This window comes from Symphalangus syndactylus, chromosome X, assembly GCF_028878055.3.
Source record: "Symphalangus syndactylus isolate Jambi chromosome X, NHGRI_mSymSyn1-v2.1_pri, whole genome shotgun sequence".
NCBI classification, from domain to species: domain Eukaryota; kingdom Metazoa; phylum Chordata; class Mammalia; order Primates; family Hylobatidae; genus Symphalangus; species Symphalangus syndactylus.
The window spans coordinates 17,364,702-17,436,790 of NC_072447.2; the positions used below are offsets into that span (position 1 = coordinate 17,364,702).

At 43.1% G+C, this 72,089-nt stretch overlaps 1 protein-coding gene and 1 pseudogene across 1 annotated transcript; one reads left to right on the forward strand and one right to left on the reverse strand.

Moving 5' to 3' along the window:
- Positions 1 to 16,975: 16,975 nt before the first annotated feature.
- On the reverse strand, positions 16,976 to 51,302 carry MXRA5 (matrix remodeling associated 5). Its single transcript, XM_055267607.1, has 7 exons — positions 51,165 to 51,302; positions 48,253 to 48,468; positions 36,421 to 36,550; positions 35,787 to 36,177; positions 28,523 to 33,487; positions 25,663 to 26,563; positions 16,976 to 20,047 (listed from the first exon to the last, which is right to left on the reverse strand). The coding sequence occupies exons 1-7, from the start codon at positions 51,209 to 51,211 to the stop codon at positions 18,139 to 18,141; spliced, it is 8,559 nt and encodes a 2,852-aa protein (XP_055123582.1). The 5' UTR covers positions 51,212 to 51,302; the 3' UTR covers positions 16,976 to 18,138.
- Positions 51,303 to 70,910: 19,608 nt separating this feature from the next.
- Positions 70,911 to 72,089, forward strand: part of LOC129476362 (argininosuccinate synthase-like) — a 7,533-nt pseudogene continuing 6,354 nt past the window's right edge.

A 72,089-nucleotide genomic window follows, 5' to 3' on the forward strand; every position in this document is an offset into this window, starting at 1 on the left:
AGTTCCCATAATCTCCACATATCATGGGAGGGCCCCGGTGGGAGGTAATTGAATCATTGGGGGTGATAGTCTTATAAGGAGTTTTTACCCCTTTGCTCAGCTCTCATTCTCTCTCCTCCTGCCCTGTGAAGATGTGCCTTCCACCATGATTGTAAATTTCCTGAGGCCTCCCCAGCCATGTGGAACTGTGAGTCAATTAAACCTCTTTTCTTTATAAATTATCCAGTCTCAGGTATTTCTTCATAGCAGCATGAGAACAAACTAATACATGATGTTAGAAAAATTGGTTTAATATTCAGGTAAAACAAATTTAGATCTTGATTTCACACCATATTGTCAAGTGAGTTCCAAATGCTTTAAGTTTATATATATATATATACATATGTATATATATATGTGCACCCCGTAGCCAAAAGAGAGACCTTGCCTCTAAAATATATATATACACATGTGTATATATATTTTTTAGAGGCAAGGTCTTGCTTTATTGCCCATGCTAGAGTGCAGTGGCACAATCATAACTCAATGCAGCCTCCAACTTCTGGACTCAAGCAATCCTCCTGCCTCTGTTTCCCAAGTAGCAGGGACTACAGGCATGTGCCACCACACCCACCTAATTTTTTAAAAAAGCTTTTGTAGAGACAGTTTCACTGTATTGTCCAGGCTTGTCTGAAATCTTGTCCTCAAGCAATCCTCCCACCTTAGCCTCCCAAACTGCTAGGATTACAGGTGTGAGCCACTGTACCTAGCCAAATTCTAATATTTAAAGATGAAAAAATATTATAAAAGTATGGGAGCAATATCTCATGTCAGAAAGAAGAGTGACCTTCTAAACACAAACAAGAGTGAATAACAAAGGAAAAAATGAAAGATACAGCTACAAACAATTTAACACTGCTGTAGCTTCCAAAAATGCAGTTCCATAAACAAAATAGAAAGAAAAATGATAACTGTGAACAAAGTATTTTTTATATTTAGAACAATATTAATGCCTTCTTATGTATTTGCTATATTTAAGGCTCGCTATGTAGATTAATTCTTACTGCTCAGCAAACTAAGGCTGAACAGCTCAGTAGATAAAGGATACAAAATTACAGCTAGACAGGAAGAATAAGTTCTAGTGTTCTATGTCCTTGTAGGGTGACTATAGTAACACAAATATATTATACAGTTTCCACTAGCTAGAAAGAGGGAACTGAATGTTCCCCACACAAAGACATGTTATATGTTTGAGATGATGAATATGCTAATTACCCTAATGTGATCAGTATTCATCATGTGTATCAAAACATCACTATGGACCCCCTAAATTATCCTACGTCAGTTAAAACTTTAAAAAAGAAATGTAAGGACAAAACAAAAAATAAAACTCTTCCAAGAGATGGCCAAATTAGGTAGTTTGGCAAAGAAGAAGGGGGTCGGGAGGAGGAGGAGTAAAAAGAGGAGGGGGAGAAGGAAAGAAGAAGAAAGGAAGAAGAAGGAAGAAGAAGCAGGAGGAGGAAGAAGAGGAGGAGGAGGAGGTCATTGAGACAGGTGACTTTGCAAAAGGTGGGGTGTGTCTCAGTGCTGGTGTGCATAAAAGAAGTTGAGGCCAAGTAGGGATGTTGATGGCTCAACTCAGCATAGCGATTGGAATTTGGAGGTTTACTGCTACCACCTGGGGGGATGAGAGGTTGGAGTAAGATTGCATCTAAAGATTCAATCTAAGATTTCATCTTGTAATAAACGTAAGGAGATAGAGTGAAGACTACAGAGACACAAGCTAGAACAGCAGTTCTCAATCTTGGCTGAACATTAGAATCGCCAGGGAGTTTGCACAAATACCAACACCCAAACAAAAAGTAACCAAGATTTCTTTTTAATTATTATTTGTGCTCCTGCAAGAAGAGGAGGAGGAGGAGGAGGAGGCAGGAGGAGGAGAATGAGGAGAGTGAAGAGGAAAGAGAAGAGGAGAGGGAGGAGACAGGAAGAGCATACCGCTTTGTGGCTATCAAATTACGAGTTGTTAAAATGATAGTAATTCTTGGGAAGCGTGAAGGTAAAATGTGCACTCTCATAGGCTGGCATGGTGACAATATAAATTGGAAAAATCTCTTTGAAGGGCATTTTGGAAATGTTTTGCAAGAGCCTTAAATATGCTCATACACTTCACTGTGGCCATTCCATATCTCAGAATTTCAGAGACTACGGGGATTCTTTGCAGAGGTGGGCAAAGTTGTGAAACAGTCTAAATGTCCCCCAAGATAGGATTAAATACTTAGTGACACATCTATACATCCATAGGATGAGGCTGACTAGTGTTGGGCTATGCAAATCACATATTGGGGTTTTGGGAGCGGAGGTGAACTTTACACCACGTGATCTGATTTATGATCCAAACTGCAATTACATCGTGCACATACACACTAACCAAAATCTGGGCATGTTCAGGGTATTTCTCTTTGAGGAATAAGATCGCAAATAATGTTTATTTATTCATTCTTTTCTATTCAAATATATATTACATTATATAGAATATCATATTCTAATATATGTCTATGTCTTGTTATTTATAACAGTTACACTATGAAATAAGGGCTTTTCACAAAGACAGAGGCTAGTGCCAGCTATGTGTGTGAAAATGCCGGAAACTTATTTTTCCCCTCCAAAGAGGGGCCGATTCTCCTTCCTAAATGCCCTTAAAAGAGTTTTTTTTTTTTTTCAATTTATATTGTCACTATGCCAGCCTATGAGAGTGCACATTTTACCACGCTTCCCAAGAATTGCTGTCATTTTAACAACTCCTAATTTGATAGCCACAAAGGGATATGTTTTTCCTGTCTCCTCCCTCTCCTCTTCCCTCCCCTTCTCCTCCTCTTTCTCCTCCTCCTCTTCTTCTTCCTCCTTATCCTCCTTCTCTCCTCCTCCTCCTCCTTCTTTCTCCTTCTCCTTCTCCTCCTACTCTTCCTCTTCCTTTCCTCCTCTTCCTCCTCCTCCTCCACCTACACCCCCTTGTCTTCCAGCCACCTGGCTCCAGGGTGGATTTTTGTGCCTGCTCTTGTTTCAGCAAGGAGGACATCAAGACAGATTATCTTTCTCTGTTTGAGAATGTATTAAATGCAGTATTTTCTGTAGCAAAATATCAGTGGTTTTTTTTTTTCCTGTTAGTTTAAATCCTTGCCTAATGAAAGTCTCACTTTTCCAGAATCAACAATGAAAAAATAAAACTGCAGTGGGTTTTAATCCAGTCATCTGAAAATCATTTTTTATCTTTTCCTTTAAGTACTTACTTAAAATGAACCTCAGCCTCCTACCATCGTCTAGCAAGGAAGATAGAAAATGTTTATACATATAACCTATTTTTATAATGATTCAAAGCCAAATCTTGAGGAAAAACCATGAACTTCAACCCCTCAGCCAGGCCCAGAAAATGTATGATTGCATTATGTTGACATATTTCACAAAAGCTTATATAACATAAAATAATGAAAAAAGACTGTGTGAGCCTTCTGTTATACATGGAAACTCTTAGATTTTTCATTTGCTTGTTTTTTCTTATTGTCTTAAAATTCACGTTGCTGGACATTAATGAAAAATAGCTTTGCTTTTTCTCTTCCAAAAGCCACATGTCCATAGTTCTTTTTCATAACAGAAAGTTGAAGCTAGATTCCACTAACAATGCTTCACTATTCCCCAACCTCTTCATGGCTTTTTTAAAACATAAAATATGCTTGTTTAGAAATCTCTTAAATGATAAAGAGGGTTAAGAGTCTTAAGATTGTGAATAGGGACTTGTAGAAAATTGTAATGTATGCTGTGATTAATAACCCAACTAAATTGTACCAAGGACACTTGCCTGGGCTGCAGACGACATTTCTCTATCACTTACTTGTGGGGAGAACTTAAGTTGATACATAATCCCATGAACCCTAGTACTCTAATCTGGAATAAAGAAATAATGTTCAGCCTACAGTATTGTTACACACTTTAAATGGCAGTATAAGGATATGCTTTTAAAAAATTACAATTCATTGTGTAAATTGGAGTTATGCTATTAATACCATTGCATCAAAGAAATAATAATCATCATCCTCAAAACAATAATAGATGGTATTTATGTATCATTTCTAGGGTAGCCTTTCACAAATATTATTTCATTTAAACATGACAGGCCAGGCGCGGTGGCTCACGCCTGTAATCCCAGCACTTTGGGAGGCCGAGGCGGGCAGATCACCAGGTCAGGAGATCAAGACCATCCTGGCTAACACGGTGAAACCCCATCTCCACTAAAAATACAAAAAATCAGCCGGGCAAGGTGGTGGGTGCCTGTAGTCCCAGCTACTCGGGAGGCTGAGGCAGGAGAATGGCATGAACCCTGGGGGGGCGGAGCCTGCAGTGAGCCGAGATCGCGCCACTGCACTCCAGCCTGGGTGAAAGAGCGAGACTCCGTCTCAAAAAAATAAAATAAAATAAAATAAAAATAAACATGACAACATTTTGTGGCTTTGTGGAAATATACTATGGGTAAAGTAAACCTCAGTCTAACAGAGGCATACCTTGATAAGTATTGCTTTCTGATGTCAAGAGCAAGAGTGTTTCTCAAGAGGTATGGCAGCAGTGAGGATAAGAAGATAAGGTATAGTATGATAATAGCCTTTGTGGACACCCATTGAAGGTGCTCTGAATTCATTCAAGAACTCAAGTTCTTCCCACCTTGCCTTCCCCATACCCTAGTGCCTTATAATCCCTTTGTTGAGTGGGGAATGAGAACAGAGAGGTAGAAAAGCATCCTTGCTTCTTTACTCCTGAGCCTAGAAAGGACACACACCATCGATGGGAATTCATCACATCACCCTGTTGGCGGGAATCCATCACATGACACCACCTCAGAGCAAAGGGGCATGGGAAATGTAGTCTTTGCCTCGGGATCTACATTCAATGTGGCAGGCAGTGCGTGGCGTTTGGTGGACAGGTAGCCAGCTCTGCCTCAGGGCAGTTGCATCGCCATCAACGTTGCAGGTCAAGGAACTGGGCAATTCAATTACTGGGAGTCAGATGTAGGTCCAGGCTACATTATGGCAGAACTGCTTCTTTAACATATGTTTTCTTTTGCACTCAAAAGGGAGGAATGTGTCAAACAAAAAATAACCAAGATTTCTTTTTAATTTATTATTTGTGCTTGAAAATGTCCCCCAAATTATGTTTTCCCTCCTACATGTGACTGTTTGGATTATCCATCTCTCCACTTGGAATCCCATCTCTTCATTTCTCCATCTGTTATTCCATAACTTCCAAAGAGAAATAGAAAAAGACTTTTAAAATAAGAATGAACAATTCAGGCTACATTAAGATGTGTCCAAGAAGTTGGATAATATTCACGAGTGTGGTATTCTCTTACACATAGGAAGCTTTTTATATAAACAGATGACAGACACGCTCGAATGAAATTCTTTAACTGGGTTTAATGAATCCTAAAGGTGCAAGGTATGCTATTTTTATGGTGTGGACTAAAACAGGCAGCAGTAGTTACAGTGTGAGATTTGGGTAAGTGTTTTGTGTAATACAGGAGTTAGCAGGTTATTTTTACATTGATTTAATAGTAGTCTCAAAAATGAGTCCCTCGATCTTGAATCTATTCATACACACATCATACACATACATATAATTTTATACTTATATTTTATATTTATATGTTTTATATTATATACTGTATATTCTATCTATCTACTTATCCCAGACTAATAATTATTTTAAAAATGGCTCAAATAACATATATTCTGAGGCTAGTTTCTCTTTAGAAGGAAAAAATACTATTTAAACCAGTGCACTAAGGTGCCAAATAATTCCATTTGGAAAGAAAATTGTTATTTTGGGGGAGTAAACTAAAATGTCAATGAGCCTTTTTGACTTTGCAAAGGATAGAGTGTGTCCCAGTGCTGGTGTGCATGGAACAGGTTCAGGCAAAGTAAGGATGTTGATAGCTCAGCTCAGCACAGTGATTGGAATTTGAAGATTTACTGCTACCAGTTGGGGGAACAAAAGGTTGGAGCTTCAAGCAAGATTGGATCTAAAGTTCTTAGAATGAAAGTAAGGAGGTAGAGTGAAGTCTACAGAGATGCAAGCTAGAACAGACGTTCTCAATCTTGGCTGATCATTAGAATCACAGGGAGCTTGCACAAATACCAACACCCAAAACATTCGCTAAACTAATTAAATCTGAATTACTAACAGTGGGGTAAGGGGAAGAGAGAGATGTTATCAAACATCAGATTTATTCAACTCTTACGATGATTTCCAAGTGCATCCAAAATTAAGAACCACTGATGAAGAGATTTATCAGGGCTTGACATTTCCATTGCCTTAAGGAGTGGTGATAATTGAAGTTTTATTGTCCCCATATGCCCCATCCTGTATGATATTGCCTTTCGTTATCTTCTATCCCATGTTCATGTGACAAGGTTGTGCAGAGGTTAAGATAATGGAATGTAGAGCAGAAACTTCCATGTTCTGAAGTTCTCACAGAACAGAAGAGGAACATGAATATAAAGCACAAACTTTCTAGATTTAAAGTTCTCATTAAGAAGGTAGGAAGATGGAATAGTAATTGTACCACCTTAGAACTGAATGACCAAAGGCAAGCTGTAACAGAAGAGGAACATGAATATAAAGCACAGACTTTCTAGATTTAAAGTTCTCATTAAGAAGGTTGGAAGATGGAATAGTAATTGTACCATCTTAGAACTGAATGACCAAAGGCAAGCTGTTCAAACTCAGTGTGCCTCAACTTCCTACTATGTAGAATGCGAGCAGTGGTATTGGCACCAATTTTGCAGGGTGGTTGTGATAATCAAACAAGTAATATATGGAAACTGGCCAAGACTGTCAAGACTCTACATAGATACAAATTATTATCATCAGTATTGAATTTGGAAGATGAAGGAGAGAAGTTGAAATTGAGATTGGGACAAATTTACCCAGTCATTGAGACAGAAGCCTTCCAAGGTCATACATTGGCAGGTAGAGTAGATGGAGAATTTTGCCAGAAGCTGGAGATTGAAGCAAGAGGAGGCACATTGCAACCCTGTGGCTATGAGAACAATTATTCACCTTTCTCCCACTGAAGCACCTCAGAATAGGAAGTAGCTATGGGCTTTCCGTAGTCTTTGGGAGAGTACCAAAATCATTCTACCGGGATGTTTAAGTGAAGGGCAGAGGGAGGACCCGAGTCATTTGGGTGACACACATAATGAGCAAAGGCAGTTTTTGAGAATTCTAGAGGCAGTAAAAGTCAGGAATGCAGGGGAAAGTGGTATAACTGGGGATATTAGTTTTTAAATCACCATCATAGAAAAGTCAAAGGCCATAAATGTGTGAAAGGATAAAGACAGGAGATCGAAAATGATACATAGCTGCTCACTGAGCCTGGAAGACCTTCCCCATATCCAGCTTCTGAAAAAAATTATATTAATAAAATAAACTTTCAAAAAAAGAAAATAAACCAGTACCATTTTTTTACATTTATCAACAACTGATAATTCTCATCTAATTGTTTTCATAATCTTTGTCCTTTGTACATACATCATTTGATGCTTATCTTATCATGTTACAATTAATGTCTGAATCTACAACTTGTAAGTTCACTGGGATACAGGAATCCCATGCAATTCACTTTTCATTCCACTGTCTGACTCAGTGCTTTTCCCATGCTACATCTCAGTAAATGTTGACTGAATTCTGAGAGCATGGTGAGAGTAAGAAAGACAAAGAAATCTTTTACAAGGTCTATGATTTTCATTTCTAGTTTACCAAGTTTGTTTCAAAGAGGCAAAGCTTTATTTCCAAAGGGAAGCTTTTGCAAAATTTTACCTCTGCTGATGTCCAGTCTAAGCCTGCATAGTCTGAAAGTGCAATGGCCAAAGGGAGAGAGGAGTAAGAGGGGTGGCCTTGCAGTTGATACACAGGATGATGATGCTGATCTCAATGATGATGGTGATGATGGTGATGGTTGTGACGGTTGTGATGATGATGATAGTGATGGTGAGAAAAGTCTTTGATAGAGGGTCACAAATGTTTGGGTGACAGATGGAGTAAAAAATGAAATGGAAGACTTGAAAGGTAGCCGAAGCCCTTGTTTACTAATCCAAAGTGGTGGAGTTTATTATGTAAATTTGAAGATCCAATCTGAGGATTTTTGACTGAAGTAGCATGACTGGAACTCTAGAGCAGAAGACTAGCTTAGTGGTATTGTGTGTTGAATGCATTAAGGTGAAGACTTTAGTAGGGAACACCAGCAATAATCCAAGTGAGATCTCAAATTTGGTATCAGCACCAGAGCAGTGAGAGACCAGGAATAGGGAGAAATAGAAGGATAAGATCTATGTTACAAAGGTATCTCAACATAGCTTGCTGAGTGATTGAAAGGAAAGCAAGAGAGAGTAAGTGTCATAAAACATTCTAGGTTTATGAACTGAAAGAGGTAGTGGCATTAACAGAAATAGCAAAGGAGGAAAAGCTAAATTTGGAAGAAAGATAGTGTATATGTCAGCTTCTGCTGCAGTAACAAATACTCCAATTCAAAAATAAATGTGCTTGTGTGATAGGAAGGCTGCAGGTCAGCTACAGCTCAGTTGGGCTCTGCTGGGTTCAGCCAGGCTGGATTCCTATTTTGGAACCAAAAGAACCTTTTCCTGCTGCCCTCGTGGTGGAAGGCAGGAGGTACAGGGTTAAGGAATGTCTTGAGTCCTTTGCTTGGATAAAATTTACGTCATATCCACTAACATTTCACTGGTCTAAACATGTCATACGGTCATGAGTGAATCTGTATAATTTCCTTCTTATCTGAGGAAGCAGCTCATTGGGAACATGATCTAATTTGTCCCAGATGGTGAATGCAGTTTGGAACACAGTGGAAGATTCTAGTGAGTAGAGAGAGAGAGAGAGAGAGAGGGGCAGCAAGTTGCAGAAAAACAAGGAGAAACGAAACTAAGGAAAAAGTTAGAAACATAAGTAAAATCCCTTAATATATAAAAGTTATGGTTGAAGCTAGTGGGATTCATGAGGGAAGACAGAAAAGACTGGATTGAAGATAGAAAAAGAAGAAAATTGGGTAAATAAAGGTTGAGGAAGAAAAAGGACATTGGAGTATAAAGAAAATCAACCGTGACAGTTATGGTGGGACCCTACCATAGAACAGATATAAAAAGTAAAGGAATATGTAGAATTTCCACATTGTTCTCAAAGGTCCCTTGGTCATAAAAAACTTAGACAATATCATGGATGTTTGCATCATGGTTCTACTCACTTGCCCACACGTGCACAGAATTGGGCTACTGTGAAAAGCTCGTATGAAGATCACCCTTGCTTTTCTTACATGCTGTAGTTCATTTGAGTGGGTTTCAGGTGGGAAGGGAGAGATAATAAGGGCAGGAATCATTTCCTATCCTTATGGCATTCTACAAGCATCACAAAAACCTAAAAAATTGTATCCCTGAAGATACCCAGCAGATAAGCATAAGGTTGGGTTAAATGGCAGTGGATGCCTTCCTGGAATCAAAGAAAAGATGATAGTGGGAAAGGAGCATCCTTATTTTTGAGAATCCATGATGTGGCAGACATGAGATAAGAGTTTTATACCCCAATCTAAGGATTTCCAGTTTTGCCAGCCTTCCAGGGACTATCCTTAATTAAATGACGGCATACACTGAGTCAAGTTGAGTGTCAAGCAGATTTGCGGTCTTTCCCAGTACTTCAAATAGTCCACAGGCACTGTTTACCTTCTTCATCTGGATGTTGATAATCTCTCAGATCTTTATATTACGTTTATTCAGGTTGTTGTTTTTCCCTCTCAAAGTCTTCATCAACAGAAGAGAAAGCAGCGATCTTTCTTCATGCCCCAACACACCACCAACCCAAGGTTGCTTTGTGCCACAGAACTTTACCAAAGTTTTGCAAATATTGGAGAATGAAAATTGTGCATAAGTGGGAACAAATTAAGAAGGAATTATAAATATAACAGTCCATGTGATCCTTATTACTGCCATAAAGCTCAGAATTCAAGGCTTTCCCCGGAGGAAGACAAAATGAAGTCAACTTCATAATCATCTCCCAGTCAAAGAGAACATTCAAATACGTTTATTATAGCCACTCAAGACATTTTTTTAGTCTTTAGAGAACACTCTAGACATGTTCCAGGCACTGGCCAGGTCAATGTGCACACATCACTGAAGAAACTAGACAAATGTCTTCAACCAGGCATTGTGAGTAGTGGTCCTCTTCTATACCAGCTTTCCTGTCACCAGTTTCCCTCGTCTACTTCCTGTATATCTTCAGCTCTGCATGGCAAGGAGGACGTCCCCAACAGAGCTTCTATCAGCTGGCTTGTTACTGAAGTCAGCAATGGGACAGGTTAGCAGGAATTTGGAGGAGAAGTGGGAGGAATGGAAGGTGGGTGCATCTCCTCTGTTTCAGCCTTGGGCAGCAATGTTGCAGCCACAACTGATACATCTTCACTCTGCAACTCACTCTCTGAGGTGCCTACTGCTCTAGTTGGGCTCCTCAGCCCTTCCTTTCCCTCTGCAGACAACACCATATAGTAATTCCCCTTGACTGAAAACACTCCGACTATTTAGCCCCTGAAGTTTTTTCTATTTACCTAATTAGAAAGCATCATAGAGTGCTTTCTAAATCAAAAAAGGTACGTTTTTCTTTCAGATAACTTATGCTACCCTACCAGGGAGTGGACACAGCTTCAGTGTTTTTCTTCTTTTTTTAATGGAACTTTCAAGTTTTGTCCCACCAGCTATATGCAGTGGCTTTCCCAATGACCCGGTAAAGTGAGTGGTGTCATCCCCATTTGACACACACAAAGAAACAGAAGTTTAAGTAGATGACATCTACACTACCACAGCTATTAAAGAAAAGGACCTAAATTCAAGCTTGTGTCTCATTCACTTGAAATCTTGTTTGGTCAGCCATGTTTTCCCAAAGCTCCCCATCCACCCAAAGCTTTGTTTGATCGGCCATGTTTTCCCAAAGCTCCGTGGTTAGGCACAACACAGCGCAGCACACACGTTGGTTCTAGTTTTGGTTTCTAGTTTTGGTTCTGCTACATGGCTTAGGATGCATAAGCTGCAGCTGAAGTTGGATGGTGTAGGATTGGACTTATACCAATGCTCCAATCCTACACCATTATAGTGGTCATATCTAAGCATGCTTCTTCAGAATTCAACTCTCCCAAGAGTGGTTGTGATGCTTAACTTGAATGCACTTTGGAAACCATTGCTCTTCAAAGTACTGGAGAAATGACAGCGATAAATATGAAAATAACCAACATATACTGAGTACTTGCGCTTGGACAGGCTTTGTTCTGAGAATCTCATCTTCTATTTTCACAATGGCCTTATGAGGTGAGTGTCCTATAAGTTTCCTCTTTCCCACAAATTTGAAAACAGAAGCATGCAGAATTTCAACACCACACCAAGGTTCTAATGTCTTCGGTGGGGAGGCACCACACAATATGGTACAAATTAGCACAATAGGTTGCCCCATAGAGGGTTAAATCATAAGAAATATGTGATGGATCACAGTATAGTTTTGCCAAACCACTTCAGGAACAAATGAGTTCCAGAGCTAAAGATGCCACTTCCTCATCACATTCTTGCTGCACTTTGTACTAACCCAGGCTTCTCTCTCAGAGATTCTGATTTGTAGGTCAGAGTCTGGTGTAACAGGTGGAATGGTGGCCCCCAAAGACGCGTCTATGTCATAACCTCTGGAACTAATAAATGTGAGCTTATTTAGATAAGATATAATTGACTTAAGTATCTCAAAACGAGATCATCCTGGATTAGATGAGCCCTAAATCTGTGGACAAATGTCCTTATAAGAGACAGAGGACTGGGAGGCTGAGGCAGGAGAATCGCCCGAACCTGGGAGGTGGAGGTTGCAGTGAGCAGAAATCATGCCATTGCACTGCAGCCTGGGCAACAAGAGTGAAACTCCGTCTCAAAAAAAAAAAAAAAAAGAGAGAGAGAGAGAAGAGGAGAAGTCCACATGGAGATGGAGGCAGAGACTGGAGTGATGTGGCTACAAGCCCAAGGTTGCTTGGAGCCCACAGGAGCTGGGAGAGGCAGGAAGGATCCTCCCTTAGAGCCTCCAGAAGGAACTGGATACAATTGTAATGGATTGAACCATAGTCTCCCAAAAAGATATGTCCACATCCTAACCCCAGAACCTGTAAATGGAACTTTATTTGGAAATAAGGGCTTTGCAGGTATACTTAAATCAAGGATCTCAAGATGAGATCATCCTGGATTAGTGTGGCCCTAGATCAAATGACAGCTGTCCTTCTAAATACAGAAGAGGAGACACAGATGGAGAGGAGTAGGCCACATGGAGATGGAGGCAGACACTGAATTGATGTGGCCTCAAGCCCAGGGATTCCTGGAGCCTCCAGGAGCTGGGAGAGGCAGGAAGGATCCTCCCCTAGAACCTCCAGAGGGAGTGCAGCTCTGCCCACACTTTCACCTCAGACTGCTGGTCTCCAGAACTGTGAGATAATCAATTCCTGTTGTTTTAAGCCACCAGTTCTGTGGTCATTTGCAATCGCAGTCCCAGGAAATGAAGACACTTGGACATGAGGATGTTTAAATCAATCCAGGAGATGATAACATAAAGCCAACAAGAACCAAAGGTTTCTTGTGTTCTAACAAGGTTAGAACACACACACACACAAATACTGCTAAAAAGGAAGCTGAATAGCCTCTCAGGATGAAGGTAAACCAAACCAACGTTTGTTTTTTTTTTTTTTTCCAAAATAGAGTCAGTTCATGCTGGCCATCCAGGAACTCACTAACACTACCCCTCTTAGTTTCATCATTAATCTGTTACTGAACTTCCACCTCCAAAAGACTTGGGTCCTTTTGTTATTTTTGGAGACCGTCTTGCTCTGTCGCCCAGGCTGGAGTGCAGTGGTGTGATCTCAGCTCACTGCAGCCTCAACCTCTCGGGCTCAAGTGATTCTCCTACCTCAGTCTCCAGAGTAGTTGGGACTACGGGCATGCACCACCACGCCCAGCTAATTTTTGTATTTTCTGTAGAGATGGGATCTTGCTGTTTCCCAGGCTGGTCTGGAACTCCTGGGCTCAAGAGATCTGCAGGCCTTGGTCTCCCAAAGTTCTGCGATTACAGGTGAGACTTGAGTCTTAAATGACAAAAGTGCAGAAAAGGATCTTGTGGGGTTCAGTGTCTTGCAGATTGAATTCAGCAGCAGGGTTGGGGTCTTCCTCATCTTGTCCCACATTCAGCCAAGCTTCACTGAAACAAGAGCTGCCTTTGCAATTACAAACCAGACTTCAAGGACTAGAGCCTGGTTGGAGTTTTGTTTTTCTGTGAGGGCCTGAGAGTAATTAAATGGTGACAATGGACTGTTAACTAGGGATTTTGCTTGTGTCCACAGATTTACAAGCACATATACCAGATGTTAGAACTTAGCCATTTAGGGAGGAAAAAAACAACTATCTTCTAGTATTATATTATTTACAAATAATGATACAGCCATATGTGATTCTGTTTAATGATCTGCTCAAATCACACACCTTCGTGTTCCCGGACAAACTGGTTTAAATGGCTCTTGTTTTACCTAAGTCATGAGGTGCTAGGTACCTCTCTTTATAACCATCCCTACAAGAAAATTTTAAATATTTGCATTTATTTCTTAGGGCGTCTGTAAACAATCACCTCAAAATAGGAGCTTAAAACAACAGAAATGAACTGTCTCCCAGCTCTGGAGACCAGAAGTCTGAGGTCCAGGTGTCTCAGGGCCATGCCCCCTCTGCAGGCTCTAGAGGAGGATCCTTCCTGCCTCTCCCAGCTCCTGGTGGCTCCAGGCGTCCCTGGGCATCACTCTAGTCTCTGCCTCCATCTCCACATGGCCTTCTCCTGTGTCTGTGCCTCCTCTTTTGTCTCTTAAACAGACACCTGTCATTGGATTTAGGGCCCATCTAATCCAGGATGATCTCATCTCAAGATCTTTACCTTAATTACACCTGCAAAGACCCTATTTGCAAATAAGGTCCCATTTCCCGGTTCTGGGAGTCAGAATATGGGCATATATTTTGGGGGCCACTGCTCAATGCACTACAATTGTATGCAGTTCCCTCTGGATGTTCTAGGGGAGGATCCTTCCTGCCTCTTCTAGCTCCTGGGGACTCCAGGAATCCCTGGGCTTGGGGCCATGTCACTCCAGTCTCTGCCTCTGTCTCCACGTGACCTCCCCCTCTGTGTCTGTGTCCCCTCATCTGTCTCTTATAGTGACACTTATTGCATTTAGGACCCATCCTTATCCAGAATAATCTCATTTCCAGATCCTTCACTTGATCACATCTGCAGACTCTTTTTCCAAATAAGGTTGCACTGACAGGTTCCAGGTAGAGATGAATTTTTTTGCAGAATGTTATTCAACCAATTACAATATCCTACCACGTTCAACCCCAAATGAAACACATTTTAGACTCTAGTCCAAATATGTATTATTTTAAAAAAATTAATTATTACTTTTTAATATTCAGAAACAGGGTCTCACTTTATCACCCAGGCTGTAGTGCAGTGGTGTGATCGTAGCTCACAGCAGCCTCAAACTCTTGGGCTCAAGTGATCCTCCTACCTCAGCCTCCTGAGTAGCTGTGACTATGGGCCTGCACCACTATTACGTTTCATCTATCCCTAGACCCAAGGTCTCCTTGCTTGAGGCTCAAACTTTCTTCATGATGTTTTTGCCTCCAGGAGAACACGTCCTCCCATTTGTCCATATCATTCTGCCCAGCCATTCTTCTCTTCTTGACTCCGTAAAAATGTTATCTCAGTCATCAAAATATAGCTCTTTCTTAATGGGACTACAATCCCACCTGTTTTTTTAATCCTCTAGAATCTGAATGCTCTCTGAACCACTTTTAATGTTTCCAAATGCCTCTTCAGCCCATCACCTCATGTGAACGCAGAAGTTTGGGTTGATAGGGTGTTTTTACCATTTTTTTCCAGGTAAAATTGCACCAAGGTATGTCCTGCAGAAACATTATCTACACCTAGGAGAATTTACCTCCCCAGATCTCAGTTTCTGCATCATGCACTGAAGCAGGCTGTCCAAATGAATGTGTTTCTAAAACCCTCTGCTGCATGTATTTATCTAGCACGGTGTTTTCCAACCAGGGATGGTACAGCCTCATGGGGAGAATGTGGCTACTATGTCTAGAGACATTTCTGATTATCACACTGGGGTGGTGGATGCTCCTGGCTTCTGGTGGGTGGAGCCCAGGGATGCTGCTCAGCACCCTACAGTGCACAGGATGGTCCCACCACAGAGAATCCTCCAGCCCCAGATGTCCATAGTGCTAAGGCTGAGAAATCCTTAGCATGAGAAACTCTATTACCCATCCAGTCATCCATGATCTATCTATCATCTATCATCTATCTATCTATCTATCTATCTATCTATCTATCTATCTATCTATCTATCATGTATCTATCTATCATCTATCTACCTATTATCCATCCATCCATCCATCATCTATTTTTCTATCTACCCCTCTGTCATCTACCCAATTACCTATCTAATCCACCCAACCATCTATCACCAGTCTATGTATGTATCTATCCATCTACTGATCATCCATTCAACCATTTATTACCTATCATCTATCTGTAGTTCATCCAAACATCCATCATCTATTTATCTATATACCTATCTCTCATCCACCCAACTATCCATCCTTTATCTATCTGTGTATCTATCATCCATCCAACCATCCATCATTTACCTATCTATCATCCATCCAACCATCTATTATCTATCTACCTACCTACCTTACTCCTTTCCATACCTATTATCTATTTGTACCTATAAATCATCTATCTGTATCAATCCTTATCTATTTATGTCTCCTATCCACATCTATTATCAACCTATGATCTATCACTTTATATCTGTCAATCATTTATCTATCTGTCATCTATCTACCATCTATCTATCACTTATCTATCTACATCAATCATCTGTCAGTTATTTATCTACCAATCTAATCTATCCTTTATGTCAGTGGCTCTCAGCTAGGAGCAAGTTTGCACCCCCTAAAGGGGCATTTGGCAATGTCCAGAGACATTTTTGGTCATCACAATTTTGCTGGGGCAGGAGGGTACTAGTATCTGGTGGGTAGAGCCCAGGAATGCTGCTCAACACCCTACACAGGACACCCTAGCCCAGAGAATCATCCAGCCCCAAATGTCATTCATGTGCATTTTGAGAGACCCTGCACCATCTGAAGAGCCTGTCTACTGAGGATAAACACTCCAAGCACCGCCTCCTCTTCCACCTCTCTGCCTCCTCAGGCCTCTCTTGAAATCCAGTACACAGTAAGGGCTGTGCAGACATATTTAAGCAAATAAGTGGATTCATGAATGAGAGACAGGCTCTATGCCCCCCACAGAGTTAAAAAAAAGAAAAAGCTGCATTCTTTAGTTTCCATGACCGACATTCTTTAACAATTGGCGACAGTGCATTTCTTGAAATGCTGACAGTCATATTTTTCCCAAATGTTTATCTTGTTTGCCTTTTTCCTTCCTCTCAGGGGAAGCGAAAGAAGGACAGTTTTGCATATTTGTGGAACACCAGTACATGTATTTCCAGATGTCACTTTGACAAAAATTTAAAAAGAAAAATCCTGGAGGATTTCCTAGAGCACTGCTTCTCAGTCCCCACATTGTCTTGCTGCATACTGAAATTGTCACTACATGCAAGTAGCACTCAAACCCTGCCTTCCTGCCTGCCAAATCTGTCATCAGAATCATTGCCTTTGACTCAGTTTCTTTGCCTGTTAAAAATGTGTAGAGAAGATAATCATTGAGAGAAGGTGAATGAAAGCTGTTTTTTCAACCGCTCTGATGGAAACCCAAATTCATGTGACCCTCTTTTGTCCTTGAAAATAGCATTGTCATCACTGCCCGGTTTTTGGGAGAATATTATTTTATTATCAAATGTACAGTATATTGACCTTAAAAATACAGTAAAGCAGTCATGGAAATAACAGGTCTTGTATTATTCATGGGCACAGACTGACTCATGGCTGGGGAAGAAGCAGCCACCTTAGACCAGATAGACAACTCAGACACTGCAGAGAAGTTTCTGGGCTTTTCGGGGAAGACTCTAGATTCAATTCTGTAAAGTTATGATGCAGTTTTCTCCTTCCTCTCCTCTCACCTCCCCTGAGCACAGCTTTCAACAAAAACTTTGCATACAAGGAAATCTAATATTGCAGCCTTCCCCAGTGCAGGTTTCCTAGAGAAGGTAATATAACAGTGGTGACTGAATTTGAAGGAGGTTGGAGAGGAATTTTTTAAAATTGTATTTCCATGTCTGCTGTAATGTATCCAAGTCTTGTAAAGACCAATAATTTATTAATTTTAATGAGACAGAAAGTATTTCTCCTTCTAGTCTCATCGTCTGATTTGAAAGGAAAAAATTATATATATAAAACATTATATAAAAAGTGAGTTCCAGGAAGAAATGTTTTTTTCATATAAAATGGTAGCTGTATGTATTTAACTCTGAATTAATATATATATATATATATATATATATATATATATCAATCACTCTGGTTCTAAATCCTTATTGGGCAAGCTGGAGTTTTGAAGTGACAGAAGAAATAACTGAAAGATGACTTGTCAATCTGGAACAGTCTATCATGTAAAAACTGCAGCAGGTTAACTAGGTGATGCATCTTCAATGGGGTAGTGAGGAGTTGTTCACGTCTATGGCTTATTTTTGGTGAACGTTCCTCAGATATCCGATGGACGCTTATGAAGGCAGTCGAGTGGCATTTGCGAAAAAAGAAAAATTGCAGTCAGAGCATAGATACCCTGAATGAAGCCTCTGGCATGATGTAAACACAAAAGAAAGTTCCCAGCGAGGCTGAGCCCTCCTTCTCGTGTCTGTATTTCTTCCTTTTCCCAACAATTGTAGATCAATATCAACCTCAACTTGATACCCACCGGGGGCCACCATGCACTGTGACACATTATTTAAGAGCTCTGATTCCCCAGCCTGGCTTCCCTTAACGCACTCTGCTTTGTTGTCAGTTCCTAAGCAATCATTCTGGAATCCACATTTCAGAAGATGTGGATGTAAGTTGTTTTGGAGTCACTGCCGAGAATGTTTTTTGCCATGCACTTGTAGAAGCCGGCGTCTCTCTGTGTGGCATGCTGGATGGTCAGTGATCCCTGGGGGTGAAGAAATCTGTTTCCATACAGACGAGCCTGAACCCCTGCCTTCAGATGCGACTTATCCGGTAACTCCCACGTGATGTCAGCTTTGGGAATCCCCATAGCCATGCAGTTCAGTTTCACGGTGTTCCCGGGCCGGGTGTAGATGACTGGGGTGGGCTCGCTGGTGATCCGGGGAGGATAGGCGATCACAATCACGGGGATGCTGGTGACCGAAGGGCCGTACTCCGTCTCCATCCTGCACACATAGGTACCCCTGTCAAACACCGAGGCCTCACGAACCGTGAGGGTGCCATTGTCCAGAAGAGAAACGCGTCCCAGTGTTTGGGGGCCCTCCAGATGCATGCCACTGGGGAGCGTCCAGGAGAAATGTCCCTGCCCAGCCCCGGCAGGGGTGCAGGGAAGCTTCAGGGTCTCACCATTGATGATGCTGACCAGGTTATGATACTGCTTGTTTGCTTCCGGTTTCAGTCCCACCTTCAGGGAGACCAGCCTCTCCGTGTGGCCAGCGGCGTTGCGGGCCACGCAGCGGTAGGCCCCAGCGTCCACCGAGGAGAGACCGCTAATGTGTAGCATGCCGTCAGCCTTGTGGTAGAAGCGCTGCAGCTGCTGTCCACTCTGCAGATCGGTGCCATTGGGAAGGACCCACACCAGGCTGGGTGTCGGGGTCCCCGCAGCAGAGCAGTTGAGGCTGATGGTGTGGCCCGCCATGGCCGTGATCTTCTCGCTGATTGGGTCGTGGAAGATGGGTTTCTCCATGGGCTCCAGGACAGTGAGCTGCACGATCAGCCTGGCCTCCCCTCCCTCGTTGCGTGCCATGCATACCAGCTGGACGGAGTCGCTCTTCCTCAGACTCCTGATGTCCAGGGAACCGTTGCCATGGACAGTGACCCGGTTTCCATAGTATGGAGCTGGCAGAACCACGCCCTCGGGAAAAGCCCACAACACCCTCGGGGTGGGGATGCCTTCAGCTCTGCAGTCAATCAGTTTCCGACTGCCCCCGGCTGCTATCTCCCGCACAGTGGTGATGGGGTTGGGGTTACCGTTGATCTTGGGTGGCTGGACGTTGACGTGAATCCACACCGTCTTCCTATCCTCTCCGGCTCCGTTCCTGACCAGGCAGGTGTAGTTGCCGCTGTCGGAGCGCTGGGCTTTCTGAATAAGGAGAGTGCCATCTTGGTATATCTGATATTTCTCAGAGGAGATGGGGATCACCTTGTTGGTTGGGGACAACCAAGTCACCTTGGGCATGGGTTCTCCTTTGGCCTCACAGGCTACGGTGACCACGTCTCCATAGGGCACCTGAACCGCCAAGTAAGTCTTGTTCCGGATGGTGGCGGGCGCTGTCACCACCTTGACTCTGACTCTCATCTCATCCTTCCCGACCTGATTTTCGGCAAAGCAGGTGTAGTCTCCCTCCTCCCTCATCCCCACTTCGTTAAAGTAGAGTGTCCCATTGTTGAAGACGACATAGCGCTTGGTGCGTCCACCGCTGTCATCCGACTGCATGAAGGAGTTCACCAGACTCCCATCCGGGAGGCTCCAGGAGATCTCAGGATTGGGAAGTCCGGTGGCCACACAGTCCACTTTCAGGTCACCCCCGTAGAAGACTTTGTGGTCGTTCTCCTCCTTGTGTTCAATCTTGGCCGGTTTCATCACCACATCCACCTTGAGCACCACGTAGTCGTCACCAACCTTATTTCGAGCTACACACAGGTAATCTCCGGCGTCTTTGTCCGTCACCGATTTCACCACCAGGGTCCCATTGGCAAACACCTTGATTCTGCTATCAAAACTACAGAAAAAAGAAAAAGGAGGAAGATGTCAGTTCCCCAAATGCTCTACCATGGCATTAGCTCACTGGAATAACACAAAAATAGGTGGTTCTGTGATGCATCAGCCCAGGTGGCTGCTATTGCAAAATGCCCAATGGTTTTTACAGCCTGGAGAAGGTTGTGGAAAGTGATTGACTGCAAATAAGAACTCCCTGTTGAATCTGATGTTAGGCTGGCCTGACCATGGGTTCAAGGACATGAAATGCAGTCAAAGACGTCAATCCCATTCCTGCGAGTGTGTGTGGATCAAGTATTTGCATGGTGGTCATTACAGAAGTCATTGTAACAACAAAATCAGATAAAATGCTACAGTCATGGAAATGGTGATGAATCTGGGTCAACCTTATAAAGATGTTAAATTCTTCCTGGAGAAAATGCTTTAGACACGGTTTCTACTCTTGGCAATTTCTTTTTTTAAAGTTGTTGTATCCCAGTTTTGGGCAAGAGTCAGAAAAGCAACTCTAATATGGTCATGTAATTATGGTTATGCCAGAGTTTCAAGGTGAGTTTCAAGGCTAAAATCGGGCTCTTCAGAAGCTGGCACTATTGGTGTAACAGGTTTTCTAGAATTTGTAATTAAAGCTGAATAACGCTCACTAGCTAAAACCTCAAGGCGGGTGTATCATTCTTCCCCATGAAGTCCAAGCACTGCTGAGTTAATAATTACAAAAAGGTTTAACAGAGGCAACCTAGAAAGGATGATAGGAAAATCTTCATTATGTATGTAGGAGTTTTATAAATACTGAAGTATTCTTTAGTTATTCGGAACTAATATGTTGAATAATCCAGTGAAAAGATTGAGAAAGTTCTCATTTTTAAAATTGTCCCTATTGAATTCTCAATTACACATACGTTATAATGGGAGCCTTAATATTTCCTAAATACCACACTTTCTTTTCTTTTTTTTATGAACTGACGGCTTGTTTGTCACCCAGCCTGGAGTGCAGTGGCGCAATCATAGCTAACTGTAGTCTCGATCTCCTGGACTCAAGGGAAGCTTCCATCTCAGCCTCCTGAGTAGCGTGGACTACAACCATACACCAATATGCCTGGCTGGAGTTTTTTAAATTTTTTATTTTGTAGAGAAGGGATCTTGCTATGCTGCCCAGGCTGAGTTTGAACTCCTGGACTTAAGTGATCCTTCTGCCTTGGTCTCCCAAAGTGCCGGGATTACAGGCATGAGCCACCATACCTGGCAACACTCCATTTTTCTAATGTCATGTCTAAGACAGTGTCATAGATCTTTTAAAAAATAAGCCCAGTTGTGATTACATTCAACCTAATCATTGTAATAAAAGCAATGATTAACAATGACCGTATACACTGTTTTGTGGGCCATGAGTGAGAATCAAGTCAATGTAACTTGGTAAGGAATTTAATAGGTGTGGGACAGGCAAGGACATTTAAATGTGCCTTGGAATTTGAATCCAAAAATGAGTATGGTAGCATGTGTCTGTAAACATTCTGAGGCTTCCATTAACAGTGACCCCTAGCCCAGTTGTCATCAGAATCAACTGAGCAAATCTCAAAGCCACAGACGCCTATGCATCGTGAGAGATTCAGCTTCAAGAAACGAAGCTCTGATATTTGTTTTTGTTTTTGTTTTTTGAGATGGAGTCTCGCTCTGTCACCCAGGCTGGAGTGCAGTGGCCTGATCTCGGCTCACTGCAACCTCTGCCTCCCGGGTTCAAGTGATTCTCCTGCCTCAGCCTTCCGAGTAGCTGGGTCTACAGGCATAGGCCACCACACCCTGCTAATTTTTGTATTTTGAGTAGAGACGTGGTTTCACCGTATTGGTCAGGCTAGTCTTGAACTCCTGACCTCAAGCAATCCACCCACCTCGGCCTCCCAAAGTGCTGGGATTACAGGCGTGAGCCACCGTGCCTGGCTCAATATTTGTATTTTTAAATAGCAGGGCAGAGCCTGCTCTTTGATAAAATGCACATGGTTTGTTCAATTACACTTTACTAAGAATATAGTCAGAATTTACTAAGAATGAAGTGACAGAAATAATGGTTTATAATTTACTTAGGATTTATATGGAAACATTAATGGAATGACTCAAAAATCTTACTGGAACTGCATTCTTGTACTGTTATCCATTCAAAATTGCCTCCACCGTGCCAAATTCAATGGAAAACAGTTCTCTATGTGGCAGCACATCTGCTAAGCTGGAAGGCATTCCTGGATAAATTGGGTACATGGTTCTTCTGGATTGATTGTGCAAGCTCTTCAGGGCACCACCCAGCCATCTAAAGTATAAAATACAGGCAGGGAAAAGGCATCTCAGCCCTTTTCCTGAGTTGCAAAGAGTCCTGGAAGGTCAGACACAACTGTGCAGAAGAAAACCTTGGACGCTGATTTTGCTCCCACCCTGGGGAGGGACCCACGGTGAGAGGCTTTCCTGCTCAAGCTACTGAGTGCTGAAGACAGCACAATCCAGGGGTTCTCCACCATGGCACTGTGAATTTAGTTGGACTCCATTTTACCTTTCCTCTACTGTCTGGGTCCTCTATTTTTTGAAACGCTTATTAAAGAGATATTAGCTCTTTTTTGGTATCTAGCTCAGGGTTTCTCAACCTTGGCACTAGGGACATTTGGGGCTAGAAGATTCTCTGTGAAGGGGCCATCCTGTGAACTGTAGTGTCCCCGGACTCCACCCACCAGATGCCAGTAGCATCCATCCCATCTGTGATAACCAAAAAATGTTGCCAGACATAGCCAAATGTCTCCTGGGAGTAAAATCTCCTTGGCTGCAAACAACTGCCGTAGCTAGCTAGCTAGATAAATCAGTAGACAAACAGATAGATGGATAGATAGATAGATAGATATGGATGGATAAATGGATGGATAGATGGATGGATGGATGAATAGATGGATACATAAGAGATAAGAATGGATGGATAGGTTAGGTAAATATACATGGATGGATGGATAAGCAGGTATATAGATAGATAGACCAACATTTTCATACTAAGATAGGGTTTCTTGGCTTCAGTACTAGGGACATTTAGGGCTGGATGGAGGATTCTCTGTGGTGGGTCTGTCCTGTGCACCGTAGAGTGTTGAGCAGCATCTCCGGGCTCCACCCACCAGATGCCAGTAACATTCATCCCATTTGTGACAACCAAAAAAATGTTGCCAGACATAGCCAAATATCTCCTGGGTATAAAATCTTCCTGGTTGTAAACAACTGCCATAGACAGATAGGTAGGCAGATATAGATAGATAGATAGATAGATGATAGATGATAGATAGATAGATAGATAGATAGATAGATAGATAGATAGATGATAGATAGATAGATAGATAGATAGAGATAGATAGATAGATATGGGTGGATGGATGAATGAATAGATACATAAGAGATAAGGATGGATGGACAGGTTAGGTAGACAGGAATGAATGAATGGATAAATAGATAGGTAAATGGATAGGCAAAATCTTACATGCTAAGACAGGGTTACTTGACCTCAGCAGTATTAACATTTAATGCAAGATGAATGCTAATCTGTGGTGGGGTGTCCTGTGCACTGTAGGGTGTTGAGCAGCATCCCGGGGCTGCAGCCACCATATACCAGAAGCACACCCTCCACCCCAGAGTCGTCATGACCTAAAATGTCTCCATACATCACCAAGTGTCCCTTGGGGACAAAGGAACACCTGATGCCTGGTTGCAAACCACTGCCATAGATGATGGATGGATAGACAGACAGACAGACAGACAGACAGACAGATAGATAGATAGATAGATAGATGATAGATGAAATAGGTAGAAGGATGGATAGATAGATAGATAGATAGATAGATAGATGATAGATAGATACATAGATAGATAGATAGATAGATAGATGATAGATAGATAGATACATAGATAGAATCTTTCAGGCTAAAACAGAGGTACCTGACATCGGCACTATGGATATTGAAGGTAGGATGGATGACTATCTGTGATGGGCCATCCTGTGCACTGCAGGGTGTTGAGCGCTGTCCCTGGGCTCCACCCACCAGATACCAGAAGCACCCACTGCCACATTTGTGATAATCAAAGGTGTCTTCGGATATTGCCAAGGGTTGTCTTGGGGCAAAATCACCCTTGGTTGAAAAGCATTGCCATAAACCTGTATATCTGGGAACTGATGACACTTGATTAGAAGGTGGCTCGGCTTTCTTCATAGCCCAAGTATATTTTTATCATTTCAAGTGCACTATGTTGGTGTGGTAATGATGCTTTTAAAACAATGTATGCACTTTGACTGTATCAATAATGCCATATTAAAATAAAGCCTAACACGTCTATGTATTTTGTTGAAATCAATGATGGAAATAGAGGCAAGCTGAATTGTTTGTCCTAACATTATAGTTAAACATATAATCACTAAAACAAGAATTTCTTGGTTCATTTATCTTTTTTTCTTTTTTCTTTTTTCTTTTTTTATGGGGCAAGAGAGGAGGAAGTTAAGTATTTGTTAAGAAATTAAGTATTTGTTCTGGATCCGAGTTTAGAGGGACAAAATTTCATTGCATAAAAATCACACACCGGGCCAGGTGCAGTGGCTCACGCCTGCAATCCCAGCACTTTGGGAGGCCGAGGTGGGTGGATCACGAGGTCAGGAGATCGAGACCATCCTGGCTAACACGGTGAAACCCCGTCTCAACTAAAAATACAAAAAATTAGCTGGGCGTGGTGGCGGGCACCTGTAGTCCCAGCTACTCGGGAGGCTGAGGCAGGAGAATGGCGTGAACCTGGGAGGCGGAGCTTGCAGTGAGCCAAGATCTCCAGCCTAGGCGACAGAGCGAGATTCCGTCTCAAAAAATAAAAATAAAAAAAAAAATCACACACCGGGCCAGGCACAGGGGCTCAAGCCTGTCATCCCAGCACTTTGGGAGGTCAGGGTGGGAAGATTGCTTGAGGTGAAGTGTTCGAGATCACCCTTGGGAACATAGCAGATTTCATCTCTACAAAAAGTAAATAATAATAATAATAACAAGCCGTGCCTCATGGTGCACACCTGTAGTCCCAGCTACTCAGGAGGCTGAGGCTGGACGATTCCTTGAACCCAGAAGTTTGAGGCTGCAGTGAGCTATGATTGCATCACTGCACTCCAGCCTGGGCAACAGAGTGACCCCTGTCTCTAATGAATTTATTATTATTATTATTTGAGATGGAATGTCACTCTGTCATCCAGGGTGGAGTGAAGTGGCATGATCTTGGCTCACTGCAACCTCCACCTCCCGGGTTCAAGCAATTCTCCTGCTTCAGCCTCCAGAGTAGCTGGGACTACAGAAGCTCGCCACCACGCCTGGCAAATTTTTGTATGTTTATTAGAGACAGTGTTTCTTTCACCATGTTGGCCAGGCTGGTCTCGAACTCCTGACCTCAAGTGACCCGCCCGCCTCGGCCTCCCAAAGTGCTGGGATTACAGGCGTGAGCCACAGTGCCCTGCTAATTAATTTCATTTAATTTTATCGGACGCAGGGAGCAATGTGTGTGCATATTCATCCTGAAAAAGGACTCATATTCGTTGGGGCCACGAGCCCAGCGATTTACAGGAAGCCACGCAGAGCCGCCTACCTGAAGAGCACGTCGATCATCCTCTTGGACGGCAGCCTCCAGAGGATGCGCGGCCAGGGGTCCCCAGAGGCGCTGCAGTCCAGCTTGAGGGTCCCTCCGTACCTGACGTCCGTCCTCCGCGGGGAGGTGCCCGTGATGCGCGCGTTGGCTGCTGCACGCTGCACGTTCAGCTGCACCGTCCTGCGCGCGGAGCCTACCAGGTTGGCGGCCACGCACTCATAGCGCCCGCTGTCCTTGGGCGCGAGGTTGCGGATGTAGAGCGTCCCGTTGGGGAAAACAAACAAGTTCCCGTGGAGGAACTGCGAGGGGCGGATCTGGGTACCGTCCCCGAGCACCCAGCGCACGCTGGGCAGGGGCGCAGCCTTGGCAGTGCAGTGAATGTGAATGCTGAGCCCCGGGGGCAGCGAGATGTTCTCCAGCTTCTCCTGGTGGATAACGGGGGGCAGTGCCGCCACGTGCAGGCGGATGGCCAGGCTGTCCGCCCCGGCTGCATTGCTGGCCACGCACTTATAGACGCCTCTGTCTGAGAAGGACGCCTCCTTGATGGAAAGGGTCCGGTTTTCGTGCAGGGTGATGCGGCCCTGCACTGGGGACACAGTTTGCCACACCCTCCTGTCGGGGAAGATCCAGGAAATTTGGGGGGCTGGGGTCCCTTTGGCCAGACACTCCATTGCAATGGTGTCTCCTAGGTAGACAGTGACGTCCTGGTAGTGGGAGGCTAGGATTTGAGGTTGCTGCATGCTGACCGAGAGCAAGACCACCATCCTGTCCAGGCCGTGCAGGTTGCTGGCGGTGCACATATACTGGCCTCGATCCTGCACTTGAACCTTCCGTATCACTAAGGTACCGTTCTTGAGAACCTCAAACCGTTGTATCCTGGTATTCGGAGTCATAAGAGCTCCTGGAGAAAATTAACACAGTCAGCTTTGGCATAAACTGTGCCCTTTTGATAATGCTCAAACGAGCAGTATTAGTTAATCCAATTCTCCACTTTATCACCCGGACAGCAAAAGCAAATGTAGAAAGTAGAGTGTTTCAGTGTTTTTAAAAGTTTTTTTATGTTTATTTTATTTGTTAGAGATAGGGTCTTGCTCTGTCTCCCAGGCGAGAGTGCAGTGGTACAATCATAGCTCACTGCAGTCTCAACCTCCTGGACTCAGCCTTCTAAGTAGCTGGGGCTACAGGTGCAGGCCACCACTCCTGGATAATTTAATTTTTTTTTTTTTTTTTTTTTTTTTGTAGAGACATGGTTTTGCTGTGTTGCCCAGGTTGGTCTTGAACTCCTGACCTCAAGTGATTCTCTTGTCTTGGCTACCCAGAGTGCTGGGATTACAAGTGTGAGCCACCACACCCAGCCTGTTTTGGTCCTAATCATTAAAGAAATGTAAAACTGAGATATCATCTCATGCCTGCTGGAGTGGCTATTATCAAAAAGACCAAAAACAACAGACGCGGGTGAAGATGTGGAGAAAAGGGCACCCTCATACACTGTTGGTGGGAACGTAATTTGGTACAACCAGTATGGAAAACAGTATGGAGTTTCCTCATAAAACTAACAATAGAGCTGCCTATGGTCTAGCAATCCCACTACTGGGTATTTATCCAAAGGAAATGAAGTCAGTATGTTGACAAGACATCTGCACTCCCGTGTTTACCACAGTGCTATTCACGATAGCCAAGATATGGAATTCAGCTAAGTGTCCATCAATGAATGAGTGGATAAAGAGAATGTGGTATATATGCACAATGAAATACCATTCTGTCTTTTGTTTTACTTTTTTCTTTTTTTAAAAAACGAAATTCTGTCATTCGCCACAACATAAATGAACCTGGAGGACATTAGGTTAAGTGAAATAAACCAGGCACAGAAAGACAAATAAACTGCATGATCTCACTTATATGTGCAGTGTAAGAAAGTTGAACTCATAGAAGCTGAAGCAGATAGTGGAATGGTGGTTACCGGGGGCTGGGGGTGGGAGTAAAGGAAAGATATTAATTAAAGAGTATGAAGTTCAGTTAGGAGGAATATGCTTAAGTGATATTATACTCATGGCAACTATAGTTAATAACAATTTAGCTTAGACTTGAAAATTGTTGAGAGTAGATTTTGTGTTGTTTTGTTTCTCTTTTTCATTTTTCCACTAGTCCCAGAAACAGGGCCATCGTCAGGCAAAGGACAGCAAACGTGGGTTTAATAGAGAATTCTGGAAGCAGGCGTGAGTCCCAGCCACTTCCAAGGTGAGCTAAGATGCCACAAGCTCAGGTACTAGAGACACAGCCTCTCCCTTCCGTATTTATGCTCATGCTGTTCTCCTGAACTCCTTGGGCTAGCTGGCTGCATGGGCATCCCCGGCTTGCAGTGGCCAGCCACCCCTGCCCGGAGAGGCCCTTGAGTCCATAAAAAAGGTAAATGAATCCTAAAGTAAGACTCCAGTACCTTTCTCCTACACAAACTCCGGTTAAAGTGTAGATTGGGTGCATATGGACATAAAAATAGGACAAATAGACACCTGGGACTACTAGAGGAGAGAGGGAGGGGCGGCAAGGGCTGAAAAATCTACCTATTGGATGCCATGCTCACTACCTGGGTAATGGGATCATTTGTGCCCCAAACCTCAGCATCACACAATATACCCATGTGACAAACCCGCACATGTTCCCCCTGCATCTAAAATAAAAGCTGAGATTACAAGGATAAAAATAAACACTTATTCGAGTAAAAGAATTCCCCAAATGTGTTATAAAAGTTTTTCCTAATGTGTTTATGTTGTTCACCACATGCTGTTTTAATGTATTATATTGCTAGCCAATAAAATGAAAACTGAACAACAACAAAAAAGTGGATGCTTAAGCATCTTACCTGTGGAAACCTTTGTCCAAGTAACGAAAGGCTTTGGTTTTCCTGTTGCCTCACAGGGGAACACAGCGTCTGTCTCGGCGGTGACGGACACAGTCTGTGGGGACTTGGTGAGGATTTGGGGCTTTTCCCCAAGAGACCAGAATTTGGATGCAGGCGGTCCTCCTGCAAAGAACTTTGAGCTGCTCTGGTGGAAGCTTCCTGAGGACTGGACAGAAGATGTTATAAAGGAGACAGAACTCTGGGTGGAAGACGCCATAGGGATATTCTGTAAGTTAGTTGAGGGTGACCCCGTGGTCCGCGGAGTGTGCAACAACGGAGGTGCCGGAGGGCCAAAGTCCAGATGGAAGGTGCTATGGGCATGTATCGTGTTGTAGGAACCTGGAGTAACCTTTCTCTCTCTTGTTACTGGGGCAGGAGAAGTGGGTATCTGGGGTCTCCGGGTGACTCCCAACTGTGGAAAAGAAAGAGTCTTGTTGGTGAAGAAAGGGAAGCTTCCATTGGAATAATGAGGAATTCTTGGACGGGGAGGCTTTCCAACTGGGCTTCTTGCCTCAGGGATGTTGTTATTTCCAAACACTTTGGAGTAGCCATTGGATTGGGCAGTTCTTCGGTCGGTAAACTTACTAGAAATGCTGGGTTTGGACATGTGCAATGGGAGACGAGTTGTTGTACTTGCTAATCTTGGAGTTGTAAACTGTTTGTTCTCTGGCAAAGTCCTAGAAGGATATGTAGTTATTTCTGGTTTGTTGGTCCAGTGACGAGGTGACTGGGAAGTTACAAAGTATCTGGAAGCACTTTTTGTGGACATTTCAGGCAGCCTCACTGTTGCCGTTGGTAGGATGGGTTTGGCAGGGACTCTGGTTAGTTGATGAGAAGCATGAACTCTTTCATCCTGGTGGTGGCTATCTGGGCCACGTGGTAGACTCCTACTATTAAATACTTGCTTTTCCAATTCCAGCTTTGTAGACAAGTTAAATGCATCCTGGTCGGAAGAGGGTGTTGATAATTCATTTGGCCCTGACATATGCTGTGTTCCTTCATTGTTCACTGGGGTTGCTTCTGTTTCTGGATTCCCCACATAATTCAAGAAAACATTTTTCTTGGAGTCTCTAGATGCTTGAGATATTCTTGGACTGAGAAGTGCTGGCTTAGTGGTGGTGGTTTGTCCCAAAGACACGAGAATCGTGGGTGGGGACAAGGATGCTGGCTCCTTCATCCGGGCAGCAGTAGGCGTGTGATTCTGTGGTCTAGTTTCAGAGTGGAGAATAGCCACAGTGATTTCATGATGATCTCGATCAAGGGTGGTGGTTTCTGCCTGACTTGAAGCCACCTCCACTTTTATGCTTGAGAGAGTTGTGGAAGAACCAGCTTCTTCTTGGTGAAATGGTGTGGAGACTGTCACAGAGGACGAAAACTCAGAAGTAAAATCCACAACCTCAAGCTCTTTAAGAAGGGGAGGGTCTGTAAGGTTTTCCCCAGAAGTGGTAACAGGTATGTCTGTCTGTAGCCTCCCAGGCTGGGCTGTCCTTGAGGGATTCCAGGTTGGAGTTCCTGGGAGGCCTATAGGAGCGGATTCTTCCTTAAATTCTCCCATAGTGGAGACCAAGGAGCGAGAAGTTGGTATGACATTAGTAATTGACTCACCAGGGACTAAAATGTCACTTTTATGTTTGTCAACATTTGTGGCAACATCATCCTTAATTTCTTTTCCATCTGATGTGGGTTTATATGTGACTGGAAGTGTCTCTTGGACTTTAGGGTAAGATGAATATATTTTTGTGGTGGTTGTCATGTAATCTAAGGAACCATAAGGGCCCTCAGTTTTCAGAGAAACAGTTCTAGGCAAAAGTATAGTTTCTGAACTGGGAGTAATAATGTTTCTATGTTTATTTTCTGGAGAAGGGCTGGGCTTGGATCCAGACGCTTTTGAGCTCACTGTAGAAGGGGTATATCGATGTTTGTTTGGCCTCTTCCCGTGTTTTCTCCATGGTGTTCCCTTGGATATGGGTTCTGCATTCTTCTCCATTTCCAACTGTTTGGGGGTATTATTTGTGTTATCCACCCAAGCTGTAGGAACCAGAGAACTCTCCACTTGATTTGAAATCTTAATGTCAGGGGCTTGAGTTGGTTGAGTAGAAAAAGTCTCTGATGGGGCAAAAGTTGTGGGTGGGATTTGCTTGTGCCGGTGGCGGAATTTGTTGGGGCGTAATCTCCTTCTCCCGTTGGGTCTCCTTCGAGAAGGGTGAGTGCTCATGGTGGATGACGGAGCAACTTTTTGCCTTGGTGTTGTTGCTGTTGTGGTGTCTTTGTCTAGCAGGGTGCCAACTGTGGTTTCCGCGGGCTTCTTAACTGGAGACGTACTGCTCATTATACCTAGTGTGGAGTCAGGCAAAGTGATGGATTTGCTCTCTTGGCCCTCACTCTCAGAACTTCTGGAGTGTGTGGGGTCTCCCTCTAGCATATTTCCTCCCTGTGGTGTCTGAGGCATCTCTTTCATACCCTTTTTAATCAGTAAGGTGTCTTGAGTGCTTAGACTACTTTTCACAAGCTGGATGTTCTCTGTCAGTCCTTGTAGATGTGATTGGCCTGGGACACCTGGTTCCCCTACAGTAGAATCCTCAAATGACTGTGATGTACTGGAGTCATTAACCCAGACGGTGGGGGTTGGAGCAAGGTGTGCAAAGGTGTCTTCTTTCATCTTATCTTCATCTGGTTGTGACTTAGTCTCCAAATCTGGGTCAAAGTATTGCACGGGCTCAGACTTAGCCAAGGAGACAGCATCCAATGGAGGCTCATACTCACTAGATGTGGGCTCTGGTGAGGATCCAACATCTGCTGCAGACCAACCCTCTGTTGCTGTCTCTTCATGGATGGGCTCTTCATAGACTGTGTCTAAGGTGTGCAGAGTAGGAGATGGTTCATAAGGCTCAGATATAAGTGTAGGGGCTGCCGTCCCCTTCAGGTCGCCTTCAGTGGAAGTTATCTCCTCAGTCTTCTCGGAAAGCTCATCAACAACTTCTTCCAGAGGTGTGCTTGTTACTTCAGGTTCAACAAGAATAACTCCATTGTTGTGGTGTTCTAGTCCCATGCTGGCTGAGGAAATGGTACCCAAAACGTGCTCTTCTTCACCAAGTAGAGGTACATCTGCTGAGGATTCTTCAGCACTGGTTACTGTCTGCACAGGAGATGCCGAGGGGGGAGAAACAGCAGGTAAAGGTGGCGTGACTTCTAGACTCGAGGATGGAGGACTTGTGGTTTTAATCACTGGGGGTACTTCTGTGCCCTTAGGGAGATTTTTCCCACGGACTTTGGCTAAAATATCAGCCCAGCGCTCTGGATTAATCTGTTTGTTTGCCATGTTTATCCTTCGTCTAGATTCAAACACTCTGCGACCTTCTGCAACGTTGGTCTCTGGTTCTTTTTCCGAATGCTTCCAGAGTTTCAGCTTTCTTCTCCCTTTCTTGGCTTTCTTATCTCCATTGATGGCGTCATCCTTTGTTTTGAGGAACACCTCTTGGTCCTTTGGATGCAGAAGTCTCCTTGAAGTGTTCTCTTCATCTCCCATGCCTGAGCCCCCTTCATCCTCCACGATGTCTTCTCTGACTCTGGAAAGAGCCTTTGCACCTGGGCGTCTGCCTCTTTTGGATGGCGAGCCAGACCCTTTCTTGGTCACTGTGATTCCCACCGTAAAATGGTCTGCCCCTTGCTGGTTGACAGCCACACATCTGTAGTAACCACTATCGCTGACTTGGACCTTTGGGATGGAAAGAGTTCCATTTGGCAGCATGTATACGTGTGATGTGTTAGCCAAATCATTAATTATCCTTCTGTTTGGAAGAATCCAGCTAAGGTGGGCTTCGGGTATTGCTAAAGCATTGCAAGGCAATGTCACCGGCTCCCCTGGGTTCTTCCCAATTGTCACTGTGTCTTTCTCGGCTGGCTGAGTGGAGGGAGACTGCACAAGTACCCTGTGTACCACGCGGTCCATTTCGTCCCTCACTTGAGCAATGCACTGGTACAAGCCCGAGTCAGATGGCTCCATGGACTTGATCCTCAGCCAGCCACTGCTGAGAATGGAGAACTTGCTGTCTGGGTCATCCATGGGCGCTTTCAGGATGGAGCCATCTGGAAGCACCCAGAAGATAGACGGACTCTCAGAAGCTTTCACATTGCAGCTCAGCTGGCATGGACCTCCTTCCAGGACAGTCTGATCTCTTTGCACAGCTCCGCTAGGCTCAATCATTACCCAGCTTCTGCCCCGAGCCTGCCTTGTATCTTTGGTGGATATTGTTTGAGAATACTGGGTGTAGTAGGAAAGTAGCACCTTCTTGGCCGTACTCTGACGTCGGTTCAGCTGGATATCTATGGATGGCTGCATGACCCATTCTGGTTCTGCAAGAATCTGGGCTCTCACACCTGTGTAGTAAAGAGCTTCCTCATCAGCATCCTGCCTGTACTGGTAGCTGACTCTGGGGTCTTTGCTGAGCATGAGCTCTCTGTGTAGCTTCACGGGAACTTCACTGTAGTATGCTATCAATTTCCATAGCTTTTCGTAGTTTTCCCGGGTCATTGGACACTCAAAGTCCAAGGCAACTGTTGCATTTATGTCAATATCTGGAGGATCCGTTTGGTTTAAGTGAATTTTGTACACATCCATTGGTTTCTTGATGTCACAGACCAAGTTCACCATGTTCCCGTGCTCATCAGTCATATTCAAAGAGACGCTCCACTGGGGGAGTTGGAATTTCTCCAGGATGAGCTGGCTGTCACCATCCTCTTCTGGTTCTTGCTCCTCCTCAATACTCCTGCTCCTGTTCTGTCTCAGAGGGGACTCTATTGAAGGCTTCACACAAGTCAGGTCCTTCAGCTTGTGAATCTCATGTTTGTACAACTTCTTTGGACTGAAGCACATTGCACACAACTGGCCGCCTTCATAAGCCTTGTCCTTCTTACACTTCAGAATCCCTAAAGCAAAGAAGCAAATACACACTCAACAGGGTAAGGAGCCAAAGAATAGCACACCTTGCACATGGCCAGAGGATGACGCTTATGTTTGCGTCCTTATCACCAGCTGTAATCCCATAAGCAAGGAATCCTATACATGAGTTGCCTCTGAGGCTTCATGTTAAACCACAGTTTTAGCACACTGTGTGGTAACTAATGGGTGCTTTATAACTGCTTAACCATTAATAATAATTTTTACTTAAAAATGTCTTAAAATTCTTACTAACGGGTATTTAAAACACATTTCTAAGTTAAAGAAAACAACTTCATTCACATACACTATACAAATGTACCTTCTGTGAAAGTTTAGGAGAATCTATATAAATAACTGCAAACTGGGGAAGCATTTCTTGGTAAAAGGATGAATCTTTGCATGTATCACATCTTATCTACTTTTTGTTGTTTTTCATCTTCATATATATACCAATATATGTTAAAAAATCTTGATATATATCTAGCTCAACATATACAAATATGTATCTATCTTAATAGATCTATAGATAGATAATATATAGATATATAATAGATATATATCTATAGATATATATACAGATATATATCCATATATAGATATATAGATATATAATAGATACATATCTATATAATATATCTACAACTATATATAAACATATATTGATATATTAATAAATATATATTAATATGTAGATATATAGACATATAATCAATGTATATTTATATCTAAGTATATATAAATAATATATATGGATATAAATATATAAACCCGTGAAAGTATTTTCAGGTAAAAGGAAGAATCTTTGGCATATATCACATCATATTTACTTTTTTAAATCGTGATATAACAATATATAAATTTATAGATGTACATATATTTATATATAATAATATATTTATATATAAATATATAAATTATATATTATAAATTTATAATTTATAAATTATTTATAAATAAATATAATCAATATGTATGTATCTGGGTAACTATATCTATATTTATAACTCTGTATATTTATAAATTTATAATATATAATTTATATATAATCAGTATGTATCTATCTAGGAATTATATCTATATTTATAAATTTGTAATATATAATTTATATATAATCAATATGTATGTATCTAGGTAACTATATCTATATTTATAACTATGTTTATAAATGTATAATATATAATTGATATATAATCAACATGTATCTATCTAGGAACTATATCTATATTTATAAATGTATAATATATAATTTATATATAATCAACATGTATGTATCTAGGTAACTATATCTATATTTATAACTATATTTATAAATTTATAATATATAATGTATATATAATCAATATGTATGTATCTAGGTAACTATATCTATATTTATAACTATATTTATAAATGTATAATATATAATGTATATATAATCAATATGTATGTATCTAGGTAACTATATCTATATTTATAACTCTCTCCATATTTGTAGCAAACACTTCACAGAGTGTTTGCTTTTGAGTTCACATTGTCCTCTTGGTCTCCTGGATATGAAATCCTCTGGAATTTTCTCCGTCCTTTCTGGCCACAACTCGGTCTCAGTCACTGCTTCCTCCTCCTCCTCTGCCTGAATCTGTGCTGACTGGGTCCTCCTTGACTTGGTCCTAAGCCCCTTTCCTTTCTGGTCGGCTTCAGCGTCAATGGCCTCTCCCACATGTGTGGTTCCAATTACCATCCACCCGCCAGTGATGACTACCATATGTGCTTCTCTAGTCCAAACACATTCCCTGAGTTCCACACCCCATTGCCTCTTTGACATGTCTATTTAGATAGCAAGAAGGGTCCTCAAACTGACATCTATGATCGCTTCCCTGTCCGTAAAATAATGACCTTGCAGCCACTCCTCTCACCAGCCTGCTCTTTTCCAAGCATCCTTTGTGACTTTCTCATGGAACATGCATTCACAGTCCCTTCCCAGTTCCAGTTTCCCACATTAAGCTGCAGTCCAAGGCTGGCATGATCCTCCAGATACCCATTCCCTGGCAACCCACATCAGCTGTATGCAACTGATTACATGAGCACTGCATTTCACTAAGGGATAACTGCCTTTGCGTTGGGGAATGGAGATGTCTTAACATTTAAGTGGTAACGTTTAAAGTGTGAGTTCCTGTCTCGCTGATTGGGTGCTCAGATTTCATCGAAGGCAAGATGAATAAGTCAATATAAGAACCTTGGAGAATGGAACGTCCCCAAAAAGATAAAAGAATGTGCAGCTAGGAGTGGTCTGCTCTCCTCTTTTCTTACCTCTGGATTTTGCATCCCATTCCAAAAACCATCTCATCTCACAGTCGCAGGTCCACGGATTTCCCTGCAAGTAAAGATTCTCCAGAAGCGGCATGTTCTGAAGCATGCTGGCAGGAAGAGTTCTAATCATGTTCTCCGCTAAGTAGAGGTGCCTTATGGTGGAGAGTCTGAAATAATCCAGAAATGTGAACGTGGAGAAGGTGCTAGGGTGCAGCTGGTGGAGGAGATTTCCTTCCAAATGGAGTAGCCTCAGAGACGTTAAGCCGTTGAAAGCTTGAGGGTGGATAAACTCGATCTTGTTGTGGTCAATGTGCAGCCTCATTAAGTTAGAGAGACCCTGGAGGGTCTGTCCTGTGATCACTCTCAGCTTGTTGTAGCTGAACTTGAAAACCTACAAGGACAGAGGAAAACAAAACAAAACAAAACAAACAAAAGGATCCTGTTTATAGTTTAAAAAGCCACAACCACAAACAGAAGCCAGCACAAAGGGCTGGAGAGTAATGACATGAAGCTTGTCTTTCATGTCAAACAATAGCCGTTTTATTGATCATTAAGGAGAATGACATAGTTTCCATTCTTTATTACTGGTCTTAGAGGATGCAATTGATGACACTGATAAATGCCGTGGGTTTACCTGAAGAGAGCTGAGGTCTCTTAAGGCTCCATCGGGGATGCTTGGGATCTCATTGCCGTGAATCATAAGTAGCTCCAACTTGGTCAGTCCTGCAAATGAGGTTTCTGCCAGGGCCTGTATGCTATTAAATCTAAAGAATAGTAATAATAATAACAATAATAATTAAGAAAATAAATAGCAAATACTTAACTCCCATATGGGAAACGGTCCTTAGCCTGCCCAAGAGCAAATTAGTAAAATGGTGAGTCTTTTTATTTATTTATTTATTTATTTATTTATTTATTTGAGACAATCTTACTCCGTCACCCAGGCTGGAGTGCAGTGGTGCAATCGTAGCTCACTGCAGCCTCCACCTCCCAGGCTCCAGCAATCCTCCCACCTCAGCCTCCCAAGTAGCTGGAACTACAGGCACAGGCCACTATCCCTGGCTAATTTTTTATTTTTCATTTTTGTAGAGACAGGGTCTTCATATGTGCCCAGGCTGGTCTGGAACTCCTGGCCTCATGTGATCCTCCTGCCTGGGCTCCCAAAGTGCTGGGATTACAAGCATGAGCCACTGCACCTGGTCATGAAGTAGTGATTCTGAGGTTATAGGGGTGCCATTCCCAAAGACGTTTATCCCTTTGTGTCCCTATCTCTGGGGTCAAGAAGAAAGTGACACAAATTTATTTGTCTTCGTTCTGTTAAGGAACATTCACGGAGAACTTTGACTTGGAATATGCTGATGTGGTCAGGAGGCTATTTGGTGTCCATCAGTAGGATTTAGAATTCAACATGAGGCTGTTCCACATGTCTCTTTCTTGGAAACTCTGTGCTGAAGTGACAGTAATAAAGAGGGACACATGGCTAGCAGGAACGGGAAAATCCACAGCATTGGAATTTGCTTTTCATATGGTAAGAAAGGAGACAGCTCCGTGCTAAGGGCCAAATAGAAATGTTGACCACAGCACCGACACTCTTATTTCCCATGGGCAGGCTGCCATGTCTGATGGATGATCAAAGTTACTCGTAGACATGCTAGGTTTCTTTTTTGTTTTGTTTTTTTCCTGTAACCTGTCCTCAAGATGAGTTCTTTTTGTTTTAAATTTTTGGTTTTTTGTTGTTGCGTATATAATTGTCAAGATGCTTTCTTGACCAGTTTAGAAATTTCTCATTGCCATATTGGTAATAGCGTACAACAATGCTTAAACTTGATCCCTGGATAAGCAATTTGAAAAATGAATAGAGAAGCCTGCACGCTGTTACCAGAAATCACTGTTTCTGCTGAGATATAACACATCTAGCCTGATATCATTGATTGCTTCTCCTTATCACTTAAATAAAAGGAAATCAATTAGCAGAGAACATAAGTGAACAGCTCATAGCTAAATGCAGCAGATGCTAGCATGGTCCAATTTTCTCATACTCATATGTGCTCAAACCTGGACTACAATTCCAAAGTCAACAGAAACACCAGGTTAAGTGTGACTCCCCTAAGACCCCGCCTTAGGAAGCACCTTTCAGCTACAAATTTTTGAGTGCAGGAAATTTGTAAGCTCTACCCTCAAAAACTATTCACCTTGATTGCATCAAACTTTTCAAAGACATCCTTTCATAATTGCATTCTTCTTTTTAAGACCAATTTATGCAAAGAAAACATCAGATGGAATTAAGTGCATCCCACCTTATTGAAATAATGCTGTATAGATTCAATATGGTATATGGGGATAATATAGTAGAAGATGATCCTATTTCCTGTTCATCATTTTGACTCATGTAGTCAATGAACAATCATATATAGTGGTTCTCTCTTCTTGATTACATTATATTTTCCACTCTTATTTTTAGTGCGTTACTCCAGTGTCTTGTCAGCTAAGCTCTGCTTTATTTAACACTGGTGAGAGGTAAAATATTAAAAGAATTGGGCTCATAGCTATGTGTGTACCTTATGAACATGCTTTGGATTCCATAGAAGGTGGGAAACTTAGTTGGAATTGAGCCTTGTCCTCTTTGTATTACCTTTTGCCCTTTATCACCTAAACCCCATGAAGCAGGCTAACTTTCCACAGCAGAAACTGAGATTCAAGAAAGTTTCCAGGTTGGGCATGGCAGCTCATGCCTATAATCCCAGCACTTTGGGAGGCTGGGGAGAGAGGATCACTTGAGCCCAGGAGTTCAAGACCAGCCTGGGCAACATAGTGAGACCTAATCTCCACAAAAAATACAAAAATTCATTGAGTGTGATGGTGCATGCCTGTGGTCCCAGCTACTCGGCAGGCTAAGCAGGAAAGACCACTTGAACCCAGGAGGTCGAGGCTGCAGAGAGCTGTGATTGTGCCACTGCACTCCAGCCTGGGCAACAGAGCAAAACCCCATCTCAAAAAAAAAAAAAAAAAAAAAAGTAAGAAAGAAAGAAAAAAAGAAACTTTCTAAAATTTTCAAGGAATAGGAAAAAAGAGGTTAAACCATGCAATGTTCCATTCCAAAGTTTTTTTCCTATTACCTAGTGGTATTTTGGTCTTATTAAAACAAGATGGGAACTTAAATATTCCACAAGCAAACACAGTAACAACGACAATAATGTCCCCATTACAGAGAAGAGGAGACTCACAGAAGACATTGAATGCATTCAAGAATACAGTCAGTGAGAGTAAAATCCAGGTATCTTGAGCCCAAACTTCAACCTGCATGCAGACACTGTTAACTGAGGTGGGAGAAGCTGTCAATATCTACTTGACATTGTATTTTATTTAGTGAGTTCAAACTCATGGAATCACGGTGCAAAACCCCCCGAAATATAATGCTGCAAAAATAAGTGAAATTCAAGGGCATGAAGCTTCATTTCATGTTGAGGATCATGAACCTCCTCAGTGGGTAAAATTCCAAGTAAGAGAAGAAAGAGGTGCATTTTTTCCAATCATGAGCTCAGCAGTTTCCTGCGGAGTATAATAAAGGGGAAGGAAGGTGTTGACTACTGCGAGCTAGGTGGGGAATGGAAGTCCCAGTGTGTAGACGTGAGATCCTTAGAGGTGAGATAGACGCATAGAAAGGTCTCTGTTTCTCTCTCTCTCTCTCTCTCTCTCTCTCTCTCAAGACAGGGTTTGGCTCTGTTGTCCAGGCCAGAGTGTGGTGGCACAGTCTCGGCTCACTGCAACCTCTGTGTCCTGGGCTCAAGCCATCCTCCCACTTCAGCCTTCTAAGTAGCTGTGACTACAAGCACACACCAGCACACCTGGCTAATTTTTGTATTTTTAGTGGAGATGGGGCTTCACCATGTTGCCCGAGCTGGTCTTGAACTTCTGAGCTGAAGTGATCTACCACCTCGGCCTCCCGAAGTGCTGGGATTACAGGCGTCAGCCACCACACCCTCTAGGCCTCATGTTTTGAGGTCAGGCACACTTCACGTTGCCTGCTGGCTATCCCAGAGAAGTGACCAAGCTCTTTGGAAGCTCAAACTCTTCATTAGTAATGCTGCTGAGGATTCTTTTTTCGGAGAGCCATGTGTGGGTTACAGGACACAATGTCTGTAGCCACTCAGACATTGCTCTGTGTCAAGGACCGCTACAGAGTTTCTGGAGGGAATAGGTACAACAAGGCTGATACTAGGGAGACCAAAGGGAAAGTCACAGCCAAGGAAGACACAAAAAGAGACATGATAAGAATCCACGAGTTAAAAATGGCAACTAAAATGTAGTTAGGCAGGGGAATAATGAGCAATATGTTATATGAATAAAGACATTCAATGAAGACATATTCAGATGTTCAAAAATTTATACATAATATGAATAATGTAAAAATCATACAAAAATCATAATATTCGTAAACACGAATGATTCTTCTCAGAGACACTCAAACGACCAATTTCAGACCTGATTTCAGCTGAGTCCAGAGTAGAAATCTACCTGATACATTTCTAATTCATTCTTTGCTACGTTATCTTTCCAGGAACTTTGCACCCTGATTCCATACGTTTCAACTCACTAAATAAAATAAAGTGTCAAGTAGATATTGATAGCCTCTCCCGCCTCAGTTAATGGTCCCTGAATGCAAGGTAAAGCTTTGGTCTCAAGATCCCTGTATTTTGCCCTAGTGACTGTGTATTCTCGGATGTATTCAGCGTCTTTCAGAGTCTCCTCTCCTCTATAACGGGGACATTATTGTTGTTGTTGTTGTTGTGTTTTCAGGGTTTTTAAGTTCCCATCTTATGGGTCAATGAAGTGTCAATTATGGATAATGACCATACTAAGTTGCCATTTTTTATTTTTTATTTTTTTATTTTTATTTTACTTATTTATTCATTTGAGATGGAGTCTCTCGCTGTCGCCCAGGCTGAAGTGCAGTGGCGCCTTCTCTGCTCACTGCAACCTCCACCTCCCGGATTCAAGCAATTCTCTGGCCTCAGCCTCCCAAGTAGCTGGGACTTCAGATGTGTGCCACCACGCCCGGCTAATTTTTGTATTTTTAGTAGAGACAGGGTTTCACCATGTTGGCCAGGCTGGTCTCAAACTCCTGACCTCAGGTGATCTGCCCGCCTCGGCCTCCCAAAGTGCTGGGATTACAGGCGTGAGCCACCGCGCCTGGCCGCCATTTTTATTTTTAAAAGAATACCTTATTTCTTCTTATTTAAACACAAGCACAGATGATTTGGCACACAAGGGAGGGCCAAGAAAGTCTTACAGGGTGGGTCTGCGGATGGCATCCTCAGAATCGTTCAGAGGTTTTTGTTTGACTGAAATAACAACCATGAAGAAAAATGCAATGCACGTGAATGAGAAGCAGAGAGTCTAAATGTACGTTTCAGAAATGCCGACTACAGAGTAGTCTTTAAATTGATTTTCTGCAAAATCACTATGCAGTGGCAGTAATCATTGCTCAAGATGCACACTACAAAAAGGAATGAAGCTCTGACACAGGCTACCATGTGGGTGACTCTTGAAACGTGTTGTTCACTGAAAGAAGTCCTACAGGTCACCTATTGCAGTGGTCCTCAAACCCTAGGCCACAGAGCAGTACCAGACCAGTTAGGAACCAGGCTGCACAGCAGGAGGTGAGTGGTGGGTAAGCCAGCAAAGCTTCATCTGTATTTACAGCCATTCCCCATTGCTGGCATTACTGCCTGAGCTCCACCTCCTGTCAGATCAGTGATGGCATTAGATTATCATTGGAGCACAAATCCTATTCTGAACTGTGCATGTGAGGAATCTAGGTTACACACTCCTTATGAGAATCTAATGCCTGATGATCTGTCACTGTCTCCGGTCACCCCCAGATGGAACTGTCTAGTTGAAGGAAAATAAGCTCAGGGCTTCCACTGATTCTACATTATGGTGAGTTGTAGAATTATTTCATTATATATTACAATGTAATAATAATAGAAATAAAGTGCACAAAAATGTGATGAGCTTGAGTCATCCCAAAACCACTCCCTCCCCAGTCCTGTCTGTGGAAAAATTGTCTTCCATGAAAACTGGTCCCTGGTGCCAAAAAGGCTGGGGACCGCTGATCTATTGTATGTACATGAAATGTTCAGTATAGTCAAATTCATAGAGATAGAAAACAAAGCGGTGGTTCCCAAAGGCTGGAGGAGGAAAGGGAGTAGAGAAAGACTGCTTAATGGATATGCAGTCTCCTTTTGGGGTGGTGAAAATGTTTGGAACAAGATAGAGATGATGGATACACAGTAGTTTGAATGTACTAAATGGCACTGAATTGTAGAGGCTACAAGGGTGAATGCCATGTCTTTTGAATTTTACTTTAAAAAATTGGAAAAACATTGTACAGATCAGCTTCCTATGTGCCTTCAGGATGTAGTGGGCTCTGAAAACAAGTTCTAATGCTTCTAGAGATGGAGAAATCAAAGGGAAAATAAGGCAGGTGCTGTTTGAACTTCACTCAATATGAAACGACGTCTGCTACAGATTCTACATGCATGGATTCATTCCGCAACGCAGTCACAGCTATAATTTGAGCTTTGTGTGTCTGCAAGTTACTATTCTGGGTGGGTCAACCAAATAGGCAAGGGCTCAGCTCTCTTAGCAAGAAGGTGATGAGAAAGGTAAAAACAATGAAAAAGATCATTTCAGATGTAAATTTCATAAGGAAATAATTAAAGCACAGGAAGGAGAGTAGAAGGGGTTTGGTTGGCCGATGTCTGGGGCAGGGCTTTCTGGGGAGCTGAGATTTGAAGTAAGGCTTAAGAAACAAAGGGACTTTTGGGCATGGCCTCATCATTTTAGAAGAATGTTCCGTGGTGGACAACTAGTTAGCTCTCTGGTATTTTGTTGTTTGCCATAAAGTTCAGAGTTATTGACCATCTTTCTGTTCCTTAGACTCACCAAGCTTGCCTGCTTTATGGCACGGCCATTGATTTGTTCTCTATAGAGATGCTGCTCGACATCCTGTAATGCACACGATGGCCCCTACAACCCAGATTGATTCAGTCCTAGACATTAAGATTGCAGAAATTTGGTAACCTTACCTTAGCATGTGCAAATTTGTCTATCTATCTCTCTATCTGTATCTATCTATCTACGTACCCTATACCTACCTATCATCCATCAATCTATCTATAATCCTCTCTATCTATCAATCCATCATCATCCTATCATCTATCAAGCATCTATTATCATCTATAGATCAATTATATATCTATTCATCCGTGAACTGAAGTATGTGTTAAAACAGCAATGTTGGCCACTACCTGGAGAACGTGTCAGAGCTGGGCAAGAAAGGGAAGCAGAAATGAGGTGAATCCTGCAGAGATATTGAGGGATATTGGATTCATGACCAGGTGTGGCAGTAAACATGAAGGCACACAGAACATTTCCAAATGTACTTAGAGGAAGAGCCAGCAGGCGTTGCTGAGTGGTGGGAGTGAGAATGAGGACAAACTTGGGGGAAGGACTTCTACTTGGAGGGGAGTAAGTGGGTGGATTCTATCATTTGCTGGACAGCAAAGGCTGGGAGAGACAGATGTTGGGGAAAGAATTCAAAGCTGTATTTGCCATGCGACGTTTGAGAATTTTGTAAGAATCTAAGGGGAGAATAGGGCTCAAGACCAAGATGGAGACCCATGAAGCACGTTCAGGGGAGACTGGCCAACAGACCAATGGAATAGAGCCCTGGGAGTAAATAATATCGCCTGAACAGAGCCCAGAAGGAGGAGGCAAATCTTCAGACAGAGGAGATAGGGCTCTGAGGCTCAGTCTCTGAAATGGGTCAGAAACAGCTGGATGTTCCTCAGCACATTTTACTTCAAGGGTGTGATATGTTCTCCTTCCATAGCTGTGGTCACCAAAAAGGTCTCCAGATGTTGCCAAATGTTCTCCAGGGGCAAACTCTTCCATTGTTGATAACTACTGTCATAGATAGATGATAGATAGATAGATAGGCAGACAGATGATAGATAGATAGATAGATAGCCAGACAGATGATAGATAGATAGATAGATAGATAGATAATAGATAGACAGCCAGACAGATGATAGATAGGTACATAGATACATAGATAATATATAGCTCAACAGATTGATAGATGATAAAGATAGATGACAGGTACATAGATGATAGATAGATGATAGATGATAGGTAGATAGATAGATAGACAGATAGATAGATGATAGATAGGATACATGATAGAGATAGATTGATTGATAGAGATGATAGGTAGGTAGATATATTATTGATAAACAGATGATAGAGAATAGATAGGTAGATTTATAGATGATAGATAGATAGATAGATAGATAGATAGATAGATAGATAGATAGAATAGATACATCAATAGATAGATGATGTTAGAGATAGATGATAGGTAGGTGATAGGCAGACAGATGATACATAGATCGATAGATTGATAGATAGATGATAGGTAGGTAGAGAGATAGATTGGCTGATGATAATAGGTAGGTAGATAGGTGATAGGCAGATGCATAACAGATAGATGATAGATAGATAGAGACAGGTAGAGAGATAGATTCGTTGACTGATGATAGAGATAGATGTTAGGTGGGTAGACAAGTAATTGGCAGATGATAGATAATAGATAGATAGATAGATGATAGATAGATAGATAGATAGATAGATATTGAGAAAAACAGAATGGCTCATACTAAAGCCATGGATAGCTGAATGTCAAATTTAACCTGAGAATTTTGATCACAACTATCAAGGTGGAGAAGAAGGGAAAATAGGAACAAAGGATAATACTAGTTGATTTCCCTTCACATCTGAATAAATCCCCCTGTTCAGGAAGGCACCCAAAGTCTGGGATGGGCTCCACATCAGCTCAGAAACCTGCCTGACCCTGTCATCTTCTCCCTGCCTGTTTCGTTGTTGTTGTTGTTTGTTTGATTTTTTTGTTTTGTTTTTTGAGACAGAGTCTCGCTCTGTCACCCAAGCTGGAGTGCAGTGGCGCAATCTGGGCTCACTGCAAGCTCCGCCTCCCAGGTTCATGCCATTCTCCTGCCTCAGCCTCCCAAGTAGCTGGGACTACAGGCGCCCACCACCACATCCAGCTAATTTATTTGAATTTTTTAGTAGAGACGGGCTTTCACCGTGTTAGCCAGGATGGTCTCGATCTCCTGACCTCGTGATCCACCTGCCTCTGCCTCCCAAAGTGCTGGGATTACAGGCATGAGCCACCATGCCCGGCCCCTCCTGCTTGTTTTTAAGGGGCATTAGAGAGCTTGCAGATGCAGATGCCAAGGGTGCCAGATGTGATAATGGGGTGGATATTCTGGAACAGACAGAAGCCCTGGGAATCACTTCAGTACCCCCTCTCAGAACCCGAGGGTATACATGTACCCTTTTTGCATCCTTCTATAAATCAGCAGAGAGTCTGGGAAATTAGCACGACACTCCGGGAACAGAATCTAACTGCAGACTGGGATGACCCTGCATAAAGTGCAGTTCTGTGGCTTATTAGCCCCTTGGCTTACATTTCAGACTATCTTCATCGCCTATTGATTGGCAATCACTGAATATATAACCAACTCTGTGAAATGTTTATGGCAGACAATATTTGCAAAATTATGTCTTAGGTTCCGGTTAATATCACAAGGCAGAACTTAAAATAAAGTAGGCAAATATGGGCATTGTCGAAGTTGCAGAAAGACATCACCAAAACCAGTCTTTTAATCGAGGGAAAAAAATATTTAAGAGTCTGTAAATCCATCTCTAGGTGGATGCTATGTTGTTGGTTCCTGAAAAAAAATATTTGGAAAGCAATTTTCAGAAATGCTTTTAGTTTGTCCAAGCAGGAAACAGCAATGCTGACAACCCTAAAAACAGCTGTGTGGGAATAGAAGGTTTCATTAGCACTTGGCCAAAAATTCCTCATTCCTTGAGAGTCTTATATTTTCTCCAGACTGTTAAAACACAAATCAATCTCTGAGTTTTATCTGTTAGACATTGCTCCTGCTTCAGTTTTTTCCCCAACAAAATGCAAGATGCCAGACTCATTACCTGATTTGAGATTGATTTTTCTGAAACAATGCTATTATGATATTATTAGTGATGTTTTTCAAGTAGTATATTAGTTCCTGTTACAAATTAAACCAGATGGAAGTAATAGATGTTGATGCAGTGAAGTGATTCTCTAGGGTTTTAAACTTTTTCTTTTCTTTTTAATATTACAGAAAACTGTCTCTAGATATTACTGGCAGCAATAGGAAAAAGAAACATTAACATGTTGGGATGTCTGTTTTCTTCCTACGTTAAAGTCCATCTTTATTGTGAGTTGTTTAAAATGAAACCATCGGAAATAGTGGTGTGATTTAGAGGTTAGTTATGTTTTGCACTTACAAAGTACTTCAGTTTAAAAATGAACGGGAAGAAAAGCATCCCAGAAACTGTAAATGAGATGCAAACAACTTCAGAAGTAATAGTCTTGTTGGTGCTGTAAGTCTCAGGCCATTAAACAAATCACCTCTTTGGGGAGAGTGCATGCAGGTACTGTCCCCACCCTCATTTCCAGCCTGATACCCCCTTCCCCACACACAACACAAGCACACAAACCTGCTGTGCAGGAAGCACCGCAAATATATATATATTCTGCATCAACCCCAAGCTTTTTAGAGGGCTCCACCAAGGCCTGGCTGATGGTACCCCCAGCATGGGACCTGCCAAGGTGCTGGGTTTGAGAGATGAGGCAGCTAATCCCAGCAAGTGGGACCATGTGTTAAAGTGGTTCATGTATAAAAAAGAATTCCTAGACAGAGCCATTTTGCACACCAAGGGTGGAAGAAAAAGAAGTTACAGTTAAAGCCCCACTTTCTGTTCTGCAAATATCACATGCACCATCGCCCAGGATTCAAATGGGCTTTAGCAGACATGGAACCAACCCAAATGCCCACCAATGATAGACTGGATAAAGAAAATGTGGTACATATACACCATGGAATACTATGCAGCCATAAAAAGGAATGAAATCTTGTCCTTTCAAGGGATATAGATGAAGCTGGAAGCCATCATCCTCAGCGAACTAACAAGGGAAAGAGAAAACCAAACGCTGCATGTTCTCACTCATAAATGGGAGTTGAACATCGAGAACACATGGGCACAGGGAGGGGAACAACGCACACCAGGGCCTGCTGGGGGGTGGGGGTTGAGGGGAGGGAACATAAAGGATGGGTCAATAGGTGCAGCAAACCACCAGGGCACACGTATACCTATGTAACAAACTTGTACACTCTGCACATGTATCATGGAACTTAAAGTTTAAATAAATAAATAAATAAAACAAATGGGCTTTAGCACCTCTTCCCTTTTTCTTACTTCCATTGCACAAGAAATGTGTCCTGAAAAATTACAAGATTGTAAAAAGGGAAGCTGGCTTACGTGTTACTATTCCCTTCTCTGGCAATGCCAAGCTGTTTTCCCCAATGAGCTATCATCATTGTGGTTGGATGTTCAGATGGTCAACTCATAAAGTCTAACAGCATTTCATTGAGAAACCTATTTAATGGTCTGTTGCCATGGGTTAGGGAAATTATCATCTTACTCCCTCAACGTTTCATTCTCTGACTCTACCACTGTCGATAGAGAAATTTCCATCTTATTATCTCAATGTTTCATTCTCTTCTTCTACCACTGTCAATAGAGGAGAATTTTTTTTTTAACTTTGTTCTATAAGATGTCCAGGTACATTTACAGTTATTTTCCGTTGGCTCAAATCTGGACATTTTATTTTTTACTAAAACATCTCCATGGTGAATATTTCTCAAACACTAATTTAATCAGTTGTTCCGGGGATAGATGCCAAAAAGTAGCTAATATATTTTGTTGAAGAACTCCAAATGATTGTTGACTATTAAAAGTCTATCTGGCAAGCCACATCAAAATAGGTTTTTAAAAAGATGTTGATATTTTTAACAGGCAAAATCTGCAGGAACTCTTTTATTGCCTCAAAGTCACCATTCTATCATCTACACGACTTATAAAATGGCACAGATGTTCTGATTATTTTTATTATTCTTAAATCGTTGCTGAAGTCTACTTAAATCATCTTCATATGTTTAAGTGTGTGTCTCATGCATTCACCTCAACAATGTATTAAAGAAATGCTATCAAGGGAATTTCTCAACAAACTCTAAAGTTGTTCATGCTGCTCGTTAATAGACCTTACAGCAGTGGCAGCTGATGGATATATTCAGATAATCATTGAAAAAGCTGCGTTTAGCATAACCAAAACTTTTCCTCTTTATTCTGCCCATCTGCAGCTCCATAATTCTCGACAGAGCTACACAGAGGAAATGCACATACGAAGTTAAGTAAATGCACATACACACATGCAAAACCAGATCAAGACGCACGCACTGACAGTGGGATGGTTCGGGAAGAAAGTGGTACAAACCCCAAATTGATTCTTTCCACGTGTTTAGCAATGCCAGCGGGCACGGAAGCCAGGGATCGGAACGTGCAGTGGACCTCGCTGGGGACGTAGCAGGCACAAGGATGCGGGCAGGCCAGCGCCACTCGCGGATGGCCCCAAAGCAGGATCAGCACCACGGAGAGGGCCCCCCAGTGCGCGCGCTTGGGCATCTTGTCGGGGTGCCTGATTCTCGGATACCTGAGGTAGAACAACGAAGAGATGCGCTTATTCACAGGTAGCACCAAGTAACTATGGGCAATTTTTAAATTTGAATTGTGCATCAGGGTTTCAAGCTTCCCAGGACTTCACACGATGTGTTGTAGTGACGCTTAAACCATGGGAATTGAGAAAGATGAAACATGGTTTTTTTTCTAAACTTTTCACCATTCACTTTAATCATGACTATAGAATATAGTCTTGATTCTTGGCTTGGATACTATGATTTGGAAATCTATCTTGCAGTCTGTAATTGTGGGTATGAAATAGAGAGAGATGAGAGAGAGAGAGAGAGAGAGATGAGAGAGAGAGAGAGAGAGAGATGAGAGAGAGAGAGAGAGAGAGAGAGAGAGAGGAGGTTTATATTTATGTTTCCATAATAAAAAAATAATAAAACATTGTTTCTGCCTCCAACGACAAGACTGAGCCATTATATATTGCATATATTTGAATTTAAAACTTCCCAAGAAAAGTGTTCATTCGTATTCTTTCCTTTAATTATATTTCTCAAACCTTTAATTCTAGCTTCTTGAAGAGCTTAAAGAGGTGTTTGCTAGAAGGATATTCATCCTGTTATTTCTGGGTTTATTTACTATCCTTAATTTTTGTCTTGGAAACGCCAGAGAGTTTTTTTGATGATATAGAGTTGCTGTTAATCGGGGAGGAAGTTTGGGGGAACCTCTGATCATTCAATAAACAGGAAGGGATTGCTTATGAAATATATTCAGGCAAACAGAAAAAATTGAGTCACTAAAAAATGGAAGAGCTCGGGTAAATGCTAGATTGCATCAGCTACTTCATTTAGAATGGCGGTGATCATTTTCTTCGTGTCCTGGCAATGCCTATGTCATCTAACATTTTTGTCATCTCTTGAATGGCGTTCACTTAAAAATAGTGACACACATGGAAAGTAAATAGGGATACACAACAAACACGCGCCTGCCCATTCGCCCGGGTTCTGAACGAGCGCTAAATGCTGATTAAAAATTCTAAAACCCAGGCCGGACTCGGTGGCTCACGTCTGTCATCCAACACTTTGGGAGGCTGAGGCGGGCGGATCACCTGAGGTCGGGAGTTCGAGACCAGCCTGACCAACATGGAGAAACCCCGTCTCTACTAAAAATACAAACAAACAAACAAAACAAAATTAGCCAGGCATGGTGGCGCATGCCTGTAATCTCAGCTGCTCGGGAGGCTGAGGCAGGAGATTCGCTTGAATCCGGGAGGCAGAGGTTGCGGTGAACCGAGATCGAGCCATTGCACCCCAGCCTGGGCAACAAGAGCGACACTCCGTCTCAAAAAATAAAAATAAAATTCTAAAATCCTTCCTATAAGAGAGGAGCATCCCAAACCTGTAGCTTTTCCTGCCTTTAAGTGACCTAGAAAAGGTTATTCTCTTAAGCCGGGGGGCGCGTCTCCCTTCAGCTGCCCATAAAGAACTGATGGCACACAGGTAGCTTTGCAAAAAAGCAAGTCCAGGCTCCGCCTCTGAGCGCTGGAACAAACCGGCTCCTGCAGCTCTGCAAAAGTCCTCGGAGTTTTCCCTCTCGCCAGAGCCCGGGCTTTCCCCGCCCCTGCCTGCGCGCCTGACCTCGGCGCTGGGCTGGTTCCAAGGGCAGCCGCGCCAGTCCCCAGAGTCCTGTGCCTGCGGGCGGACTTCGCCCGGGCGTTCCAGAGGACTCTTCAGCCCCAACTCCCTGTCCGGCCTCCCACCGCGGCACCAACCTCCCGGGAGACCCAGAAAACTCGCCCCCAGGCAACCGTAATCCCGGGGAGGCAGGGTCGGGTCTCTCCGCCGCGGAGAAAGCGGCCCCGCGCCAGCTAGGCCGCCAGAGACGGTCTGCGAACCCCGCCGGGAAGCAGGGGTGGGGGCGTGAGGCCGTCTGCTTTCGTCTTGGCCCTGGGCGGACAACCTGGAGTGGCCGGGCGGGCAGCCCTGAGCCCCTGGCCGGCTTCCAGAGTCCGCTGGGTCGCGTCGAGCTGGCTGCGGGATGAATTACTAGCTTTCCCGGAACGCGGCTGGGGTGGCCCTGCGAGTCCCCGCCGCCCGGGACTCGGACATCAAACCCCTTCTATCTGCGTGATGACTGTCCCGGTTTTTTTGCATGGCTCAGATCACTCTAGGCGTTGGGCTGTCCCCTTTCCAGGGAAAGCCTGGGTAAGAGTAGGAGGAAAGAGGCGGGGAAGGAGGGGGGGAAGAGAGGAGGGAGAGGAGACTTGAAGTAGCCACAGCCTGAGCAACTTGGAAAGAGGCTCCTCAAGCGTCCTTTCCCCCACCGACTGCAAGAGCAGAGTGGGCTTCACTTGGGAATTCCGTTGGCAGCTTCCTATTAACGCGGGATGGAGGGGTTGAAGGTCTCCAGAGAGAGCCAGGGATGGGGAGCGCGTTGGGGAGAGGGAGGAAAGGAGGCATGGGATGTCTGGGCTTAATTAGACCTATTCAGTGCATCCTCCTTCAAGATCCGGCTCTCCTCCTTATCTGATCCTTAGCTACTTAAAATTGCAGGAATTCAGGTACCCTGATTTCTTAGCAACTTCAAACAGTGCTGGGGAACGGTGCAATCTGCCTGCATGCGGGCCCTTTACCCCCAGTGTTTCCCTTGGGTATCTCAAATCCCTTCACCCCCTGCAGGCAGACACGGCAGCCCTCGGGCGCCCTGGCCACCCTGGGTCCTCACCTGTCCTTGGGAAGCCGCCGCACACGGGAGCGGTGCGCCGGGAGCATCCACCGAGCCGGGGCGCGCGAGTCACGGCCGGGAGTTTGCCGGGGCCATGCCCTTCCCGGGGCCGGGGGTGAGGCAGCTCGGCTTCCCAGCGCGGCACAGCAAGCCGGCGCCCTTTTATTCCCGGCGCTGCGAGGCTTCCCCAAGTCCACGCCTCGGCACACCCCCACCCTGCCCCACCCCGGGGAGACGGGGCGCGGGCCCGAGCCAAGGGACCCTGGCCGCGCCGCTCTGCGCTCAGCCTTCCTCTCGCGTCTTCATTGCGCCTGGGCCCGGGTGGAAATGCCTCGCCCACTCCCGCTGCAAGAACCACAGGCGGCTCGGGGAAGGAGGGCCCTTTGTCAGAGAGAAGTCCGGGGACCCAGGAGGGAAAGGCGAGATGCAGGAAGCGCGGTGGGAGCCGCAGTAGATTCCACGCTTGGGGAGCGCCTAAGCAGCGCTGGGAACGTTTCCGTTCCTTTCAGGAGAGAGAGAAGGAGCAGGGTTTGCGCTTCTCCGGGCCAGACGGCGTTTTCTCTGGCAGCTCTTCCCAGACCGTGTGCAGGCAGGAGCGGGCTGGCCCCGCCGGCATCCCGCTAGCTGCAGGCAGGGCTGCAACGTGAGAGCCGCCGCCACGCCCTCCCGCCTCTCCAGGACTCCCCGGCGCCCGCCTCTCTCCCCTTGCCAGAGTCTTCCTGCCAGAAAGGTGCAACGGCTCCCCTCCGGCGTGGGGAGCCTTCGAGGGGCAGGGCGAGGGCTGGGACGTTCGGAGAGTCTGATGGTATTGTCTGGGAGGGGGCGGTGGGAGGGTGGGAGCTACCTGGCGACAAGGCAAAAAGTAGAGGGTGCAGAGAGTAGGTCCCTATTCCAGGAGGCAGAGGAGGAGGAGGCGGCGGCTGCCTGGCTTCCTGGATAAGTCAGACCTGGAATGGTGGGGAGAGGTCAGGTGAGGATCTTCAGTCAGCGGAGCCCACCTGGGATAAAAACATGGAGCTGAGACAGGTGTGCAGGGCCCGGAAAGGCACCATTGCCCCAGCTTGTTGCAGGGTGCACCAGCGACTGCTTTTCGCTGTTCCTCTGGTTAGCCGCATTCCTCTCCCTGAACCAGCATTTTGACATGTCCTTAGGGTCAGTATTTGCCTGTTGTGTTCTTTGATCTACAAAAGACATCTGTGAGTATAAAAAAAATTTTTTTTTTACAAGCCCAGTGGTACCATGTACTTGTACAACGAATCGTGTCTGCTGAGATGCCCCTGAAGCAGGCCCATGGCGTGTGACATTTATGTATGTATGTATGTATGTATGTATGTATGTATTTGAGACAGAGTCTCGCTCTGTTGCCCAGGCTAGAGTGCCAGTGGTGTGATCTCGGCTCACTGTAACCTCCGCCTCGGAGGCAGAAGCAATTCTCCACCTCAGTCCCCCATGTAGCTGGTACTAGAGGCTTGCCAAGCTGGGCTAATTTTTTTTTTTTTTTTTTTTTTTTTTTTTTTTGTGCAGACAGGGTCTCACTATGTTGCTCAGGCTGGACTCGAATTCCTAGCCTCAAGTGATCCACCCACCTCGGCCTCCCAAAGTGCTGGGATTACAGGCGTGAGCCACTGAGCCCAGCAGGCATGCAGCTTTTAAAAGGCAATGCATGGAAAAAGTATAATTGAGAAGTACCTGCTCTTTAGATTCAGAAGTCCTGCCCTACATCCAGCTCTCTGTCAGGGGGCTTTCAGGAGGAAGGAAGGAATAAGCCTAAGAAATAAGTTGCCTCCCCTGCATGGAGCGTGGACCATCTTAGCTCCTCCTAAGAAACACAGTGTCTAGGAATTCCTCACCACCTGCCTCCTGCGCCTAGGGTGGCTTCCACAGAGTTGATAGTCAGGAAATACTGGTTCATAAATGGGAATTCATTCCTTCTCTAGCTTTAGTTTTCAGTGTGTGTTGACATAGTTCCAGGGATTAGTCAAATAATGCCCTTAGGTAGCCTCTTTCTGGGCATGCCCCAAACCCATTGATTAAATTATGAAACAAAGCAAAACAAAAACAACTGTCTCTTGAACATCTCTTTACCCTTGTTAATGATGTTGCCACCCATCTCATCAGCTAAACTAGAAACTCAAGCCATCCTTGCCTTCTGCCTCTCCTTCATGTCTTCCTCATAGTCAACTGGTTGCCAAGTTTAGATCCTGATGCCTAAGAATCTCTGGGCCCAATGTGCTCCTCTCTCCATCTCTCTCACTGCAGTTGCATGGATATGTCTTTGATTTTGACAACTTCTTCCTCCACCAACTCCTTCTCATTCATCCCTTCCAGCCCATCACTGAGACTTAGAGGAGTGCCATCATCCTCAAACCCAAGGCTGAAGTTTTCCATGGGTGGCCCATGCCATGCCCTGTGCTTCCCAGCCTGTCCCTGGGATCTTCCTTGTGGTGATAGATCTGGCTTGTCAAGAACAGGTAGCACTTCCCTGATTTTTGTTGTTGTTGTTGGTTCATGCCACTGTTTTGACAAAGACCTCCTCAATTTCCATTGTATAGTATTTCCTTACCTCCATGCCCATTGCTAATGTGGGCTTTTTTCCTGCATTGTGGACAATCACTCATCTTCTTTTTATGCCATCATAGCTTCTTGACACCTGGAGTATAGCACAGACCTTAGCATACACTAAGCATTCAATTGAATGAATGAATGAATAAATGAATGAATGAATGAATGTGTGCATGACTGAGGTTGAATTATATTAAGAAATGTCTAGATTTGGCCAGGCACAGTGGCTAATGCCTGTAATCCCAGCACTTTGGGAGGCCAAGGTGGGAGGATTGCTTGAGTCCAGGAGTTTGAGACCAGCCTAGGCAACGTGGCAAAACCCTATCTCTACAAAAAAAAAAAATTAACCAGGCATAGTGGCATATGCCTGTAGTTCCAGCTACATACTGGGGGCTAACATGGGAGAATTGCTTGAGCCTGAGACGCAGAGTTTGCAGTAAGCCAAGTTCACACCACTGCACTCCAGCCAGGGTGACAGAGCAAGACCCTGCCTCAAAAAAAAAAAAAAAAAAAAAAAAGTCTGGATTTCCCTGCAGTAAGGAAATCTGTTTATACTACCTTATCCAGGGGGATTATTATTGGCACATTTAATAGATAATATCTATTAATACCTCTAAATACTTGTGTTACCTGTACCATCTGCACCCCAAAAATGGTTTATCGAAGTCTAGTTAAAGGCACAGGTTTACGGAAATGAGATGGTTAACTCAAACATAATGGTTTTAATTCCTTACAAGTGTGAAGTAAATAAAATATCAAGTCAACTAATTCAATTCTGCTTTGCAAATTTCATGCATGGGATGAGGGGGAGTGAGCAGTGGAAAGAGACCACTGAATGGGTGCAGGGTTTTAGCTTGGGGTGACAGAAACGTTTTGGAACTACATGTAGGTGATGGTTGCACAATATTGAGGATGTACAAAATGCCATGACATTGTTACTTTAACACGGTTTACTATACGATGTGAATTTTACCTCAATAAATTATTTTTAATAACACACATACCAATAAAAATAAATGCCTAGATTAGAAAAGTCCCAGGGCATAACTTGTACAATAAATCCACAAATAAAGCATTATGGAATCTCGTCCTTCTGTACTTTTTTAAAATGAAATGCATATTTTGCGGCATTTAGTCTTTTTTGTTTTGATGTTTGTCCTGCTAATGTTGCCTGCTTGCTTGGTGATGTGTTCCTAGAGCAGGGACCATGTTTTGTTAATTGTTGAATCCCTTGAAGTGCCAAGAGATTTCCTTAAATACAGGAGGTTTGGAGTACATGTCGGTTAAATTAAATTCATCCGTTTGCTAATAATTCCACCATGTGGAGGGTGAGGAGGGATGATCAAATGAAGGGCAGGTCAGTCCTTGTAGCTACAGAATGTACTTCAAGCAAAAGCTCAGTGATTAACAAAAGGTCGGAGCCTTCCTAATCGCCAGATGCCATGGAACCTAACGGATTGCAGCTTGTCGCAGGATGCACCAGTGACTTTTACCAGCCACTGCTTTTCACTGGTCCTCTGGTTAGCAGCATTTCCATTCCTGAACCAGCATTTTGACAACATGTCCTTATTATCAACGTTTGCCCGTTTTGTCTTTGATCTACAAAAACCTGTGTGAATATAAAAAAAAAACTTATTTTTTTTTTTACAAGCCTAATGGTACCACTTCCATGTGCAACCGATCCTGTTTGCTGAGATGCTCCTGAAGCAGGCTGATGGCGTGCCAGTTTTAAAAAGTGATGCGTGGAAAAGACATGATTGGGAAGTGCCTGCCCTTTAAATTCAACCCCCTGGACTCACGCATTCAGAAGGAAATCCAAACAGGTTTGCTAGCTCACTTCCCATCACCCAAGCCCACCCCTCCATCGAGACCCCCTTTCCTCTAGAAATGTGGAGATAGGGAAACTTGCAGCCCAGGAGACTTAGGAGGCCCTTACCGTGGGGGAGCCATCATCCCTCTGCCTCCATCATAAGATCTTTAAAATCCACTTTTCCTGCAAGGCTTAAACCAACAGCGGAGCCACAGGTGATTGAGTCAGACAGATAGTAGAGCTCAAACCACCTCCTCCTACTACTCGCTATTTCTTGGCCAGAGGGCCTAGAACACACTATTCTCCCTTCCTAAAACCAGATTTCTCAAGGGTACAATAAGGGTAATTTTACCTCTTGGAGGTGTCGTAAAGACAGAATGCAATGCTGTATAGAGAGAACTGAACATACTGCCTGCGCCACATCTGTAGTTAATATTTATATATAGGATCCAGCAAATCTACAGTCATTTTTTTTCAACTTTATTGCTGTGTCTTTCATCTTCCTATCCAGGTTTTACCCCAATGCAGAGTCCCTGGAGGTGCACTGGCTGTTTTGTGTATGAACTGCAGTTCCTGGCGATTCTGATTTCAATGTGAAAGTCTAATATTCTAAAGGACTCTGTGGATCACTATGTAATTTTTTTAACAGGAGTTGTAAAAGTAACTTTCTCAGTCACATGACTGCAAACCCCACTGCTTCCCAAACTCTGTAATTAGGAGAAGAGCTGACCTAGTGAATACCCTTGGATGACTGGAGGGAAAAAAAAAGTCTACACAGGAAATCTCTACTTCAGACTCATGGGCTTGCATAGCTCAGAAATCCCAGGGGCAGACTAATAGCTAGTGGGGTTGTATCTTTGTTTGAGCAGAAACAGACTTTTAGGAATTTTCCGTGGGAACTTGCCCTCATCTGTCTAGGGTAAACCTGAAATGAAAATACGGGCTACTGGCCACCTCAATGAAAATGAGGGGGTATTTTTGTTTTGCTTCTTATTGTAGCACAGTCAGTAGGAATACCCTGTTCTGTTGCATGTACTAAAGTGCTTCCAGATTTTCTCAACAGCATACTTTGCAATAGAACAGCAGCATGGAAAATAAGTAAATAAATATGAAGAACATGTCAGAGAAACCCTCTCGATCTCCTGAGCACGGTTGAGTTATCTCTGCAGATTAGGCTGGAGAAAATTCTGCTTAGCACGGTGCACATCAGCCTACAGAGAAAACACATCCTGGCTAAGTGAACTAGCCTGACCCAGCCTGGGCGGATGTGCTGATGGGGATTTCTGGGCAAAATGAAAGCTGTTTGTCTGCTACTGTCTCTTACTGGGACCAGCGGCACCTAGAATGATGGAACTCACAGACACAGGCTTCTCCGCTCTGGATCCCTAAAATTTCAGTTGGTAGAAAACCAGCTGCAGAAGATGAGATCACGGAAGGTGATCCCCTTCCTCCCCAACCCAGACCACACAGGCCAGTGAATTGCAGACAGGGAAAGGCAAGAAAATGTCAGCAATTATTAATGAATCCCTTCAAAGACCTCAATCCTGGATGGGTAATTCAGCAGAAATCAAGACCTAGCTCACTTTTTTTTTTTTTTTTTTTTGAGATGAAGTCTCACACTGTTGTCCAGGCTGGAGTGCAGTGATAGACTCCTGGCACACTGCAACCGCCACCTCCCGGGTTCAAGCGATTCTCCTGCCTCAGACACCCGAGTAGCTGGCACTGCAGGTGCGCACCACCATGCCTGGCTAATTTTTGTATTTTTAGTAGAGACAGGGTTTCACCATGTTGGCCACACTGATCTCGAATTCCTGACCTCAGGTCATCCATCCATCTCGCCCTCCCAAAGTGCTGGGATTACAGGCGTGAGCCACCACACTCGGCCCATCTCACTTTTCAAAATAAAAATGGCACGGGGTTTATTTTTCAACATGAAACTATTCATTTCAGAAAGATGTTCTATAAATGATGAATACTCAAAATTCTGGAGTTCACATCAAGAGGGAGCCCTAATGAAAACCACGGACTTTGGGTGACTTCAATGTCTCCGTGTGGGTTCATCTGTTGTAACAAATGTCTCACTCTGCTGAGAGACATTGATCATGGAAGAGGGTGTGTGTGTGTAGGAAACGGATATATAAAAATTTCTGTGCCTTCTGCTCAATTTTGCAGCTCAGACTGCTCTAAAAATAAAGTCTAGTTTCAAAAATTCTATATTTAAAGAGTCAAGACTCTTTTTTTTCCTCCAATCTGTTTTGGCTTACTATTTTTGCTGACTTGTCTTCTTTCAGACAAGCGGCCTCTTGGAATCAAAACCAAATGGCTTCTAGGGGATTCCACATGGAAGCTGCCCTAGAAGCTTGTGAGGAAGAAGGAAAGACTGTCACTGAAACTAGTTCTGAGCACTACTGGCTGGTGGAGACCTTGCCCTCGAGTGGCATGGTCTAGAAATCTCCTAGGGCAGTGGTCCCTAACCTTTCCCGCACCAGGGACCAATTTCATGGAAGACAGTCTTTCCGTGGAGCAGGATGGGGGTGGGACATATGGTTTTGCAATGATTCAAGCACATTACATTTATTGTGCACTTTATTTATATTATTATTCCACTGTAATATGTAATGAAATAATTCTACAACTCACCATGATGTAGAATCCATGGGAGCCCCATGTTTGTTCTGTGCAGCTAGACAGTCCCATCTTGGGGTGATGGGATAGACAGTGACAAATCATCAGGCATTGGATTCTCATAAGGAGCCTGCAGCCTAGGTCCCTCGTGTGTGCAGTTCACAATAGGGTTTCTGCTCCAGTAAGAATCTAATGCTGCTGCTGATCTGACAGGAGGTGGAGCTCAGGGTGGGAAGCAGCTGTAAATACAGATGAAGCCTCACTCACTGGCCTGCTGCTCACCTCCTGCTGTGCAACCTGGTTTCTAACGGGCAGATAGCAGTCCCAGATAGCCCATGGGGTTGCAAACCCCTGTCCTATGACATTCTTCTTACTTGTGGATGGATTCCAAGACCCATCTCACTTTTCAAAATAAAAATGGCAAATGGTCTCTCCTTCAGCATGAAACTACTAATTTCAGAAAGATGTCCTATAAGTAATGAATACTCAGAATTCTACAGGACACCGCGTGAAGTGCTTTCCCTTTTGGTAAGATGTCTCTTTCATGAATTAGAAGAAGCGGCCTTAGTTAACAGACCAGGGGTGACTCATGGAACAAGTTTTAAGTTATTCTTAAAATACAGAAAAGGAAATTAGTTCTTAAACACAGTGACCTTTGATTCCCTGCATAATCATGAGATTGAAACATACTGAGATTTACTCGATTATAAATATAGGTGTGTGTTTGTAAGTGGACAAGCTTAGAGATTCACTAAAACTCAAACTAAATTCAAAGGAGCACTAATGTATTTTAAAGAAGTATCAAAACACTTCGGAACATGCTCTTTAAAGATATAAATGTAACTCTCTTATGAAAAAAGTGAAAGAAACAAATAACTCAAAGCTGTTAGAAAGCCTGGATGAGAAAATTCAGCTTCTAAATGTTGCCCTGGATACCTTACAAAGAAGAAAAAGGCAAAGAAAATATCTAGCTTAAACAGAAACTGTGTGGTTTGGTAATGATTCCTAATTAGCCTCCAAACGTGGGCACAATCTGTCTGCATCTCCCAGGACTGCCACACAGATCGCCACTAACTGAGTGTCTTAAAACAACAGAAATTTATGCTCTCCCAGTTCTGGAGGCCAGAAGTCTGAGATCAAGGTGTGGGCAGGGCTGCACTCTCTCTGGAGGCTCTAGGGGAGGATCCTTCCTGCCTCTTCCAGCTCCTGGAGACTCCAGGCATTCCTGAGCTTGTGGCCGCATCACTCCGGTCTCTGCCTCTGTCTCCACGTGGCCTTCTCCTCTGTGTCTGTACCATCTCCTCTTCCGTCTCTTAGAAGGACACCTGTTGTTGCATTTAGGGTCGACTCTACTCCAGGATGATCTCATCTCAAGATCCTTAACTAAATATTTTTACATCCTCTTTCCCAGAACCTATGAAAATGTTACCTTATATGGCAATAGGGGAATCAAAGTTGGAGGGAAAATGAAGTTTGCTCATCAGCTGATCCTAAAATGAGGAGATTATTCTGGCTTATCCATGTGGACCCCATGTAATGGCCACGGCTCTTAAAAGTAGAAGAGGGAGGCAGAAATGCAGGTTAGAATGATGAGATGGGAGACGGTCTCTGCTGGTTGTTGCTGGTTTTGAAGATGAAGAAAGAAACCACATGCCGAGGAATGCAGGCAGCCTCTAGGAGGTACAAATTGCAAGGAAATGGATTCTTTCCTGCATCTTCCAGAAGGAACCAACCTGGCTGACACTTTGATTTTAGCCCCAGGAGACTCACTTAGGACTTCTGATTTCTAGAACTGCACACGAATAAATGTGCGTTGTTTTCACCCAGCATTTTTGGTATTTGCTTTAGTAGCCACAGGAAACTCATACAGAGCTCTTGCACAGGGTCTACCATCTGTCCTTATAATTGATGCGTGATTTGTGAGCTGACTCCCTGGACAGGCATGTGGTTGCTGAAGGGAAGATTCGACACTTCTTAAATTACCAAATCCGCTACTCCTCTGGTAAGGAACTAGAGGAAAGAAGCAAGAACCAACACATGAAGGGAGGTTTTGCTTTGTTTTTATTATTATGTTATATTGTATTTTTATTATGAGGGAGAGTATTTTACCCATGGGTTTTTATTTTGAAAATTATTAGATATGATTATCAGTATTATCTTATCTAACAATATTATACTTATTAATATCTTATCTAATAATATTATAATGTTATCTTATCTAATGATATCATTTATTTCTCAGGCATAATCATTGTAAAGATAGGCATAAGTATGAGTGTTATTCATTCATTATTTAAAATATTTTAAATGGCACACATCCATATGTATTAATACACGATTCACTATATATAAAAATTCAGAGAAGTTAAAAGAAATTCCTGAAGGCCACTTTGTGTTTAAGACTGGAAGAAGAGATTGGGGGTAGACAAAAAGACTTAGTATTGAATTTGTTTTCTTTTTTTTTACTCTACGCATTTTTGGTTTTATACCCAAAAGGGCGACTTGTTTGGTTTAGAAAGAATGTCTTCTGATTTTTATGTTTAAAAGGACCACTGAATATTTTATTGCCTTGATGTTTAAACTTAAAGCCATTAAGGAATATGAGTTTAACCTAGCTAAACTCCTAAAAGACCCAAGGCACATAGTGCTTTTCATCTCCTGGTTTTTCTTTTTTTTCTTCTTTTACTCTGAAATAATCTTTTTTTGGTGGGGGATAGAATCTTGCTCTATTGCCCAGGCTGGAGTACAGTGGTGTAATCTCGGCTCACTGCAACCTCCACCTTCCGGGTTCAAGCTATTCTCCTGCCTCAGCCTCCCAAGTAGCTGGGATTACAGGCACACACCACCACACCTGGCTAATTTTTGTATTTTTAGTAGAGACGGGGTTTCACCATATTGGTCAGGCTGGTCCTGAACTCCTGACCTCGTGATCTGCCCTCCTCGGCCTCCCAAAGTGCTGGGATTACAGGCGTGAGTGACCGCGCCTAGTCGAAATAATCTTTTAAAAAGAAATATTACTCGTTTAAATAAAATGTGTCTGAAGTTTAGTAATTCCATGAGTTTTGCTTTCTATTTTGGGGTAAAAATCTCATATAACATAAAATGGACTATTTTAACCATTTTGAAGTATGATTCAGTGGCATTTGGTGCAGAGGTCCCCAACCCTTTTGACACCAGGGACTGGTTAAGTGGAAGACAATTTTCCCACAGATGGTGGTGGTGGGGTTGAGGAGGTTGCTTCCAGGATAATTCGAGTACATTACACTTACTGTGCACTTTATTTCTATTGTTATTCCACTGTAACATATAAGGAAATAATTCTACAACTCACTATAATGTGGAACAAGTGGGAGTGCTGAGCTTGTTTTCCTGCAACCAGACAGTCCCATCTGGGGGTGATGGGAGACAGTGACAGCTCATCAGGCGTTAATCAGGTATTAGATTCTCATAAGGTGCATGCAACCCAGATCCCTCACATACTCAGTTCACAGTAGGGTTTGCTCTCCTATGAGAATCTAATGCCACCACTGATTTGACAGGAGGTTGAGCTCAGGTGAGCTGTGAGCCATGGGGAGCGGCTGTCAATACGCATGAAGCTTGGCTCACTCACCTGCCTCTCACCTCCTGCTGTGTGGCCTGGTTTCTAATAAGCCATGGACAGGAGGCAGTCCATGGCTTAGGGGTTAGAAACCCTGATATACTGCATTCACAATATTGTGCAATTATCATCACTATCTAGTTCCTAAACATTTTAAACATACCAAAAGGAAACCCTATGTCCATTAAGTGGTCACTCTCCATTCTCCTTTTCTCCTAGTCCCTGGAAACCACTTATTTTCTGTTTTCTGTCCATAGATTTAGCTATTCTTGAAATGTAATATAAATGGAATGAGATAATGTGTCTTTTGTGACTGGCTTCTTTCACTGAGCATGGTGTTTTCAAGGTACACACATATAGTAGCCTGTATTCGACCTTCATTCCATTTCATGAGCGAATCATATTAGACTGCAGGAACTGAACATATTGAACATATTTTGTTTATTCCTTGATCCTTGGATGGATAGGTAAAATTATATGTAAAGCTTTTTTTTTTTTTTTTGAGACCGAGTTTCACTCTGTCGCCCAGGCTGGAGTGCAGTAGCGTCATCTCGGCTCACTGCAGCTTCCACCTCCCAGGCTCAAGCGATTCTCCTGCCTCAGCCTCCAGAGTAGCTGGGATTACAGGTGCCCGCCACCACGCCTGGCTAATTTTTTGTATTTTTAGTAGAGACAGGATTTCACCATGTTGGCCAGGCTGGTCTTGAACTCATGACCTCAAGTGATCCTCCCACCTCAGCCTCCCAAAGTGCTGGGATTACAGGCATAAGCCCACCACACCCAGCCTGTAACACTTTTTTAGAAAAGAACCAAATATATCAGCATTCATTTTCGGTCTAGTGAAATAGGCACAGAATCTGCACATCATGAAATGAGCACCCATGAATACGACGTGCAGAACATCTGAAAGCCACCGTGAAACCACACTTCCCATGTTTCTCCAGGGGCGTTATGATAGAAACCTTATATAGACAATATTTGCACGGCAAGCACAGAGCTCTTATTTACGAACTCTTAGCATACTCTATTTTTTTCTTAATAAGTAAACTTATCTATCCATCCTCCATGTATCTATCTATATTTCTATCAACCTATAGATTGTCTATGTATACCTATGTATCTAACCTCTATCAGTTGTCTAATTTATCACCTATTGATTGTTTATCCTATATCCCAGGGGTCCCCAACCCCCAGGCCATGGACTGGTACCAGTTGGTGGCTTGTTAGGAACTGGCACACACAGCAGGAAGTGAGCAGCAGGTGAGAGAGTGAAGCTTCATGTTTATTGACTGCTGCTCCCCATCCCTTGCATTACCGCTTGAGCTCCACCTCCTGTCAGATTAGCAGCCGCATTAGAGTCTCACAGGAGCAAGAACCCTATTGTGAACTGTGCATGTGAGGGATCTAGAGTTCACTGCATGCTCCTTATGAGAATCTAATGCCTGATGATCTGTCACTGTCTCCCATCACCCCCAGATGGGACCATCTAGTTGCAGGAAAACAAGCTCAGGGCTCCACTGATTCTACACGATGGTGAGTTGTATAATTATTTCATCATATATTATAATGTAATCATAATAGAAATAAAGTATACAATAAATGCAATGCCCTTGAATCATCCTAAAATCACCTCCCCACCAAGTCCATGGAAAAATTGTCTTCCGTGAAACTGGTTCCTCATGCCAAAAAGGTTGAGGACTGCTGGTCTATCCATTATCTATCGTCTCTATTGTCTATCTTTCTATCTATTTTCTATCTATCTTTATATTCACCTACCTATACTTGAGATAAGTTTAAACATTCATTTTTTATTAGTTTCATTAAAAATATAGCCTTCTTCAAAGGTTAGCTTAGAATCATGTTTGATCATTTTTTCTTCAATATAATAAAATGCAGTTGTAATAAAATACAATCTAAATTCTTTAAAAAGTGACTTTATTGTAATCCTTTCATTTATTTTTTTTTCTCTTGGCAAGTGTGTAAGATTTTCCTAAAACACTATATAAACTTTTTGCATGCACATATGTCTGGTTTTTGTTATTGTTGTTGTTTGTGCTACAGTGTAGGTAATCAAAGAACAAAAATATTTGTTTTATTCTCATCGTACAGGCTTTATATAATTCTTGGGACTTAATTGATGAGTGACGTATTGGAGGTGTCTAGAAAAACGGTGATTTCCAGTTCTTTCTTTTAGTCAATCCTTCAAAGTCCGTACATTCTCCTGTTTCCTAAGGGGGCAGGGTGTTAAGAAAAATAAAAAAACTTGACTTGAAAGTGCTTGTACAATTTAAATACTGTGTTTGTTTGGCAGAAATAGTGTTTCAACAAGAGCACCATTTGTTTCTCCCTCATTTATAAGAATTCTCGAGATGGAAAACCCAGGGCTGAAGTTCTGGGAGGCTGGCACCTTCTTCCCTTAGCATGTGGACTCCCACGTTTAACAAAAGCTGCTGGCCAGGAGCGGTGGCTCACGCCTGTCATCCCAGCACTTCAGGAAGCCAACACAGGCAGATCAGTTGAGGTCAGGAGTTCGAGACCAGCCTGGCCAACATGGCGAAATTCCATCTCTACTAAAAATGCAAAAATTAGCCAGGCATAGTGGCCATGCCTGTAATCCCAGCTAGTCAGGAGGCTGAGGCAGAAGAATTGCTTGAACCCAGGAGGCAGAGGTTGCAGTGAGCCCAGATCGTGCCACTGTACTCCAGCCTGGACAGAGCCAGACTCCATCTCAAAAAAAAAAAAAAAAAGACTAAAGCTGCTGACTCTTCAGCCACCCCATCTGTATTCCAGACATAACTCAGGAGAACAGAAGGAAGGAAGAAAAACAAACAAAACAAGACCCCCTCCGGGAGCTCCCAGCACCACTGAACTTACAAAGTGTCAATTGGAAGAATCTTTAGAAAAGAATAGATTTTTCGTTGAGCGTATTGCATAGTGTGTGGGTATGTGAGTGTTTTTCCCCGACAGCTGCTGCAACCAATTACCACACATTTAGTGGATTATAACAACGCAAATGTATTATCTTACAGTTCTGGAGCTCAGAAGTCCAAAATTTAGGTGCTAGCAAGACTGTGTTCCTTCTGGAGGCTCTTGGGTGAAATCCGTGGTCCCTTTCTGTATGTTCAAAGCCAGCTGCCTAGTGTCTTCCAATCTTTCTCTTTCTGACTCTTCTCCTTCCCTCTTCTACCGACCCTGTGATTACATCAGGGTGCAACTGGACAACCCAGGCTCTCTCCCCATCTCAGGATGTTTAACTTAATTATAAGGTTGCTACAAAAGTAATTGCGGTTTTTGCCATTAATATTAGGTTGGTGCAAAAGTAATGGCAGTTTTTGCAAAGTCATTTTTTTGCACACAAAGTAACATATTGATGGGCTCCAGGGATTAGGATGTGGACATCTTTGGGCACCTGTATGCAGCCTGTTACACTCAGTAAAGAAGTAAGGGAAAATGAGTGTCACGTAGGTATCTGACCATCTCAGCCACGGTGAAATGGGAAAAGTTCCCTCATCTCCCTTACAGGGCATGCAATGGGGGTGTGGCTCACTCCTTCAGTGCCCCACTGCGCAAACCCCTCGGAGGTGCAGGCAGACTGGGAGGTTGTGGGGTTCCGACCCCTCGGCAACATCTAGGGGTGAATGTTTATAGCTCCTGAAGCCCCAGTGGGCGTGTGTTACAGGGTGCTCTTTTAGTTTAGCCGTCCATAGGCGGCTTATGTCACTCAGCTCAATTAGATCCCCTGCCTTATCACAAGGATGGAGGGTTTTCTGTATCCCGGGTTTCTCGTCTTTGTGTACCGGAAGAATCAGATCACACGTGGCCTTGGAGAATGAGTGCAAGGTTTTATTGAGTGGAGGTAGCTCTCAGTAGATGGGGGAGCCAGAAGGGAGAGATGGTTTTCCCCTGGAGTTGCAGGCCGCTTAGCAATCCAGGCTTTCCTTCGACCTTCCCCGCCAAACTCCACGTAGTTCTGCTGCTCAGTGGCCGCCGGCCCGCTGGCGTCCGCCGGTGTACTCTTCCGCTGGCGTGCTCCCCTCGAGGTCCGGCTGCTTGTGTCTTCTTCCGCCGATGTGTTCCTCTCAATGCCCAGGCACTTGTGTGTCTGCCTGCTAGGTCTCGAGGTTTTTATAAGCACAGACTGGGGGCATAGCAGGCCAGAGTGGTCTTGGGAAATGCAACATTTGTGCAGGAAAACAGGAGTGCCTGTCCTCACTTAGGTCCGTGAGCACAGGCCCACAGGTGGAGACCTAGCCAGGGTCCACACTCTCCTCCACCCAGCACTTCCCTGCCCCACTTCCATATGAACAGTGCTGTAAATGAAAAAGTAGATGACTGATTTTTATGAAGATTCATGGAGCTACAAGTACACTCAGCCTAGACCTATCTGTAACCTCTATGTGCATACCAAATTTTATGGCACATCCTTAACATGTAAGCACTTTTCGTTGGTTTGTTTTTGAGACAGAGTCTCGCTCTGTCGCCCAGGCTGGAGTGCAGTGGCATGATCTCGGCTCACTGCAACCTCTGCCTCCTGGGTTCAAGTGGTTCTTCTGCCTCAGCCTCCCAAGTACCTGGGATTACAGGCGTGCACCACGACACCTGGCTATGGGGTTTTGCCATGTTGACCAGGCTGGTCTTGAACTCCTGACCTCAGGTGATCCACTTGCCTCAGTCTGCCAAAGTGCTGGGATTACAGGTGTGAGCCACCCCGCCTGGCCTCTTGTGAGCATTTTAATTGCCACTAAAAGATATGATGGGCTGTGATTTTGTTTCAGGGTAAAGTGAGCCACACAGCAAAGTACATTTAAACATGCTTTAGCAAGATAGCTATTCACATACCATGAGATTTCATCCTACACCAGTCAGAATGGCTACTATTAAAAAAAAAACAAAAAAACCCAGAAAAAACAGATGTTGGTGAGGATGCAGAGAAAAGGGAACACTTATGAACTGCTCACGGGAATGTAGATTAGTACAATCTCGAAGAAAAAGGGTGTGGAGATTTCTCAAATGACCAAAAATAGAACTATCATGCAATCCAGCAACCCACTACTGGATATCTACCTGAAGGAAAAGAAATCATTATATCAAAAAGATACTTGCACTGGCTGGGCGGGGTGGCTCATGCCTGTAATCCCAGCACTTTGGGAGGCTGAGGCAGGTGGATCACTAGAGGTCAGAAGTTCGAGACCAGCCTGGCCAACATGGTGAAACCCTGTCTCTACTAAAAATACAAAACTTAGCCAGGTGTGGTGGTGGGCACCTGTAATCCCAGCCACTCAGGAGGCTGAGGCAGGAGAATTGCTTGAACCCGGGAGGCAGAGGTTGCAGTGAGCCGAGATGGCGCCTCTGCACTGCAGCCTGGAAGACAGAGCGAGACTCCATCTCAAAATGAAAAGAAAAGGTACCTGTACTGGAAGCCCTATTTACAATAGCAAAGATATGGAATCAACCTAAGTGTCCATCAATGGATGATGGGATAAAGAAAATGTGGTATATATACATAGTGGAACACTATTCAGCCACAAAAAGGAATGCAGCCATGTCTTTTGCAGCAACATGGATGAAAGTGGTGGTCATTTTCTTAAGTAAAACAACTCAGAAACAAAAAGACAAATACTATGTGTTCTCACTTATAAGTGGGAGCTAAATAATGTTTCCAAATAGGCGTAGAGTGTGGAATAATAGACATTGCTGACCAGGAAGGGTAGGAGGGGGGTGAGGGATAAGAAGCTACTTAATGGGCACAATATTCATTATGCCAGTGATGGATATTTCACCACTGCGCAATCTGTCTAGGTTACAAAATCACACTTGTACCCCATAAATTCATACAAATTTTTTTAAAAACCAATTACGCTGCTTCTAAAAGTCATAATTTAAAAAGTCAAGCGATAGAAAATGCATTTGTTGATTTAATCATTTGTCTAGTTAATAAATCACACAATGTCGAGTGTATTGATGTAGATTGAACTCCACATGGGCCTAAATTGTGTTAATCCCACTTGCTGAATTCTTTACTCAGGCAGGGAGGTTGGAATGTGGACTCCTGGCTGCACTCCGCATCTCAGCAGGAACAGCATGCACTGTCTTGCCTGTCTGCCCCTGCAGATCAGTAGCAACCTGTCTGAAGTGCAAATAGAGAACCAGTCTGGGGATGTGTCTGGGCTAAGCAGAGAAAATCACTTCGAGAAATCACTGATGTCTGCCAAGGGCTGGGAGAAAGGAGGACACAGGGGCATTCAATTAGCACACCTGCCCTCATCAGTCCGAATGCTATTTCAGTGCAAACTTTGATTGCATTGTGTCTTAGTCCGTTTTACGCTGCTGATAAAGACATACCTGAGACTGGGAAGAAAAAGAGGTTTCATTGGACTTACAGTTCCACATTGCTGGGGAGGCCTCAGAATCATGACGGGAGGTGAAAGGCACTTCTTACATGGCGACAGCAAGAGAAAATGAGGAAGATGCAAAAGTGGAAACCCCTCATAAAACCATCAGATCTCATGAGACCCACCCACTACCATGAGAACGGTACAGGGGGAACTGCCCCCATGATTCAAATTATCTCCCACTAGGTCCCTCCCACAACACATGGGAATTACAAGAGTAATTCAAGATGAGATTTGGGTGGGGACACAGCCAAACCATATCACATTGGTAACATACTTGCCTGTGTAGTTTTAGGAATGTGCTTCTCCAGCCTACTAAAACCTAATTTTAACATAGAATATCTTATTTCAATTTTTAAAGATTTTTCTAACAGCTTTTTCGGGGAAAAAAAGATTTATATCAGTTTATTTACTGAAACAAAGATAATAGATTTGTTTGTAAATATCTCCTAATTATGCAATATGGAAACTTCAAAGGAAAGTGAGCGTCTTTGTTTGTTGTTGTTGTTGTTGTTTTGTTTTGTTTTGTTTTTGAGATAGGGTCTCAATCTGTCACCCAGGCTGGAGTGCAGTGGTGCAATTATGGCTCACTGTAGCCTTGACCTCCTGGGCTCAGGTAATCCTCCTTCCTCAGCCTCCTGAGTAGCTGGGGCTACAGGTGTGCACCACCATGCCCAGCTAACATTTATATTTTTTGTAGAGACAAGGTCTCATTATGTTGCCCAGGCTGGTCTCAAACTCCTGGACTAGAGCGATCCTCTTGCCTTGGCCTAATAAAGTTCTGGGATTACAGGCGTGAGCCACCACACCTAGCCTTCATTTTTAACATCTTATAACACCTATGAGATCACTTGATTTCCAGGCACATCATGTTCTATCACTGGTTTCTTCAAAATTTATTAGAGCAATTTTATCTTGTGTATATTTGTTAGTAATTGTATCACAAATGATTTAATATAGTAATTATTATAATATTTATTGTTAATAATGCAAATAATATATATTATATAAATATATGTCTTTAAGTATATTTTATAAGTTATATAGGTGTACAAGATATATTATAAACTTATATCATATTCATAAAATACACACTATATTATATTATATATAATATATTGCATATAAGTTACACGTGGTGGCCCATGCCTGTAATCCCAGCACTTTGGGAGGCCAACACAGGTGGATCATAAGGTCAGGAGATTGAAACCATCCTGGCCAACATGATGAAACCCCATCTCTACTAAAAATACAAAAATTAGCCGGGCATGATGTAGCTACTCGGGAACCTGAGGCAGGAGAGTCGCTTGAACTCGGGAGGCAGAGGTTGCAGTGAGCTGAGATCTCGCCACTGCACTCCAGCCGGGGCAACGCAGTGAGACTCTGTCTCAAAAAAAAAAGTTACATATGAATATATAACTTGCATCATAGCATAAATATCTTTCTATAATATGTAATATTTATGTTATTGATGATATATTCATTCTATTATATAATATATTCATATATTATATTATATTTATATATTTGTATATTATATATTATACATTCATTTAAATATATCTAATGTTTATCTAATCAAGTTATCTAATTAACTTAAAACATCTAAATAAAATGTATATTTTATAGTATATCAATACATTTAAATGTATCAACATCAATATATTGTGTATTATGAAATATGTATGTATTATAATACAATAAATTCGTATTTATTCAAACATGTATACATTTAAGTTATGCACTTAAATATGTATGAATATCTTATGCAGATTTCAATATTAATTAGATAAGCATGCAAACATATTTTCCCTTTGCCTTTAGGGAGTTCATTATTCTGTATAAGTTTTCCTTCTTTTTCAGCTGGAAAAAACATAAATAAACTTGAGTTAAAATCTAAATGTTTGATCTGTTTATTCCAACATTTCTTACACTTAGTTTATCTGTCTATGGCTCATACGACTTACATGGATTGCTTGAAAGAGTTAGTGGTAGGGTTGTGGTAGGGTTATTGGGGTAGGGGTTTAAGCAGAATTAAATGTAGGGAACTGAGTTCCCCCTAGAAGCACAAGCAGAGACTAGGATTTGAGGGTAAGGTGTTTATGGGGAGGTGATACCAGGAAGGACCCATTGGAGAACCAGAAAATGAGACAGTCGAGGCCCCATTCCAGAAACCTTCATTGAGCTAATCCGAGTGTTTGACCTGGGACTGTGCATTTTTGGCGAACACTCAAGTTGTTTCTGAAGCAAGTAGAGTATGGATCGTGCATCTCCCAGAGGATACTCTGATTTGAAGGAATCTCCTGTTTACACTGGCTCTTTGGCTTTTTTGAGTGATAACCCTGACTGGGCCCATGACAGGTTAATTTCACCTTGAGAAAGAGTAGTTCAGGGACGCTGGCTCTTCTGTTAATCTTCCTAGTTATTCACAAGGGTGCCCAATGGCTCACAGGTGAGAAGACCAAGGTACAGCAGGGGGGATCGGCAGTCAATTCCTACCACTAGAAATGACTCACATTGTGGCCCAGTAATTCCTGATGTACAGTGCATTATTACTGGATAAATGGCTGCCTCCTGGGAAGATACAGAATTCACAGGCCCTCACCCATTTGCCAGCTTATTAATTTTCTATGGCTGTTGTCACAAATTGCTATAAACTTAGTTGCTTAAATGATGCAATTTCATTTTCTTACACTTCTACAGTTCGGTAATTCTGGAGGTGAGAAGTTCAACGAGAGCCTCATTGGGCTAAAATCAAGATGGCAGTAGGCTCGGCGTCACGCAACGTAACAATGTAATAAACCTGCATGTGTATCCCTTAATCACAAGTTGGCAGTTATTTTAAAAAATAAAAACCTTCACCAAGAGTGAAAAATCCTTGTGGATTTCCTTCTGGAATCTCTTTTGAACAGATGTATGGTGTATTCATTTTTTAAACCTGATCTTTGGTCTGATACAAATGTTGATTTTTTTCCTAATTTTTACATTAAATCATTCATTAAAGTGGTTATAATTATAAAAGTGAAAAACATAGCAAAAAGGTGTCAGTAGGGCTGCATTCTATTAGAGAAGATGTTGGGCAGAATTCATTTCCTTGCTTTTAAGGGATGGTGGCAGAGTTGTTTCTTGTGGTTGTAGAATCGAGGTCTCCCTTTCTGGCTGGCTATAAACTGAACGTCATTTCCAGCTTCCAGAGACCACCATACTCATCTCTGAGTCTTCTGCTGTTTTTTTGTTTGTTTGTTTTTTGTTTTGTTTTGTTTTGTTTTTGAGACAAGGTCTTGCTCTGTTGCCCAGGCTGGAGTGCAGTGGTGTCCTCACAGCTCACTGCAGACTCGACCTCCTGGGATCAAGCGATCCTCTTGCCTCAGCCTCCCAAAGTGCTGGGATTACAGGCATGAGCCACAGCGCCCAGCCTTTTAATTTTTTTGAGATAAGGTCTTGCTCTATCACCCAGGCTGGAGTGCAGTGCCGTGGTCATAGCTCACTACAGCCTCCAATTCCTAGGATCAAGCATTTCTCTCACCTCAGCTTCCAGAGTAGCTGATATTACAGGTACGTGCCTCTATATCTGGCTATTTTTTTTTTTTTTTTTAGTAGAGACAATGTCTTGCTATGATGTCCAGGCTGGCCTTGAACTTTGTCTACTTTTAAGGACTCTCATGATTAGATTGGGTCCAGCCCGAATTATCTAGGACAATCTCCCAATTTTAAGGTTGAGTGAGTTAGCCACCTTATTTCCATCTGCAACCTTTATTCCCTTTCTCCATTGCAGGGTACCATATTCACAGGAGATTGGGATGTGGCCCTGTTCTGGGGGCCATTATCCTGCCTCCTATACCTTTCCCTCTTCGACTCTGGCTCATGTCTGCCATGGAATCTTGTCTCCACCTGATAGCCCAGAACTGCCCCAAATGCTGACCAGTTTTGACACACAG

Coding starts and splice junctions, on each gene's coding strand:
- MXRA5 (XM_055267607.1), bottom strand. CDS start 51,211: ATGCTCCCGGCGCACCGCTCCCGTGTGCGGCGGCTTCCCAAGGACAG. Junction 48,469..51,164: donor CGGCGGCTTCCCAAGGACAG/GTGAGGACCCAG, acceptor GTTCTACCTCAG/GTATCCGAGAATCAGGCACC. Junction 33,488..35,786: donor ATGGGATGCAAAATCCAGAG/GTAAGAAAAGAG, acceptor TCTTTGCTTTAG/GGATTCTGAAGTGTAAGAAG.